We start from the raw sequence: 72089 nt of genomic DNA on the forward strand, positions 1-72089 counted from the left end.
TTGGTCAAAGCTGAAGTTGTTGACTTTTTCCCTCCCAAAGTGGAGAGAACCAACATCCGGAATCGCATCTTCTCTGGAGTTCTGGTCTTGGTGACAATCAAGAGTCAACCAACACCCTTCAAGTGGCTTGTTTAAGATAGAGGTGTGCACAGGGAAACACGCACGCATGTGCGTGCACACACACATGCATCCGAGACTTCTTTGTATGCTTCACGACCAACAAAAACCTTCATCCCCACCCCCTGAAACCCAAACCAAAGGCTGTGTTGGCACAAGATGTTTCGCCGGTTTAAGGGAAAAGGCGGTGAGCCCGTTTGGTGAATTTAGAACCCCGATTCTGCTTTTGGGCTTCCTTCTGCATCTCCCTCCCCCCTCTTTTTTTCAGAGGCTTAGGCTGGGGAGGATGCGAACCCACCAACCTCTTTCCAGTGACGAATTAGGAGACCCTGGAAAATACTCTCTAAATCATCAATCCGCAAAGCGTGTTGGGGGTGAATGCAGCTCAGGTGTTCCCAATGTGGCACAACCTTTCTGGCGTTTGGCTTGTCAAGGGAAGCAGCTCTTTCTTTTGGGTAAAGTCGTTCCTGGTTTGGGGGATTTGGGGTTTTTTGGAAGAAGGAACAGGAGACAAGGATTCAGCTGTTGCACAAGCCCACAGGCGCATGCTGCTCTCTGCATGGATTCCCCCGCCCATTTTAAATGAAGTGGCTGTCAAAAAGAGGGGAGCACAGCACACACCACATGGGCTTGTCCAAGAACCGAATCCTCGCTTCCTGTTCCTTCTTCTTCAGCTCTTGGACAAGCCCATGTGGTGTGCGCTGTGCTCCCTTCTTTTTGACAGTCGCCTCGTTTAAAATGGAGTGGGGATCCATGCAGGGGGAGTCCATGCAGATAGCGAGCCTTTTTCTTCTGCTGTTTGAAACGCCGCGCGGGCCGCACTGCCTTGTCTTTCACAGTCGCCCAATTGGGGTGGGTATCCATGGAGAGGAACGGAAAACATGGATTTCTACCCCCCCCAACTGGAAATGAAGTTGCTTTCAAAGAAAAGGCAGCACGCCCCACACGGCGTGTTCAAACAGGAGGAAGGCGCAGCACTGCTGCCCTTGCCCTTGGGGCTCTTCTTGTGGGACATGCTGGCTGGCACTGCTTCAGGGCGCCACGGCTGCTGGCTCCTCCGTGTGCAGCGTTGGTGGTGGCGCGTTACTGGGTGGCGGGCAGGGATGAGGAGGACGCAGCGCTGCTGCCCTTGTCCTTGTGTCTCTTCTTGCAGGACATGCTGGCTGGCACTGCTTTAGGGCACCCCAGCTGCCGGCTCCTCCACACGCAGCCCGGCTCCCAGCGCTGCCGGCATCCCATCCGATGCCTGTCCTCAGCAGCACGGTCCATTCCCCTAAGCAAAGGAGAGGCGGAGAGGCGGAGAGCTGGGCGTAGGAAGGAGGAAGCCCTAGTTCCATGACTTCTGCCCCTCGTGCTGGAGGGATTCCCAGAACCAGGTTGGCCAGGACCCCAAAGGGATCCGTGCAGGGCTCTGGCAGCTGCAAAGCAAAGTCCCTGACCCCAGCGGGGCACCACAGCTCCAGCAGTAGCAATGTGGCTTCTTGTAGCAGCATGCCACCCTGATCAACCTGCCTTATGGCACCCTCTGCAGCCTGCTCTGTGTGGAGGCGTTAGTGGCAGGCAGCCTTCGCTAGGGTTACCCCCTTCCTCTGCCCAGCTCTCTGCCTCCTCCTTTGTTTAGGCTCCCCACTGGGTTTGGGGGCTTCTGCCCTTTGTGCCATGCTTTGCAAGCATGGTGAAGCGGGGAGGGAGAGAGAGATTGAGCAGTGGGCGGGGGGGGGCGGGTGAGGGGGGCAGGCGGGAAACATTCCAGTACTGTCCCACTGGATGAACGGGTTCCAAAAGGTACGCTAAATTTCATGAATCAGTGCTGGCATATCAGTGCGAACCGGGAGAAACCCACCCCTGGATCGTTTGCAATATTTAGTGCATTGAAAGGGATACCCTTTTTTTCGAAGCTATTTGGGTGAAAAGTTGGAATGTAAAAGCTGATAAGTTAGTAAAACAATTCCATGATAAGTTTCCTGATAAGCCAAAGGGTCCTCCTGGGGGGGGGGGGGAGAGGTGGCTAGTTCTGCTTATGTTAACCCCTACATTATTCTCTTTTCAGGAAACACTTTTCTTCTGAGGAGAGGCTGCCTGTCAGACCTGCAGCCATATTCCTTTTGGATCTTTGGCCTTCCACACTTTCTATTATTCTACTATGCGTTTTCCATTGTGGGAAAATGGGAGGGGGATTGTATGGAGTTAGATGCTATGTAGCCCAAACAAAATTCCTTTCTAGAAAGCCAAGGTCATCCTTTTTCTCTGCACCTCTGCACCTGACCGGAAGTGGATGGGTGGAATTGCCAGCATGGCAGTGTAAGATTGGACTAGTGTAAGATGTGATGGGCTGATGGGTATGGGGCAAGTTTGTGGACTTTCAATTGGGTGGGGAAAACCAGGAAGCTTTCAGATTCAAGTTTTTCCAGATGTGCCAATATTGCCCTCTTAATAAATTGGAACTTTGAGCAACACTTTGCCTTGGACTCTGATTTAATTTTGGATGGTATTTGGAACCCTAACATTATTTTCATTTCATTAACCTTATATTTTAAATCATTTAGCTTTATTCTGGCCCTGCCCACGCATCTTAAGTAGCGTCCCTAATGTGCCTGCCACTCAAAGTCCAAATGCCTGCTCAGACACTCCCCTCTGTATCCCAAAAGATTGTACATTTGATTGTGCACAACGCCAAATCTGATCCTCATCAAAAAGCAGTTTGGTTAACATGAAATGGATTGGGAGTGGGGGGAGGTGGGAATGGGCTTTCCTCACTAACCCCATACACTGAAATAGCTTTTCTCACAGAAAACAGCCAATCAGATGGCTTTAGTTATAGCTTTAGCTAGTTATTCACCTGGAAAGGGTGGGTTCCTGCTAGTTCTAACCTCTTCTATAGAAGAGGTTCCACAAATCTACAGTGTTGTTTAGAACCTCCGCCCATCCACACATCATCAAGATGAAGAGCGAGAGGAGGAATTCTGGGAGTTGAAGTCTGCAAGTCTTAAAGCTGTCAAGTTTGAACACTCCTGGGGGTTTTTTCTAAAGGGTTAGGGGTGCAAGGGTCTTGTAACTTGACATCTTTAAGACTTGCGTGCTTCAAATGCCAGAGTTTCTGAGCCAACATTTTGGTTGCTAAACAAGAGCGTTGTTAAGTGAGTTCCACCACATTTTATAAGTTGGCCACGCCCACCCAGTCACATGACTGCCAAGCCACTCCCATTTGGTCACATGGCTGGCAAGCCACTCCCACAAAGCAGGCCACATCTACAGAAGAGGTTCTAAAAAATTTGAAACCCACCACTGACCTGGAAGCTGTGCATTTATGGGGTTTCACTTGAATAACAGTCCAGAAGTAATTGAAAGCACATTAGGATATATTTCTGAAATGGTGGACATAGTAAACCACTTAATCTCCCTTTATTGGCTGTTAGATTAGGTTCCCAAATCATTCATTTAGAGAGGCTGCTGTGGAAGACTGGATGTGTTTTCCCCAGTAAGGGGGGGGGGGTCTTAGCTGCACTGTGACTGGGTTAACAACCCACACGATGTGGAAAGGCCCAATGAATTTGGGGCCAAGTTTCTTACACGGCAAAGGCATATATATGTATGTGAGATATATATTATATTAAGCTTTATATTGGTGACTGGATTTAAAGTTTATACTTTCCTATTTTCTGGAATGATTTGTTGGAGCTTCTAGGTTGATCAAATGGCCTTTGTATTGATGAGGCTGTCCCAAGAGAAATGATAGAGGGTCAATTCAGAGAGCCAATGGAATGGCGATTCAGAAAAAAGCCTATGAAAATGAGATTAGTGCCAAGGGAATTTCTACATTGTCTCAAAGAGTAATGACTGAAGAGCAAGTCTATCGAGATCCTTTTGAATGTTGCCCTGTTTCCCTGTAGGTGAGTTATTCCCCAAAACTGTTTAATTTGCACATTTTATGGGCATCTTTCTTTTCTCAGCAATTTCTGAAGATTTGAAAAGTATTGAGCTCAGACAAAATCAGAAGTTTCCACTGCACAGCCCTATCCATGTGGACGTAGATCCACTGAGAACCATGGAGAACAACCAAGCTATTCATCCAACTTTGAATCCACTTGGTGGTGGGGGGGGGCATCCATCCTGTTCTGTTCTAGTTTATCAAAAAGGGGGTATGGTCTACCTTTTCAAATGCTTTACTGAAATCTAAGTACACTACAACCATAGCATTCCCTTGGCCCATTAATTTAGTTATAAAAAAAAAAGCAATAATATTTCTTGTTTTCTGACACAAATTATTTTCAACAAATCCATGCTGCTTTCTGGTAATCACTGTGTTTAATTAGAAGTACTTGCTAACCTAAACCTTGATTGTCATTTCTAGGCTTTTCCTGGGTATTGATGTTAATTGGTTTGTAGTTTCCTGGATCTACTTTTTTTCCCTTTTTAGAATGTGGAAACAATGCTGGATTCCCCCAGTCTTGTGGAACTTTCCTGTGCTTCAGGATTTCTGAGAGATTTTAGTCAGTGGCTCTGGGATGACATCCATCAGCTCCTTTAACACCCTGGGATGTAATCTATCTGCTCTGAGGACTGGAATTCAGAGCAACTGGGTGTTCTCTCACCAATTATTTGCCTATTTTGCTGCGTATTTCTGTTTTCCTGCGATTTCTGAGAAGTGAGACTACTTTTTTCTTTTGTGAAAGGACAGTTGCAAGATAGGCAGTTCAACATTCTCCCTGTTAGAATGGGTAAATGGAAAAAGCAGACTCGGGCTTGCAGTAACAACAGCTCTTTATTAATTGTACTATGTACAATCTAGCAAAGACTCTGTCTGGCAGCAGCCCTTTTATAGGGAGCTGTCAGATGTCTTAATCAATCACCTTTGAGTATTTTCCCGCCGGATCAGAGGACCTTGGTGGAAACTACCATGCTGTCTGTCAGTATGTAACTCCAAATTGCATTGCATCACAATGGTCTGGGCCTCTGGTGTGGCGCCACCTACAGGCAATTGCTGGTATGCCTGCGCCATTTCTAATTTAGCAAATACTTTTTCCGGGCCATGGGAATGACGTAAATGCTGGACAATGGGGACTGGATAAGTGCTTTGTTGTAGGGCTTCATTGATGGTGCACTTGTAGTCTGCGCAGATGGGACAGACCCATCAAACTTGACCAGGGTCACTATAGGGATCTCCCAGTATGTGGGATCAACTGGCTCCAGAATCCATTGGCCAATTAGCTTGTCCAATTCAAGGTCAATTTTTGGGTGTAGGGAGAAAGGGACCGAAAGGGAGGGGGTTTAATCTAATGGGGCAATATTGAGGTCCAAATTGAAGGTGATTGGGATCCCCACATACTTGCCTAGACCGGTGCTGAAGACGTCCTTAAACTCCCTCAGCTGTCCTTCGGTACTGTCATCACGAATCGTGTTGATGCCGGTTACCCCCAAGCCCAGGGATTCGAACCAGTCTAAGCCCAGGAGATTCTGCAAGGCTCTGCCAACCACTGTTACGGGAAGCTAGCCATCAGAATCTTTAAATTGCACCCGGAAGGTGCCCTGTCCCAAAATGAGGATTTGGTTCCCCTGGTAGTTGCTGAGGCCCAGGTTTGGAACTCTCAGCTTGTGCTTCCTGGTGCTAGGAATGGCCTTTTTAAGAGTGGCCCAGGATATGATGGTCAGTGATGAGCCAGTATCAATCTCCATGCTGCATGGAGATCCTTCAAAGAGGATGGAGATCTGCAGCTTTTTGTTCCGCAGGGGTGCTTGCTTGCCCGATGGTTGTCTGGAACATGTTGTTGGCATCTGTTTTCTTCACTCTCTGCCACTAATCCAGCAGAAACTCTGTCTGGCAGCAGCCCTTTTTTAGGGAGCTGTCAGATGTCTTAACCAATCACCTTTGAGTATTTTCCCGCCGGATCAGAGGACCTTGGTGGAAACTACCATACTGTCTGTCAGTATGTAACACTCCCTGCTGTCTGTCACCATCTTGCCATCTTCTCCAGCCAGAAAGCAAGCATTTTGTTGACTTTCCTTTTCTGAAAGCATGGCAGGAATAGCCAAAACTCCAAAAGATAGACTCAAGATCCAGATGGATCTCAATAGCCTTGAACACTGGGCCCTATCTAACAAAATGAAACTCATTGTAGAGAAAAGCAAGGTTTTACACTTACACAAGAAAGCCAAATGCATAAGTATAGAATAGGTGGTACCTGGCCAAATGGTAGTAGCTGCAAGAGGGATCGTAGAGTCCAAATGGACAGTCACTTAAATGTCAGCCAGCAGTGTGCTGCAGCTGCCAAAAAACCCTATGTAATCCTGGGCTGGTCGTTTGTGCATGCACGCTGGGGTTGTGCACATAGCATTACAGGTGTGGCATGCCCGTCCACGACCCCCCCTGCGCTCCCCCCGCTTTTGGCACGCAAGGCAAAAAGGGTTCGCCATCACTGATATAGAGGCTCAGCAGGGAAAGCATAATTTGGAAGGGGCAAGAGCGCCACATGCTGGCCTTTAAGAAGTAACACTAGAGAAGAAGAATGTAGAAGAATCCCACAGAAAAGGTCTGCAAGAAGTAAGCATTGATATATAAAAGTTAGAACTACTAATAACAACATAGAGAGGTAATTGTAATAGCAATAGTAATAATATATGGAGATAATTTTCATTACCAGAATAATAGCATAGAAGCAATAGAACGAGAAAAAGTATATAGCCGTGATGACGAACCTATGGCACATGTGCACAGGTGGCACACAGAGCCATTTGTCAGGGCACGTGAGGCATTGCCCTGTCAGCTGGCCAGCCGCATACAGCACAGAAACCGCTTTGGTCGCATTGACCGATGATCTCTGGAGGGCCAGAGATGGAGGCTATGCGTCCATCCTGGTTCTCCTTGACCTCTCAGCGGCTTTCGATACCATCGACCATGGTATCCTTCTGCGACGACTGCGGGAGGTGGGAGTGGGAGGCACTGTTCTGCGGTGGTTCTCCTCCTACCTCTCGGACAGGTCGCAGTCGGTGTTAGTCGGGGGGCAGAGATCGTCCCTGAGGCCCCTAACATGTGGGGTACCCCAGGGTTCGGTCTTATCCCCCCTACTATTTAACATATACATGAAACCGCTGGGCGAGATCATTCGGAGGCACGGGATAAAATACCATCAATATGCGGACGATACGCAATTGTATCTGTCCGCCCCGTGCCAACTCAATGAAGCGGTGGACGTGATGAACCAGGGTCTGGAGGCCGTTAAGGACTGGATGAGTGCTAACAAACTGGTGCTCAACCCGGATAAAACCGAGTGGCTGTTGTGTTTCCCCCCCAATAATTTGGCTAATACACCAACGCTTAGGCTGGGGGGTCAAATTTTATACCCCTCAGATAGGGTCCGCAACTTAGGAGTCCTCCTGGATCCACAGCTGACTTTTGACCACCAGCTGTCAGCTGTGACCAGGGGGGCATTTGCCCAGGTTCGCCTGGTCCGCCAGTTGCGGCCCTACCTAGACCGGGGGGCCCTCACAACAGTCACTCGAGCCCTTGTGATCTCCAGACTGGAATACTGCAATGGGCTCTACATGGGGCTGCCCCTGAAGTGCATCCGGCGACTACAGCTAGTCCAAAATGCAGCCGCGCGAGTGATAGTGGGCGCACCTCGGTTCGCCCACGTTACACCTGTCCTCCGCGAGCTGCACTGGCTGCCTGTTGGTCTCCGGGTGCGCTTCAGGATACTAATGACCACCTTCAAAGCACTCCATGGTAGTGGATCTGGGTACTTGAGAGACCGCCTTCTGCCGATTACCTCCCTAAACCGACCAATTAGATCGCACAGACTAGGCCTCCTCCGAATTCCATCAGCTGGTCAATGCCGACTGGCGACCACACGGAGGAGAGCCTTCTCTGTTGCTGCCCCGACCCTATGGAACGAGCTCCCCATGGAGATCCGCACCCTCACCACGATCCAGACCTTCCGCGCAGCCCTCAAGATCTGGCTCTCCCAGCAGGCCTGGGAATAGGTTTCCAATCACCCGCCCGAGTGTTTGATTGCTGAATGAAAGTTGTGTTTTATCATTTTTCTTTTGTTCACTAATTGTTTGTTTTGACCTTGCACTTCCCCTCCCCTGTGGTTGTAAGCCGCCCTGAGTCCCCTCAGGGAAAAGGGCGGCATATAAATCCCAATAAACCTCAAACCTCAAACCGCATGCACTGGCCAGCTGACTTTGGCCTTCTTTTGAGGCCATTTTTCACTCTTCAGAGGCTTCCTTGCAAACCGGCAAGTTTGGGAACGTATTTCTGGTTTGCTCGTGGGGCTGGTTTTAGCCCTCCGGAGCCTTCAGGGGCCTTCAGGAGGCTTCCCTGAAGGCTCCAGAGGATGGAAAACAGCCCTACAGACAAACCAGAAGTGACCTCCAGTTTGTTCGTAGGGGTTTTTTTTGTCCTCTGGAGGCTTCCCTGAAGAAAAAAAACGGCCCTATGAGCAAACCAACTTCCAGTTTGTTTTTTGGCCTCATGAGTCTTAAGGGATGTTCCTGAAGCCTCCGGAGGGCCTCCAGGGGAGAGGGGGAGACTGTTTTCGCCCTCCCCAGGCTCCTAGAAAGGGCAAAAAAAGCATGCCAAAAGCGGGGGGATGGGCGCATATGCGCACTGGGTTCACGTGCATAGCATTATGAGTGTGGCACACCCACACATGACCCCCCTGTGCTCCCCCCCACCTTTGGCACGTGATCCAAACAGGGTTAGCCATCACTGCCCTAGTGTATGTTCTTGAAAACAAAGATTGGTTGCAAAAATATTATGATAAAAAAACCAAATTCAGATACTGGAAAAGCCATATATTATACCATATATAATAAATAATTAAATATTTTTTGTCATTGTTGCCAAGAAAGTTAGAGTGTCCTTTCCCTCCATTTTTCTTTCTTTCCAACTATCCACATCCTCCTTTGCTTCTTTAGATGCCTGGTAAACCTGGGACAGAGTTCCTCAACCTTTTTGGCTTTGTGGACCAGCCAGGGATGGGGGGGAGAAGGGATGTGCGTGTGCTCACCCACCATTTTGGTGGCCCAGTTACGAATACCTAAAAGCCCATTAATGGGCAGTGGGCCAGAGGTTGGGGACTCCTGCCCTAGGAGATAGGAGCCGCCCTGTTTAGGATAACCCGCTCCCTCCTGAAAGGGGGGGAAGCGGGGGATGCCTTACAGGGATGGGCTGAGGAGTTTGCTCAGTTTCTGTCGGACAAAATCGCTCAGATTCGGACAGACCTTGACTCCACTTGGACAGAACCAGTGGAGATGCCGGGGGAGGGTCTTGCTCAGATTTCCTGGAATGAGTTCCAGCTCGTCACCCCTGATGAAGTGGGCAAGGCCATGGGAGCGATGAGTGTCTTTACCTGTTTACTGGATCCGTGTCCCTCCTGGCTGGTTTCGACCAGCAGGGAGGTAATGCGAGGCTGGCTTCAGAGAATTACCAACTCTTCGTTGCGGGAGGGTTCTTTTCCACAACCTCTGAAGGAGGCGTTCTCTGGATCCAGCTATTCTTAAAAACTATCGTCCAGTCTCCAACCTCCCTTTTTTAGGGAAGGTTGTTGAGAAGGTAGTGGCCCTCCAACTCCGACGGACTTTGGATGAAGCAGATTATCTAGACCCTTTTCAGTCTGGTTTCAGGCCTGATTACAGCACCGAAACCGCTTTGGTCGCACTGACCAATGATCCCTGGCGGGCCAGGGATAGAGGACACTCCTCTATCCTAGTGCTCCTTGACCTCTCAGCAGCCTTCGATACCATCGACCATGGTATCCTTCTGCGACGGCTGGAAGAGGTGGGAGTGGGAGGCACCGTTTTACGGTGGTTCTCCTCCTACCTCTCCGACAGGTCGCAGTCGGTGTTGGTTGGAGGGCAGAGATCGACTCCTAGGCCCCTTAACTATGGGGTGCTGCAGGGGTCGGTCCTGTCCCCCCTCCTATTTAATATCTACATGAAGCCACTGGGTGAGATCATTCACCGGCACGGGTTTAAATACCACCAATATACGGACGATACACAGTTGTATTTGTCCGCCCCGTGCCAACTCAGCGTAGCGGTAGAAGTGATGTGCCAGTGCCTGGAAGCTGTTAGGGTGTGGATGGGAGTGAACAAGCTTGCACTCAATCCTGACAAGACCGAGTGGCTGTGGATGTTGCCTCCTAAGGACAGCCCAGCTAGTCCGTCCCTAAGCCTGGGAGGAGAAAAGTTGCTCCCCTCAGAGAGGGTCCGCAACTTGGGGGTCCTCCTGGACCCACAGCTGACGTTGGAACATCATCTGTCGGCTGTGACCAGGGAGGGCCTTTGCCCAGGTTCTCCTGGTGCACCAGCTCCTATTTGGACCGGGAGGCACTGCAAACAGTCACTCACGCACTCGTCACCTCAAGACTGGATTACTGTAATGCGCTCTACATGGGGCTGCCCCTGAAAAGTGTTCGGAGACTACAATTAGTCCAGAATGCAGCCGCGCGAGTGATACTGGGTGTACTTAGGTACACCCACATTACACCTATCCTCCGCGAGCTGCACTGGCTTCCTATTGGTCTCCGAGCACGATTCAAGGTGCTGGTTATTACCTTTAAAGCCCTACATGGCCTAGAACCCAGATATCTTCGAGATGGGCCTTCTCCAGGTGCCATCAGCTGGACAATGCCGGCTGGCGATGCCTCGGAGTAGGGCCTTCTCTGTTGCCACTCCTGCCCTATGGAAAGAGATACCCCCAGAGATCCGGACCCTACCCACTCTCATGGCCTTCTGAAAAGCTATTAAAACCTGGCTATTCCGGCAGGCCTGGGGCTGTTGACCTCTGGTTTGAGGTCCAGCCCCGCTTAGATTGGGTGCATGTTGTGTCTTTTTAAATTTGGTGTGTTTTTACCTGTTTTTAATTTTTCTTAATGTCTGTTTCTGTAAGCCGCCCGTAGTCCTCCAGGATTGGGCGGCCTATAAATTAAATAAACAGTTAAACAGTTAAACAGATCAGGTTCTTATCTCTGTTAAGGGGAATAGTAGCCACAAGTGTCTCTTTCTTGTTTACCTCTCTAACTGTCTAGATAAATTTTCAATAAGAATTTATAATTATAATATAAATATAATATATTTATATTTATATTTGAATAAGAGCCGAGGTGGCGCAGTGGTTAAATGCAGCACTGCAGGCTACTTCAGCTGACTGCAGTTCTGCAGTTCGGCTGTTCAAATCTCACCGGCTTAGGGTTGACTCAGCCTTCCATCCTTCCGAGGTGGGTAAAATGAAAACCCGGATTGTTGTTGGGGGCAATATGCTGACTCTGTAAACCGCTTAGAGAGGGCTGAAAGCCCTATGAAGCGGTATATAAGTCTAACTGCTATTGCTATTGCTATTATTATGTGTAGAGGTCTCCATTTTCTCCTCTAAAACTGCATCTGTGGGTGTGTGCTTCTGATTTGGAGATTTAAAAAGTAGGCTCAAACAATTCTTGTATTACATCCTACAACACTAGGTTTATTTACTTTTGTTTGCTGAACTCTTCACTTTCAGAGATGAACTTGAATAGGTGATGCCCGGTTGAAACAAGAAGCCAAACGGTCATATAGTCGAAGATGCATTTTCAGAACTCAGTCTTACTTCTTGAGTCCTTAAAGAAAGAAATAATATCAGAAATAAAAATCCAGTCATTGTCAAACACTGTATGACTTTTTAGTACGGCTATGGAACTTCGCCTAGGAAAATGGGCTACAGTAGCAATAAAGTGTGGCAAGTGGAATTGAAATGCTGTCGCCAAATCCCCAAATAGGAAACCTACAAATACCCGGGCAATTTACAATTGGATAACATCAGGCATGGGCAAGTTAAAATTGTGATTAGTAAATAATATATCCAAAGAGTGGGGAAGTGCTAAAAATAATTCAAAGCTATCCATACCTGGACCATACCTGTGATACAATACCTTACTGAAATTATTTGCTGGACTGAAATGGACATTTTGACCAAAAAAAAAAACTTTTGGCTACTACATCCTCTTGCATTACATCGTCACAGTGATAACTGTGACCCATTGGGTCGTCTTTCCAGAAATATTTCCTTACCTAAGCACAGAACAGAATGACCGCAGGTGGATTGCTATTAACGGCTATGGTTTTAAAATAATGAGAAATGAAGCATTGCCATATTTCTGTATATACATTATGGCAAATTGACATTGTTCATTGAATGTCTTGGTCCATCAACAAATGTTGAAGAGAGAATGAGGCACCTTCTAATTTTTCTAAGATCCTCCTCATTCAAGGCTTCAGTCAAGCTTTTGTATGTTATTGAACTCAAAGTAGCTTGATTCATTTGGATCTAACTTAGCCTGTTGCCTTTGGTCTTAGATGTCTATCAACCATGTATTTTTGGAATAAACACACTCCTCTCATAGTGGATTATTTGATACACATAGCAATACATTGCCATTAGCTTCTTGTTTATTATTAGGAGCTAATGATGCCAGCCTTAATCTTCAAAAGGAAAGAAGATACTGAAAGTTATCTTAGGAGTGATGGGACTCTGGAATGATTTGCAAACCAATCCCTTATTCTTTCAACATAATGTGATGTGATGTTGTTGGTTCATTTTTGGTGTTGTTTGGTATAATGATGGCAACTCATTTGGCAATTTGTTGAATAAATCTTTCATGTTCAAATACTGCTCTCTGGTTAGGATCAATGTGAATGGAAGCTTTAGGCATGTCTCAAATCTGTTCTTTTGAAAGTTGAAGGGAAATAATAGAGTAGAATAGGAATAGAATAGCTGGAAGGGACCTTGAAGGTCTTCTAGTCCAACCCACTGCTCAGGCAGGAAACCCTATACCATTTCAGACAAATGGTACAGGTTTCATTGTCATTGTAGTTTCTCCAATAATTCAACTATTTCATATCGAATTTCATCATTGTAATGATTTACAATTTCCATCATTTATATTGTAAAGTATACCCATTGTCAGTTCTACACTACCTTGAGGATCCATGAAGTAGATTGGAATAAATTTGGCTTTCTGGTTGGGAATTTGACACTAAATGTAATGTAAGGATGAATTTCCCCTTGAAAAATCACAGAAGGATTTCATCCGTTTCTTGTTGGAAGGAATAACAGAATAACAGAGTTGGAAGGGACCTTGGAGGTCTTCTAGTGTCCAATTCCCTGTTCAAGCAGGAAACCCTGCAGTCCAATCTCTTTTTACAAATCTCCAGCAATGGAGCCCCCACAATTTCTGGAATAAAATGTTCACTGTTAATTGTTCTCACTGTCAGGAAATTTCTCCTTAGTTCTAGGTTGCTTGTCTCTTTGATTAGTTTCCACCCGTTGCTTCTTGCCTTGCCTTCTGGTGCTTTGGAAAATAGGTTGACCCCCTCTTCTTTGTGGCAGCACCTCAAATATTGGAATACTGCTATCCTGTCGCCCTGCTCCTTTTCATGAGATCATCTTTGTTGTGCTTCTCTTCACTCTTTCCAGAGTCCCAATACCATTTTTATATTGTGGTGATCAAAACTGGATGCAGTTTTGCACAAAGTGCACTTTATAATGCTGTAGTAAACTTACTAAATCATTATAAAGTGGTACTAATACTTCACATGACCTTGGATCTATTGCTGTGTTAATGCAGGCTAGGGTTGTATTGGTTTTTTTTTTTATGATGCACACATTGCTGGCTCACATTTAAGTGATTGTTCATTGGAACTCCAAGATTCCTCTCACGGTTACTGGTACTGAGCCAGGTTCCACCTATTTTATACCTATACATTTGTTCTTTCTTGTCTAAATGCAAAACTATATTTTTTCTCACCATTGAATTTCATTTTTGTTAGATAGGACCCAGTGTTCAAGTCTGTCGAGATTCTTCTGGATCTTGAGCCTATCTTCTGGGGTGTTGGCTGTTTATGCCAGCTTGGTGTCATCTGCAAATTTGATGAGTTCCCCTTCTGTTCTCTCATCTAAATTGTTTGTGAACATATTGAAGAGTTGTGACAGAACCTTGGGGTACCTCACTGCTTACTTTCCTCCGTATAGATGTAATTCTATGAAGGACTACATGTTGAATGTGATTTGTCATCCAGCTACAAATCCATCTGGGGGTGATGCTGTCTATCCCACATTTTTCTAACTTACTATTTTGTCAGATACCAAAATCCAAGTATACTATTTCCACAGCATTTTGCTGGTCTACCAGTTAAATTCTTTTTCAAAAAATGAAATGAGATTTGTTTGGCATGATCTATTTTTAACAAATCCATCTTGGCTTCTGGTTATAACTTTGCTTGCTTTGCTTAACATGTTTGCAGATCTGTTGCTTAATTTTCCAGGATCTTTCCAGGTATTGATGTCAGGCTGAGTTTGCTAGATCTAGTTCTTCCTTTTTTTGAAGACAAGAACCACATCAGCTCTTTTCCAGTCTTCTGGTTGGTGTTCCAGGATATTTGAAAGATATGATTCAATGTTTCCAAGATCACAGCTGCCAATGTCTTCAGAAGTCTGGGATATAATCCATCTAGTCCTGGCGATTTGAACATCTAGAATGGGATAGGTGTTCTCTTACCATTTTCTTGCCTATTTAAATTTATTCCTAGTCTGTCTTTTTCTGGTAGGTTGGGCTATTTTTCTTTTTGTGTGAAAAATGAATTAAGCAGCTCAGCTTCCTCCCTGCTCCCCATCACTTCCTTACCATCTTCTCCCATTAATGAAAATATTATTTCCTTGACTTTTTTCTTGTTTTTTACATGTTGAAAGAAACTTTTAACTGTTATTTTGACATTTGTTCACTCTGAGCCTTAGTGTTCCTGACTTAGTCTTTGCAGATTTAGGCTATAAGCCTTAGTTATGTGTCTCTCTTTCCATTTTTAATGTTTATCCTTTATCTTTCAGTTTATCAAGTTCTTGGTGCAACCATGCTGATTTCTTTTTGAATTTCTTTTTCTTTTGCTGTGTTGGGCTTTTAGAATCAAAATTTTCGCAAATGGAGTTGGTGGAGCTGCAGCTGGTGCAGCCAGAGCATGTTTGCGGTAGCATCCTGGTTTTATTTTATTTTATCAATTTTTAGTACTCCCATTGGATCCTTTTTTATTTAACATTTTTTGGCGGAGAAAACAGACCATAACACAGATAAAAGTCTTTGTTGCTTCCAGGGATTAAAAAGGAACGGGAAAAATAAAGAAACGCCATGGCACCAGCCCGTGATCTCTCCCTCCAGTGAAAACAGCAAAACAACCAAGAATTGAGGAGCACTTTGTTGGCAAGAGTTTTGTAAGTAAAACTAACCACTCCTCCATTTCCAACAATTTTGAGAGATTAGAACGGGACCTGCAAAGAGATTTGGCAAAACAGCAGCTACTAGCAGCTTTCCCGATCTGGTGGGGCAAAACAAACTGAAAGCCAGCTGTTCTCACAAACAACTAGTCCAATTTCTGTACGGAGTTTGAGTTAAAGGTTAAAAAGGTAAAGAACAACAAGATAATTCAGAGTACAGAAAGTTTACCTTGGGAAAATTCAACAGAGTTTATGGCAAAGCAATGCCTTCTCACAGCAGAAACGGTGGTTTCAATATTTGAACAATTAATTGCCATCCAACATGATTTAGAGACATTGAAAAAAAATATAGCTGTTTTTCTTCAAGCACAATATCGGGCCCAGGCACCCCCACTAAAGTTCTTACAGCAGACTTGGTTAACTCCCATACGCAGGATAAGGAAGAGGAAAAAGAGCAAAGAGCCAGTTAAAGAATCGGATAAAAAGTGGCAGTCCACTCAGAAAAACAGTCCCTCCCCAGACAAGGCAATGAGCGGGAGATGTATTAATAGAGAAGTCTCACTGGAAGTCAGGAAAGCACCCCCTCCCCACCCCGCAATTACAACAATCACATCGCTCACTACAAGCACAACGGATTGCTCTTAGAATCCATGTGAATGGACTTAATTACAGATGTTGGAATACCCAAAGTGCAATACTAAATTCCCTAAAGCAGGTTCTTCACTGCCACAGGGGGCAGATTGATCTCCGTGCTGCGGAGTAGCCAAATGAGGCCCCAAATTGGAAGTGGATTCTCCTGGCTTTCAAACAGCCCACCATACCACAGATGTTATTTAAGATGAAGGCACATTTAGCCTCCTTTCAAATCTTTCCCATCAGTCTTCTGTGAGGAAAGAGTTACACCGTTAATTGTTAACATGTGAGCTCCTAAGGTGGCTGCCACTTCCTCATTTTCAACCTTGGGAAAGGGAAAGAAAGAAAGTGGGAGTCAGAAAGAAAGAAAGTGGGAGTCACTTGTCTGGTGATGAGATACTTAACAGCACAGCAACTGGCCTCATTAATGCTTTTGGCACTCTCCCAAGGAAAGAACAAGACAACATATTATTCAAGTTAGAAAATTTTAAAAAATCCTTATTGGTCACAATTGACGCAGCAGAGCCGCTTATAGATCTGGTCTCCCCAAAAATTGACCCTCTCACATTTCACCCAGTGGACAAGAGATTGCATGAACATGAGATCATGGAAAATAGAAGCCAAGATCCAAAGGGGCCATTAGAGGTCCCAGGAGATGCTATCATCCTTATGTGAATATCCCATGACACCTTCAGCACCAAACCAAGAAACTGATGCATGCACGCATCTTCCACTTGCATCGGAATGGCAAGCTCTGTTAGCTGGTGCTAAAACCTCTTACTCTGAACAGGTTCCTCAGGAATCTACACAGGACTTAGATGGTAACCCCTCTACTTTTAGAGAAGGCCAATTCTGTGTATGTGACACCTCAATCCATGGCAACAACCCAACAACTTCCCTTTAAATCAAGTTTCCCGATGAGCTGCAAAAGATGACCCACTTTCCCTTATAACCTATAATATAGCGGTCTGGTCTGTTCCATCAAAAGACCAACTCTTTTTTGACTATATATCACAATTTGACATCCTCTTCTTACAGGAAACCTGGGCCTTCACAGAGATTCAGTTAGATGCTGTTGTGGCCCAGCAGGAGCCGTTGGAGCTGCCACCAGACTCCGACAATGAGGGGCCCTATGAGTCAGCTCTGGAGGATGTGCATTTTGAAAAATGGATCAATATTCAGAGGAAGAAAATCTAATAATCCAAAACATCCTGGCTGGACTTCAAAATAATGCAGAAGGACTTAAGAGATTTGACAAGAAATGGGACAGTTTATGGGGTGCTACAGTTAAAGAGGAGAGGGTTGGAGCCCCAGAGATCAAAGAAGAGAATGGAAACATAGAAAATAAAGATAAGATGTCAGATGAATCCATCAGTGGACCAAATACGAGCGAAAGTGAAAAGAAGGGAAGCTGGAAAAGTGTTTTTGACAACTTGGAGCCTTTCTTTCAACTTCAAGATGCAGGAGAGAAAAAAAGAGTGAAAAAGATGGAATTAAGAAGACAAATATATCCAGAAACAAGTTTGATAACCAAAGCTAAGCCTACGTTAATAACAATTAAAGAGCAATGAAACTACATGAGAGATCCTTTAAGCTACAGAGTGCGGAGAGAAATGTTAAACTCTGAAAAGATTCTAATAAGAGAAATGACACAACTGCTGGCGAGAGAGAAAGGATTATTTTGCTATTGGAAAGACACTGGCTGATAATGCCAATTGATGATAAAAATTAGCTAATTTTTGATGGTTAATAAGTAGGGATTTTAGTATTTTGTAGACTCAAAACAATTGGCAAAGGGTGGTGCTGATGGGCCTGGAGAAGAAAAGAAGCAACATAACGCTTAAGTTCCAAGATTCCTGGAAGTGGAATGATTACCCCTAAACTAATATACCGTCCTCAATTCCACACAGTTTCACTTTTATCTCTCTGTTGTTTCCCTTTCCACCTTCCATGAGTTAGTTAGCACTAATGTGAAACTTGCAACTATCCTGACCATCTTACCAGGAGGAAAGCATACAAAACCAGAATGAACAACTGCATAAAAATGTGCACCACCCCCTGCCACCAGAAAGCTTTTTCCTTTTGTTCCCCCCTGATATCCAGTATCTTCCTTCTACGCTATTAATCTAAAAGTAGAGGCACTTGTGGTCTTACTTTTAAGAACAACAAAGCCTTCAGGGAGGCCACCTCGGAGTCCCAGACCAAGGCTGTTCAGATCAGATTGCTTCCGCGTTTGGATCCACTCTTGTATAAGTGGGATATTCTGTTTGTCCTGCAGGTTGTTTAGATTTCTGCCCAGCAGGCCTTTCACATTTTCAGGGGTTAATTCCTACAGAATAAATAGAACAAAACTAGTTAGAAGCAACTGTCGCTTTACTGCAGGGAAGGAGTGAAGTTGTCCTTGATTAAAGTCACTGCAAGTGAGCAGAAACACTTCTACTTTTCTTACAGTTGAAGTCATTGCATTTCACCCCACAATGATTGTAACCCTGAGATGCCCAAATCTCCCCAGCCTGCTGAGGGAGAGGAACCAACCAGCAAAGACATCCATGCCACTTTCTCGTGTCATCATTTGGCTGCACCCATCTTCTCCCACCCATACCGTCAGCTTAGAAAAGGAAAAGCAACTATGTGTGTGGAGTGAGCAGGTGAAGATGAGCTGAGATAAGAGAGAGACCAGTGGTGGAATTCAATTTTTTTTACTACCTGTTCTGTGGGTGTGGCTTGGTGGGCATGGCTTGGTTGTCATGTGAGTGGGTAGGCGTGACTTGGTTGTCATGTGACTGGGTGGTCATGGGTGGGTGGTCATGTGATTGGGTGGGCGTGGACAACTCAATGTCACTCATGTCGAGAGACGCTTTGCCTAGCCTGACCTCATGACCTTGGGGATGCTGCAATGGTTGTAAGTGTGAAAAACAGTCAAAAGTCGCTTTTTTCAGTGTCATTGTAACTTTGAATGGTCACTAAGTGAACTGTTATAAGTCAAGAATTATCTATACAAAAATACAAAAAACTTCTTTGCTTGCAAAAAAGCTGCCCTAAATACAGATCATTAGGTTAGAAATACCTGCAAGCTGGAGTTACAAATCAGGCAGGGTGCCAGAGTACCTTGAGGAATTAAAATACAATGATAACTATCAACATTAAAATGCAATGATAACTATCAACAGCCAACTCTTGCTCATAAAGTGAAACCCTTTAGCAAAGTGGTCATTTAAGCTCTCCAGAAAAAGCACATCCAGGAGAAGTAATCCTTAGATCCAGCTGCACCTCTTAAAGATACCAGCTGGTCTCACTCACCTCATAAGATATCCTAAGGCAGTGTTTCTCAACCTTGGTGACTTTAGGTCCTGTGGACTTCAACTCCCAGAATGGCTGGGGGATTCTGGAAGTTGAAGTCCACAGGACTTAAAGTCACCAAGGTTGAGAAACACTGTCCTAAGGAAATCATCCAGATTTAAGGAAAGATCACATGCCCCACAGAAGGCAGTAAAAAAATCAGTGCCAACACCAGAATGTTTCTTTCCTGCCTTCTTTACAGGATTAACCTTGTAAAGTGGAAAAAAACAAAAGGAGTTTTCTTCTAACAACCGATTCTCCAAACTGCTTAGAAAATTAATTACCAGTTCTAGTGAATAGGCTAGAACTGGTTGAATCCCACCTCTGGGTGTGACCAACTTGATGTCACTCGTGTCAAGGGGTGCCTTGCCTGGCCTCTCCTCGCCTCAAAGGCCTCAAGGAGATACAATTTCCCTATTTATGTATTACTACTGAACATCCAAAATACAGGTGAAACTCGAAAAATCAGAATATCATGCAAAAATTCATTAATTTCAGTAATGAAACTTAAAAGGTGAAACTAATATATGAGATAGACTCATTACATGCAAAGCAAGATAGTTCAAGCCGTGATTTGTCATAATTGTGATTATTATGGCTTACAGCTCATGAAAACTCCAAATCCACAATCTCAGAAAATTAGAATATTACATGCAATCAATAAAATAAGGATTGTTCAAAGAACAATATCGGACCTCTGAAAAGTATAAGCATGCATATCTACTCAGTACTTGGTTTGGGCCCCTTTTGCAGCAATTACTGCCTCAATGCGTCGTGGCATGGAAGCTATCAGCCTGTGGCACTGCTGAGGTGTTATGAAAGAGCAGGATGCTTCAATAGCGGCCTCAGCTCTTCTGCATTGTTCGGTCTCATGTCTCTCATCTTTCTCTTGGCAGTGCCCCATAGATTCTCTATGAGGTTCAGGTCAGGCAAGTTTGCTGGCCAATCAAGCACAGTAATCCCACAGTCATTGAACCAGGTTTTGGTGCTTTTGGCAGTGTGGGCAGGTGCCAAGTCCTGCTGGAAAATGAAGTCAGCATCCCCATAAAACTCATCTGTGGAAGGAAGCATGAAGTGGTCCAAAATCTCCTGGTAGACGGCTGCATTGACCCTGGACTTAATGAAGTACAGTGGACCAACACCAGCAGATGACATGGCTCCCCAAATCAACACAGACTGGAAACTTCACACTGGACTTCAAGCATCTTGCAGTGAGTGCCTCTCCATTCTTCCTCCATACTCTGGGTCCTTGGTTTCCAAATGAGACGCAAAAGTTGCTCTCATCAGAAAAGAGGACTTTGGACCACTGAGCAACAGACCAGGTCTGTTTTTCTTTAGCCCAGGTAAGACGCTTCTGACGTTTGTTGTTCAGGAGTGGCTTGACAAGAGGAATACGACATTTGAAGCCCATGTCCAGGATCCATCTGTGTGTGGTAGCTCTTGATGCACTGATTCCAGCCTCAGTCCACTCCTTGTGAAAGTCCCAACACTTTTGAATGGCCTTTTCCTGACAATCCTCTCCAGGCTGCGGTCATCCCTGCTGCTTGTTCACCTTTTTCTTCCACACTTTTCCCTTCCATATAACTTTCTATTAATGTGCTTTGATACAGCACTTTGGGAACATCCAACTTATTTTGCAATTACCTTTTGAGGCTTTCCCTCCTTATGGAGGGTGTCAATGATGGTTTTCTGCACAACTGTTAGGTGAGCAGTCTTTCCCATGATTGTGATCCCTACTGAAGCAGACTGAGAGATCATTTAAAGCCTCAGGAACCCTTTGCAGGTGTTATGGCTTAATTAGCTGATTAGAGTGGGACACTTTGAGCCTAGAATATTGCACCTTTTCACAATATTCTAATTTTCTGAGAGGGTGGATTGGGGTTTTTCATGAGCTGTAAGCCATAATCATTATGACAAATCACAGCTTGAAATATCTTGCTTTGCATGTAATGAGTCTATCTCACATATTAGTTTCACCTTTTAAATTGCATTACTGAAATAAATGAACTTTTGCACGATATTCTAATTTTTCAAGTTTCACCTGTACTCTATTTAATCCTATATGCCATAAGGGACGTAGTGTCTCAGACGCTGAGCTTGTCAATCAGAAAGGTCGGCAGTTCGGTGGTTTGAATCCCTAGTGTCGCATAACGGAGTGAGCTCCCGTTACTTGTTGGCTTTTGCAGCAATTCGAAAGCACATAAAAATGTAAGTAGAAAAATAGGGACTACTTTTGGTTCCTGACTCTAGGGGGTGGTGCTCATCTCCCTTTCAGAGCTGAAGAACCAGCGCTGTCCGAAGATGTCTCTGTGGTCATGTGGCCGGCATGATTAAATGCCGAAGGTGGACAGAACACTGTTCCCTTCCCACCAAAGGTGGTCCCTATTTTTCTACTTGCATTTTTATGTGCTTTCAAACTGCTAGGTTGGCAGAAGCTGGGACAAGTAACGGAACATCCACACTGAAGCAGCTCATAATTCAAATAAATGCAAAATCCTTTAGAAGGGAGTATGAACTGTATTATGAACTTTAACAGCTGTTTGGCAGTTGTAAAGACTGAGCTCCCAAGATTTCTGGAGATGGCTGCGCCCACGTGGAAGGGCTTGGAGGCTGCAATTAGCCCTGCCCAGCCTTTTCTTGGGGACCTGTGTCTTACAATAAAGCATTATGTAAAGTTTTCATCTGTTTGATTCTGTGTGTAATCACAGGATACACATGTAGGGAATGCTAAAATTCAAAAATAAAATAAATAATGACCGGAAGCTGGGGATTAAAACTGCAACTGCATGTGGGCAGGAGGGTGGGGGAGGGCTAATGTATTCTTAATAGGGCCTCAGATTAGTTGAAACCCCTGAGTACCTATCCAATGGGACCAAAGGCGAGGGAAAGGGGCGTCGTGTTAGGGAACCCCTTACTTTTGAATTCAGGAGTGTGTTTTTGGGCTAGAACTTACAGTTGAAGTCTTGCTCAAGCTCACCGCACTTTGCAAACTGCCTTTTTTGTTTCCTTTTATTTTTGTTAATAAAATTCTTTTCTTACCAATCCAAGTTTTTGTAAGGATTTATTTCCAACACACATGCCATCAGTCTCACACTTCTCTGGGTTTTATGGGCATACTGTCCTTGAAGTGAGATTTTGGAAGCATTTCTGCTCAGAGAATAATTTATATTATTACTGTAGTTTTGTGGTTCGCCAAAAGTGTCCTTTCTTAACAGAGCCAGATGAAATATCTTCCTGCTCTGCTTGAGCAAGTTGATTGATTAGAATAGAGATAAATATCTTAGAATATAGAGCAATGTAGATTCTAGTGTGAACATGGTTAGAATAGAAGCATCCTATGGTTGAATTTGTGGCATGCTGACAATAATTTGCCATAACTGATTCTTACAATTAGTATGTGATATGTGCAACTAAGGATGATAGTCTATTCCAGTGATGGCGAACCTATGGCACACGAACCACAGGTGGCACACAGAGCCATTTCTGAGGGCACGCGAGGTGTTGCTCTGTCTGCTCTGGTGCACATGCGTATGCTGGCCAGCTGATTTCAGCCTTGATTTTCAGCTGTTTTTCGCCCTCGAGAGGGCAAAAAACAGTCCAGCGTGCAAACCAGAAGTCTGAATTGTTTCCGGCCTCTGGAGGGCCTCTGGGAGTGTGGGAGGCTGTTTTCACCCTCCCCAAGCTCCTAGAAAGCCTCTAAAGCCTGGGGAGGGCAAAAAATGGGTCCACCGTGCCGTCCCGTGCCAAAAGCGGGGGGAGGAGGGGTCATGCACGCATGCACACGGGGGGGGGGTCACTCGCACATGCGGGTAGGGGTTGTGCACATTGCTGGGGGAGGGCGCATAGAATTATGGGTGTGGGCACGCACACGCAGGCCCCCCCGCACTCCCCCCGCTTTTGGCGCACAATGGCAAAAAGGTTAGCCATCACTGGTCTATTCTATACACTTCACCTTGCTAAAAATGCTAAAAATGCTACAGGTAGCTCTTGACTTACAACAGTTCATTTAGTGACCATTCAAAGTTACAACAGAACTGAAAAAATGACTTATGACCATTTTTCACACTTATGACCATTACAGCATTCCCATGGTCACATGATCAAAATTCAAATGTTTGTCAACTGATTTATATTTATGAGAGTTGCAATGTCCCAGGATCGTGTGATCAGCTTTGCAACCTGACAAGCCAAATCAATGGGGAAGCCTTAATCACTCACGCCCTCGTCACCTCAAGACTAGACTACTGTAATGCGCTCTACATGGGGCTGCCCCTGAAAAGCGTTCGGAGACTACAATTAGTCCAGAATGCAGCAGCGCGAGCGATATTGGGTATACCAAGATACACCCACATTACACCTATCCTCCGCGAGCTGCACTGGCTTCCTATTGTTCTCCGATCGCAATTCAAGGTGCTGGTCATTACCTTTAAAGTCCTACATGGCTTAGGACCAGGATACCTGCGAGACCGCCTACTGCCGCATACCTCCCAACGGCCGGTGAGATCGGACAGGGTGGGCCTCCTTCAGGTGCCGTCAGCCAGGCAGTGTCAGCTGGCGGCTCCCCGGAGGAGGGCCTTCTCTGTGGCCGCTCCGACCCTATGGAATGAACTACCCCTGGAGATCCGGACCTTACCCACTCTCATGGCCTTCTGAAAAGCTGTTAAAACCTGGCTATTCCGGCAGGCCTGGGGCTGTTGACCTCATTACTGAGGTCCAGCCCCGATCAGATTGGGTGCATGGTGATGTTTTATATTGTTTTTCTTTTATTTTTTCACTAATTACTTTCTTTTGTTTTGTAAGCCACCCGGAGTCCTCCGGGATTGGGCGGCCTATAAATCCATTAAGTAATAATAATAAAATAATAATAATAATAATAATAATAATAATAATAATAATAATAATAATATCACTAATTTAACAAACTGCAGTGTTTCACTTAACTATGGCAAGAAATGTAGTAAGATGGAACAAAACTCACTTAACAAATGTCTCACTTAATAACAGAAATTTTGGGCTCAAATTGTGGTCATAAGTGGACTACCAACATTGATTAGAATGTTGACTTGGCTGATTAGAGCTTGGAAGGTGATTTTTTGAAACACTAAAAATTTTAAAATCTTAAATATTTTAAAATTCAAAATATCCAACATGGAAGCTTTGAAATCTGAACAAAACTTCAAAACCTGAGAAATGTGGTATTGACTTGTTCCCCCCATCCAAATTGTTTGTCTTCAGGATTCTTGGAGAAGCTCCTATAATTACCCTGCCAGAATGGCTGGGGAAAACTGACTTCAGCCACCTTTTACTTTAAACTCCACTCACCATTAGAGAGCTGCTTTTCAGGCCCAAAAAAGTTTGAATATCCATGTTGACATCGTTTTTGCTAAGTGCCCTGAGATCTTCACCTGGAGCACCTCCTGCAAGCAAGGAGAAGAATTTAGCTGATAATCTTTACTGGTCCTCTCAAATGAAAGAGCAACGGGATTTTTTTTCTTGAAATAGTTTCAACACGTTTTATTAATAGCTGCACATTTTCTAAATTGTTTCAAACCAATATACACAGTGAGCTTTCAGGTTTCAGAGCTGTATCTTGGGGCTAGTTGCAGGGTACTTCAATTTACATTTTATGACTAACTTTACTTAAAGGAGTGTTTCATATGACATAAGTCACGGAAACGCTCCTTTAAGTAGTGTTGGTCATAAAATGTAAATTTCCAATCCATGTGAAATGATGGTGGTGGGAATAGAGAGACAACAGCCCTTAAATCTACCCATCAAAAATAGATTTTGCAATAGTTCAATCTTTGCCACCTTAACAGAAGTTTTGCCAGGAAAAAGATGAAAGAAATGATGGGACAAGAGGAAACATAACATTAAATATAACAATATAGTTTTAAAATGGAGTAGAAATTCATCTGTTTACATTGTCTATGCAAATTAGACTTACAATACTTGTATCTTTTCCAAACAAATAAACAAACTCAATTAACCTATGGCAACACAATTCATGTTCCCATTCCAAATTTAGCCTTGTATTTGCCTGCATCAGAGTACCTCAGGATACTGAAGAAAAGTCTATATCTAAACTCATAAAATTAACATATAATCATGTATTGCATTTGAGGAAATTATTTCTATTCAAAATGTATACATTAGGCAGAAAAAGTCCATGCTTCAGTTCATATATTGTATTAAGAGGAATATACAATGTATAGTAGATAGAAACACTGAATTGATACTACATACTCCATATAGGCATTGAAATGGACAGATTTATTGGACTTATAAAATTGTATTTGAGGCAAAATAGTTCCGCTTATTGTCATGTCAAAAGTACTTTCTGATTCGCAAATGTACACTTCATTTGTGCAAACAGATTTGTCAGAGTTGCCATCTTAGGCTTGAGCTTTGCATTTGCAAGTTGTCTGTCTACCATGAACTGTGGAGAGAGGAGTGGGATGAGGAGGGGGGAAATCTACCAGCTTATCGTATCTTCCAGAGACAGAAGGTCAGAGCTTGGGAAAGGAATGCAATGGCTTACCAGCCACCCATTGAAGAGACTGTTCCCAAAACAATTTATTCAAATGTAATTGGACAATAGGGAATCTTGAGAGGAGAGGAACCAGATGGGAAAAGTTAATCCGAAATTTTGGCATGCGAGCTTCAGTTCTGGCTTTGCTACATTGTAATCCACCTGACTTTTAGTAAAAGTATACCTTTCACTACAAATGGAATTGAGGGTCTTTCTTAGCTAAGGGACCAAGTTGGAGCAGGTTTAATATTAAGCCAGAACTGCAATAACAATCTACCTGGAAGAGTTATCTATCATGGGGATTGGGCAACCATTCATTTTTCTGATGGTGAGCAAAAGAAAAACTGGGAAGAAGCTATGTTCATAACTGGAGGGGGTGGGAAAGCACGGAAACCCTGGAGAACTGGCATGGCCAATTTGGCATTGGTGCCCAGGTGGATGTGTTTGAATGGAGACTGATGGCCCATCCCAACTTCCCTAGAGGTTGTGAGAGCAAATAGCTTCCAAATGCTCTTCAAGGGTAGGCTCATGTAGAGTACCATAGTTCAACCATGAGATGACCACGGACTGAATGACTGAGTGCAATGAATCCTGATCCAGGAAAGGCTGCACAACATGAAGTTGTGCAAAAGCTCTCCTAGCCATGGCTGCCACTTGCTCCCTGAGCAGGAGTTACAAGTCCAGGAGAACTCCCAAGTTGTGAACTGGATCTTTCTGGAGCCATACCAGCCCATTTCAGAGTCAAAGATGACAAAATCCCAGATGCTGGAGCCCTGTCCACCCAAAGCCATTCAGTCTAATCAGAGTTCAGTCAAAACCTGTGGTCCCCCATCCAGGCCCCCACAGCCTCCAGGCTCAGTGGGAGGGCAACCACAGCATCCCCTGGGTCACCAAGAGCAGAAATATAGAGTTGGGTGTCATCAGCAAACTGCAAATAGCTCAACCCATGGCGTCGGATGATCTTGCCCAGCAGTTTCATATAGATGTTGAAAAGAAGTAAAGGATTAAGCCCAGTGGCAACCACAAAATAACAACTGAGGGCTACACCTCTCCTGTCAATGCTAGCCATTGAGAAGGAGAAAGGAGCTGAATCAATGCAGAACTGTGCTGCTCAGCCCCCACAGCCAACCCAAAAGAATATCATGGTTGATGGTATTGAAAGCCGCTGAGAAGTCAAGGAGAGCGAGGATGGTTGCCTTACCCCCATGCCGCTCTCACCAGACATCAATCAGAATAGAACTGGAATGGACCTTGGAGGTCTTCTAGTCCAGTGGTCACCAACTGGTGCACAGAGCAATCTTTGCAGTTCTCTTGAGGAGCCCAGCCGAAGTTTCCCATGCTCCTCGTGCTTCAGTGTTTTGACTCCAAGGGAAAGGATGGGGTCCTTCAGGCAGTTAGCTTGACCGCCTGTTAGCGGAGAGAAGTGCCTGGGGTCAACCCTAGCTCTGCTGTTCATTGCAGCTAGAAATATCAAATATGGCTGGGAATGAACATTTCTCTTGTAGCCATCCCGGACACTAGATCGGCCCCCTACAAACTCTCGTCTCTTGAGGAGCGCTCACTGAAGCGGTGTGGGAAACTTCAGCCGGGCTACTCAAGGGACGAGAGTTTGCAGGGGGATGATCTAGCATCCGCAATGGACATCAAAGCTAGGGTTCACTCCGGCTGCTTCTCTCTGCTGTAGTGCTTCCTGGATGTGGTTTACCGCCCCGAGTCCCAAGCAGTAGGAATATGGGACCGACTTTCCCACCAATGTCAGCAAGCCACAATCAGTCTGCCCCTCTTCGTTTTCCTTCACTCAGGTTGACCAAGCTTCTTGAGAGAAGGAAAACAAAAGAAGTTTCCAGGCTGTGTGCCTTGACCAGGTGCTTTCTCTGAGGCCTCCCACCCAGAGGCCTTGCAGAAGCAGACAGGTAGGCCCAAAATGCGGCTGAGCCTCCCTGCTCCAGTTGGCTGTGGGATTTAAAATTATGAATGTGGTGGTCCCTGAGGTCCAAAAGGTTGGAGAACCCTATGCTAGTCAAACACCCTGCTCAAGCAGGAGACTAGACCATTTCAGACACGTGACTGTGTCGTCTCTTCTTAAAAACTTCCAGTGATGAAGTTCCCATAACTTCTGAAGCAAAGCTGTTCCACATTAATTGCCCTCACTATTACGAAGTTTTTCCTTAGTTTCCATCCATTGTTTCTTGTCCTGCCATCTGGTGCTTTGAAAAATAAGTTGACTCCTTCCTCTTTGTGGGAACCTCTCAAATACTGGAATACTGCTAACCTCCCTAGTCCTTCTTTTAACCAAACCCAAATCCTGCAACCGTTCTTCATATGTTTTTGTCTCCAGGCCCTCTATCATCTTAATTCCTCTTCTTTGTACTTTTTCCAAAGACTCAACATCTTTTTTGTAATGTGTAATCCAAAACTGGATGCAGTATTCCAGGTGTGGCCTTACTAAGGCTTTATAAATTGGTGGTTTTGATTCTATGCCTCTATTATTCAAGCAAGGATTAGCTTTTTTGCCTGCTGCCACACACTGTTGCTCATATTTAACTGATCATCCACTAGGACTTCCTTAAAAACATCTGGAAATGTCCCCTCCAGTGACATATTAATCAGTGCCTGGACCCAACCGCTAGCCACCATCCAGGAGGGACAAGGAAATAACTGACAGGCGGTGGTGCAGTCCACTTCACAAGGCCAACAGGACCAAACTGTTTCTAGAGAAGTGGGCAAAAACCCTCCCTGAGCATCTCACATAGACCATCTCCATGCATGGGATCCAACTAAGAATGGATCCAAGTGACTTTGTCCATCAGGTGCTAAACAAACTCCTTTGCCCAGCCCTGCAGAAGATCGTCTGACATCCCCCCCCCCGACATACGTTCCCTCCCCCCATTTGTCCTCTGTTTTCCATCCATCTTTTTATGGTTCTTCTGTTGGTGCTCTGTTGGCACTCTCTTCATTTCTTCCTTTTTATGTTGTAAACCACCTAGAATAGCCACACAGCAAGATAGGTAGCAAATAAATTTAACAAATAAATAAAAATTTAACAAAGAAATAACATATTTTCTGGAGTGTAAGACACACTGGAGTATAAGACTATGAGGTTTTGAAGAGGCAAATTAAAAAAGGGTTTTTTTTGCACTCTGCAAACCTCCCCAAAACGGCCCATTTTTTGTGAAAATGGGCCCGTTTCCCCCACCCCAAAGATATGAATAGCCTTTAGGGGGCTTGCAGAGTGTTCCTGGAGGGGTGCCCCCCCAAAAAACGAGCAAAAAATGGCCCAATTTCCATGAAAACGGGCCCATTTTTTGGAAAAAAAAATGGCATGCATAGCCTTTAGGAGGCTTATAGGGGGTGGTGGTGGGGGGAAATTGAGCCAAAAGTGGCTCGTTTTCCACTCATTTCTGCCTTCCCCAGTTCCCAGGAGCTCTCTGAAAGCCTCCTACAGGTTCTGCATCAGTGGTGGGTTTCAAAATTTTTTAGAACCTCTTCTGTAGATGTGGCCTGTTTTGTGGGAGTGGCTTGCTGGTCATGTGACTGGGTGAGAGTGGCTTGCCGGTCACGATACCGAGTGGGCATGGCCAACTTGGAAAATGTGGTGAAACTCACTTAACAATGTTCTTGCTTAGCAACCAAATTTTTGGGCTCAATTGTGGTCATAAGTTCTCTTCCTTTTTCCTTCTTTCTCTTTCTTTTCTTTCTCTCTCTTTCTCTTTCTCTTTCTCTTTTTGTCTCTCTCTTTTTTCTATCACTCTCCCTCCATTCCTTCCTTCCTTTCTTGTGTGTATCTCTCCCACTTTCTTTCACCCTTCCCCCCCTCCTTCCTTCTTTCTTACTTCTCTCTCTCCAACTTTCTTTCTTTCTCTTTCTCATTCTTTCTCTCTCTCTCTCTCACACACGCACACCATTTCCATCATGTCTGCCACTGAAACAGAAGGAAGGACTCCTGCCTTGGGAAGGGGTTGGACTAGATTACCTCCATGTTCCCTTATATGCTCCTAGGTCTACTCTACACATATATGTTCTGCTCTGTGCCAGTTGAAACTGTTTTGCATTTGGGTGTGAGGGGATGTTCTTTTCCAATTTTTATTTTTTTTAATAATTTAATTACTTAAAACACACGCTAAAATATTTCAATAGCAAATGTAAGAACACGTCAACCATACAGTAAACAAAGAACTAAAAATTGAAATATGAATTTGCAGAGCAATTTCTCTGTTAGCAGTATTCCAGTATTTGAGAGGTTGCCACAAAGAGGAAGGAGTCAACTTATTTTTCAAAGCACCAGATAACAGGACAAGAAACAATGGATGGAAATTAAGGAAAAACTTCCTAATAGTGAGATGCCTGCAGTCTCCTTCATTTACATATGTTCAGGCAATGGGGAGGGCAGGGGGGGGGCTTTCCCACACGCCTTCAGAGAAAGAAAGAAGGTGTGCGAGAAATTTTGCCCCCCCACTACCTGAACGTGTAAATGAAAGAGGCTGCAGAATCCTTTGCCTTCAGCTATGATATCTCTTTTCGTTCTCTGCTGCCCGAACGAGTGAATGAGGAAAACGGAGGACGAAAGGAGATATTATAACAGAGGGCAAAAGAGTCTGCAGCCTCCTTCATTCACACGTTTGGGCAGGGAGGGTGGGATTTTTCTCACACCTTCTTTCTTTCTCCAAAGACATGCGAGAAAGCCCCATCCCCTCATTGCCCGAACATGTGAAAGAAGGAAGCTGAAGGCTTATTTGCTTCAGCTACGCTATCTCCTTTCATTCTCTGCCTGCCTCATTCACTCATTCGGGCAGCAGAGAACGAAAGCAGATATCAGAGGCGGAGCGATTGGTGAGCCAGTCAATCAGTGAGTGGTGACTGGGGGCAAGCTTGGTGCGGACGGGCGGGGGAGCGAGCGAGCAAGTGCCGATGGAATGGGTGGGACAAGCGAGCGAGTGCCGAGCAGCGACCAGATGGGCGGGGGGAGTGAGCGAGGGGGGAGGGGGGAGGGAGTGTTCCGGTACTGTCCCACTAGTTGAAGGCGTTCTAAAACGTATGCTGAATTTCACCAAACCCTTCTGGCGAACCGGTGCGAAGAGGGAGCAACCCACCCCTGCTCTTCATGGTCATTTTGTGAGGGGGCGAGGCATAAAATGCTGTATTCAGTGTTTAAGAGGCACCCAGATTTTCAGCTTCTTTTTTGAGGGAAAAAGGTGCATCTTATACTCTGAAAAATATGATAATATTTCAATTAGATGTAATTCATATAGCATGCACAACTCTGAGCCTGTTGCTATGTTCAAGGAGCATGCAATACCCAAATAAAAAACCAAGTCATGACTTAATCTAATTACTCAGTTCATCCAATTTATAAGGACAGAAAACGTTGTGACCACAAATTACTTGGCACAGTTTTAGCCTAGCCTACTCTATTGTATGAGTCATATTGAACTAAACATGGCCTTACTGGAAAGATCCATCCATCCATCCATCCATCCATCCATCCATCCATCCATCCATCCATCCATTCAAATGTTTTTGTACACACTCCCTCCCCAATCTAGGGACTATATTGTTTGTATAGATGCAGTTTAAAGGCAATTCAAGTCTTGATTTCAAATTGTTATTCAACAAGCTCTAAACCTCAACTAGTGTTTCCTCTATCAATATTTCTGCTTACCCAGAAATGGCTTGATCCGGTTATAATATTCACTGTATTCATAGTGACGATCTGAAAAAGCCCGCTTGGCTTTTGGATAGAGATGATCCTTGATGGCTGAGGAGCAATTGGATGGGTCAAGAAGAGTGGCCATCCTGCCAAGAAAAGGCAAGGTAAGAAAAAGGAAGGGATCTTGCCTCAATTTCACTTCTCCACAAGATTTTAAAAAATAGTGCTTTTAGTAACACCTAAGCTGCTGACCGGAAGAACTAGCTGAAAGGAGCAACATCAGATATTCAGCTTATTTTTGATTTTCTTTGGGATGGGCTCTTCTTCATCCATATACCTGTGGCCACATCAATAAGATATAGCAATAACACGTGTATGTATGTATGTATGTATGTGTGTGTGTGTGTGTGTATGTATGTATGTATATATATATATATATATATATATATATATATATATATATATATATATATATATATATATATATATATATATATATATATATATATTAGATTTTTACAACCCCTGGTAAGCCCCAATTATGGGAGGAAGCTAACTGCTTCCATCATCTGTCATTCGGCTCGTCACAAGAGTCCATCACGACAGAAACCCAATATTTTTACTGTTGCCTTTGTTATATTTGTGTTTGTTTGTTTGTTTTTATTTATTTATATATATATATATATATATATATATATATATATATATATATATATATATATATATATATATATATATATATATATATATATATATATATATATAATCTCCACAGTGCTTTACAGCCAACTGGGTGACATTGGACTAGTCACTTTCTCTCAAGACACCTCACCTCACCCCTTCCAACCCACCTAATAAAGGTATGATACAAAGAAATAGATATATAAATAGATGTTGAAAGAATTCACTCACTTAATCATCCTTTCAGTTATCATGCTGAGCTGGCCCTCATTCAGGAGACAGACGTATGGCCCAAGCACATCCAGAAAATCACTATCAGTTTGTGCTCCTGATTCAGTGTAACGCTGAATAACTGCAATTCTCTAAAACAAATAATTCCAGAGTTGGAAGCAAGCCACCTACAATCTTATGTTGCTTTAGTTTTCCCAAGTTAAATGTATTCCAAATGTACTAAAACAGCCACTTCTAGAATTTGGGGATACACCAGAATGCTGGAAATTACAGTCCCAACAGACCTGAAAAGTGGCAAGTTGGCCTCATACATCTGGATGGATTGCTCTTTTCAACTGCACAAGTAGGTTGAAATAGCAAGAGTGTGTGTGTGTGTCTGTGTGTGTGTGTGTGTGTGTATGTGTGCATGTACGTGTGTGTGTGTGCTTGCTGAGTTTTGGGTATTATAATCATATAGCAATCACAAAGATCAGTCCAATATCCTCCATGATGAACCTTGTGATTCTTTCTAACCTACACTTCTATGAATTGCAATGCCTGGAATCCTTTGCCTCTGAAACTCAGCACAATAAAAGAAGGACAGTCCATTGCCTAGAAAATTCTAGGACACTTAAAGTAAAATAACAAGAATATAGCACACTCCGGGGTGGGCTCTGGCAGCCGCTACTGCCAGTTCGCTCGTGTGCACTTGCGCAATGTAATAAAAAACAAGCAAGTGAACCATCTCAGGAGCACGGCAGGCCTGGGTCGCTGCCAATTCCAGCCACCCAGGCCACCAAACCACTACTGGTTCAGCTGAACCGGTCCGAACCGGTAGGAACCCAGCACTGGCACACTCACAATGTATGTAAACAAGGAGAGAAAAATGGCCAGGAACTTATAATCTGTTTCTCTTTAAAGAAAATGACGGTTGTTTATAAGCACTAGGTTTAGAAGTAAAGAAGAAAAAGACCCAGATATACTGGGTGCGTGATAATGTTTATATTAAAAGTCCCATATTATCTTCATAATTACCAGCTTATCACTGGACACAGAATTCAATAAAGCACGAACTGTGATTGTTGAATTGATAGTCCATTCCTTGATGTTCTTTTCATCTATTAGGTTTTCAATGAGTCCAAGGTTACTGATTACAGCAGGAGGATATCCTTTAGGAAATATCTGCAAGGAACAAATAATTATGTAATAATTGGTATCACCTCTTTGATGCACACATTTATCCAGGAGCTGATTCTGGTGTGGCCTCATGAAGAAATTTCTGCAGAAGGATTTCTAGTAGTCTTCAGGATATTTATGGGATGGGCATAAAATTTGGTAACTGCTTAGTGGAAGCCCTGGTCCTTTTAGAATGTGTTGTGACATATATAAAAAGGTTGGGATTTCAATCACATTTGTGATTGCTATCGACATTTTTCTGACCCGCTAAGCACCATAGGTCTTCTGGCAATCATCAGGGGTTGCAGGAATGAGAGGCAGAGCTGGCTCTGAGAGAGAGAGTGTTGGTTGGTCTTACCTGAACTGCATGTCTCGAAGGTGGTGTGGGAGTAGTCACTAATGGGTATTAACACAGCCCTTTTGCCCTGGAGACTGAGGTAAATCTTTTTTAATGAGAATTTTGAAAAACAAACTTTTACAAATATTTACTTCCCTCCCCCCCACCCTCCCCCCCACCCCCCAACCCCCCCCCCCCGATTTTCCTTCTTTTAAATGTTGTCATCTTATCGGACCTTTTCTTTAAACTACTCCCCATATATGGCAGGTCCAACTCTACTTCTTTTAGGAAAACCTTGGAGATCTGGCTTCATGAGGGACCAATTGGACCCTTCTGGTTGTATGAGTCACCATTTTACATTTATATTTTGTATTTATATATGGATTTTTTAACTTATATATTTTTTTCTTTGAGTCACATTGTTTAAGTTTTTAAATCTTAACAATAAATAGATGAAGAATAAATAGTTAACTGTACTATTGTTTTTAAAAAAATGACATGTTTATTACCTCATCCAGTTTTTCCTTGACTGCTTGCAGTTGCTCATCTGTGAAAGCGTTTTCTGAAAACACACTAAGATTGTACACTAGGATTTCCTTAGTCAAGCACAATTTCAAATCCATAGGAGAATAAGATACAAGTTCATCAATCTCCTCGTTTAGTATCTCCTCCGAGATGACTTTATCCTTTGGGCACTCTGCTAAGAGAAAACTCACGAGTTAACCACGGTTACAGAATGTTTAGGTCTCTCCAGATTGTGTGACTAGAAGTAGGAAAACCTGCATGTTTTTCTAAACATCTTGGCAAATGTTTCTATTTATCATTTATATTTATTAAAAAAGAATCAGTAGAAAAGAAAACCCAAATTAGAAATCTTCCCAAAAATGGAGTTGTAAAGGAAGAATGCTAATAGGATGAACTGAGAAGTCCATTTTAGAAGTTTAGAAGTTTAATAGCATTTATATGCCGCCCGATCCCGTAGGATTCCATTCATTTTGAATCTGGAGTGAGGTATGCTGAAAAAAACTGGAAGCCTTATTTAATTTTGAAAGTTACCCCACACACCATTTCTCTCACCCAACATATTGCAATATGCTGTTCTGGAGTTCAGATGGAGGAGTGTGTACAGTCTGTCCATGAAACCATAATCTAGTTTTTAAGGCATCAGGCTAGAAAGCCAGGGATTGTGAGTTCAAGTCTTGCCTCAGCATGAAAAAAAAAACAGTTGGGTTATTTTGGGTCAGTCCCTCTCCCTCACCCAACCCACCTCACAGACTTGTGGGGAAAATAGGAGGAGGAAGCTGTGCTGGATATGTTTACCATCCTGAGTTATTTGTAAAAATAATAACGGCGGGATACAATTTAAAAACTTCCTTTTTACAACCCTGCAATCCTTAATTCAGGGTAGAGTCTGGGTGACTGGATGGAGCTGAGCATTTACAGGCAGGATACAAACAAATAAATATTTTTTTTTCTTTTAACACCTACAATTCCTTCTATCGGGATGGAGTCGCGGCAACTGAATGTTTACTGGTTGGATGCCCTTCCTGATGCCTATGCGGAGTTTGCAGCAGATTTCTCTTTGTGCCCAGAGAGAGAAATATCTGTCACTACCTAGGATCGAACTTACAGCCTACTAATTGCAAGGTGAGAGCTCCATCTGTAGGCCACCATACTATTCAAAACAAACAAACAAATAAATCAAAAAGAATTCCTCACACTATGAAAATGAGTGCATTTCAGGGGGATTCACAGGAAAGTTAAAAATGTCAGGACCACATGACTGAAGCCCCACCCTTCACAGGAAAAGAGTGTGGCTTCAAGCACACAGCCACGGCTGCCGTCTTGTTTTTTCATCTCATCTGCCCCTCCCAGATGCCTTCTACCTTCTGCCCACAATCTGCTGTTGCTGTATGAGAACCAGTTCTGGCACCCTATTAGGAAGCAACTCCACGTTTTACATACCAGTCTCTCGCTTTGTCCTGGAGGATTTAAGGCTTTCCCTAATACGTCCCACCTGATTTTTTGACAGATCAGAATGGAGATTTTGTAACCAAGGCATTAAAACATTCTGCAGAAAGAAAGAAGAACACCAGATGATGGAAAGTGCATGGTTTGAGAAATCCCATACTAATTTTGATAAACAGAGACAGGATTTTGCTCCCATTGTCAAGTGCGCCTTGGGTGACATTTGGAATTGAATTCCTGGAATAAAGGAAGCGGTGCATTTTCCATCAGCCAAGGTACCTGCATTTCAACAACTGGTATTTCTATGTCCTAAAATAGAGAATTAGCTGCATCAAAATCCAAGTTGTTCACAATTTATGGATCTGAAAATTTTGCTTCACTTAATATAGGATTACAATTGGATACAGAACAATATGATTCCTTTTTTTTTCTTTAGCCCATGATCTACAGATTTCTAGCTTAACTTTAGAACTTAACTGGATGGAATGTTTTGACAGTTTATCATTAATATGAAGATTATTTTTACTTTGTTTTTTTCTGTTAAAGGCAGCCAGGAGAAATTACAGGTTGACAAAAAAACTACAGGAGACTTGACATCTTACAGCAATTACTGATGAACATTTGGAGAAATCTTTTTTCAGAACTGGAATGGATCTTGGAGATCATCTAGTCCAACTCTAAACTTAAGCAGAAATGGGTCCTATGCCATTTCAGACAAATGAGAGAGAGTTCTTTGTGCAACCATGTGGGTTTCTTCTTGGATTTCTTACTTTTCTTTTTCAGTGGTATTGTGCTGGACTGAGCTTTTATAATCATAATTTTCAGAGTTTTCCAAGCCTCTTGAGTTGTTTTTCCCTTTAGGATTTTCACTCATGGAATCCTTCCCAAGCTATCTCTAAGTTTCTCAAAATCTGATCTTTTAAAGGGTAAGACGCTAGTTTGATTATGGTTTGTTGCTTGTGTCTGCAGTATATTGAATTCAAATGTGACATGGTCATTCTCCCCCAAAGTTCCTGCAACTTCAATCCCCTCTATCATTTCTTTTCTGTTAGTAAGTCTTAGGCCCAATATAGCTGTCCTACTTCAGTCCTCTTCCTTTTGAATAACAAAATTGTCAGTTAGATTGGTCAGGAACTTGTTTGGTCCCCTATGTTGCAGAGTTTAAATTTTTAATTAAAATTTAAATTAATTAAAATAATTTTAATTCTAATTTTAATACCATTAATTCTGAGATTGCTAGTTTACCAGTTTCTAGCCTGTGACAAAAGACTGCCTTGAAGTTGACATTCACAGATTTCTATTGAAAATGGTGCAATTGGAAATGATTCAGATTCAAAAGATGAGCAGCTTTGTAGCTCAGTCATGGATATCTGAAACATATTGATTCTACCTCCAAGCTCATTTGGGTTTTTTGACTTCCTTTCTCCTGGTGGAAAAGCAATCTTTTTTCTGTTTGGTTTTTTTCTAATGTACCTTAGGGATACTTTGCAGAATACTGGGATCCAGGTTTGGAATCAGTTGACTCAGTTGATCCAAAACAGAAGGTGTCCATGTAGAAGGGGGCCTAGGAGAAAAATGATGTCAACAAGCCACTTCTGACTGTAACAGCAAGTTCATTCGGTAGTATTCCTCAAGCATATCTAACAAGATTATGAAATGCACCCAGATTGGGCTTGCCAAGGATATTGAATCATATTCTGACTAAGCAGGCTGAATTTGTGCAATACCAAAACAAAAGCCAGTTTGGTGTATAACAGTAGTGACGTATCAAGCTAGAAACTGGAGTGTGGGAGTTCTAGTACTGCCTTGAGCCCAAAGTCAGCTGGGTGACTTTGGACCAGTCACTTTCTCTCAGTCTTAGGTAGGAGGCAATCAAACATAGAATACTCACTGCTGAACTGCATCCTGTTAGACAGGACCCAATGCTAAAGTCTGTCAAAATCCTTCTGAATCTTGAGCCTATCTTTCAAAAATGTTAGCAATTTCTCCCAGCTTCATGTCATTTGCAAATTTGATGAATCCCTTTCTATCTCCTCATCTAGATAATTTTTAGATGTTGAAGATTACTGGGCCCAAGAGAGAACCATGCTTTCCTCCATGTAGATGTGGCTAGGGAATGGAGTTGATCAGCCAATTATGAATCCATCCAGTGATACTATACTCTATCCCATAGTTTTCTTTCTTAGCTAGAAGTTGTCAGGCCTGCAGCAATCTTTTCTTTTGGATCTGAGGCCTGCCATACTTTCTATTATTCTACTAGGCATTTTCTATTGTGGGAAAATGGGAGGGGGGATTATATGGAGTTAGATGATATGTAGCCATAACAAAATTCTTTCTAGAAAGCCAAGGTCATCCTTTGTCTCTGCACCTCTGCACCTGACTGGAACTGGATGTGTGGAAGCTGCCACCATGTGATGGACTTGTGGGTGTGGGGGCAAGATCTTAAACTTTCAACTGGGTGGGGAAAACTGGGAATCTTTCAGATTTGGATTTTCCCAGATGTACCGACATGGCTCTCTTAATAAATTGTAACTCTGGGGACAGGCTTCCGGGGAGGGACTTGCCGTCGTCGGCAGCTTAACGGAGCTGCCCCCAGATTCCTGGTTCGTTATCTATTTAATATCTACTAGATATCTCTTTTTTCAGGCAAGAAAAAAGCAGAGAGCGATTCAGTCGGTAAGAGTCTTCTTTGAAGTTCGCAGTTTTTTTGGGGGGGGCTGCGAACGGAGGGGGAGAGCCAGCCAAGGCTGAGTCATTTACTCCGGCCAGGAAATCTCAGCTGTTTTTTTTACAGCACAAGGCAAGAACCCCCCCCCCCCCTTGGACAATTTTTGTAACTATGTTATTGAAATTAATACAGGCAGAGACCGAACTTGAGAACTTTTTTTTTCCCTACCAAAAATCCCAGTTTCAATGTGATAAAAAAATCCCTTTGTGTAATTGGTTCTAAGATGGCGATCTTGTAGCTTTCGCATTTGTATATTTTTAGCTTCCTGGCACAGCCGACAGAGAGAAAGATCAAAGGTATTGCCTGATAGCATTCTCCGACTAATTAACACTGTTTCCTTGAAGATCTACCAAGAATTTCTTTTTCTTTCTTTTATCAACTCTTAAAAGCTGTTAAGCCTCCTTGTCAATATAGAGATATTTTAAACACAGATGAATAAGAACTGTTACACTACAATGCTAATTTTTTGAGACATGCTTTGTTACAACGCTCTTTTTTGAAATCTTTTGAAAAACCTCTATGAATAAATAAAGGGGGGACTCAACACTTTCTTCTCTCGCAAGTTACATAACGGGCCAGCAGAGTTCGAGTAATTCTTGACTAATTGTTTGAAATAATGGCACCAAAATCAAAGTCGGGGAGACGTCCTTTTAGCAATACACCTCATGCATTTGGCATGAAGTCGCAGCCTTTACCTTCTACGCCCCCTACTGGAGATTTGCTAACGAAAGAATTTCTTTTTGAGACACTTAGAGAATTCAGAGAGGAGATAAAGCAACTTATTACAGACTTTTGTGACAAGTTTGACACTAAGATTGCTAATACAAAGGAAGACATGATAGGACTTGTAACTGTATTGACAGAGTATGTTGCTGGAATGGAAGATAAGCTAGAGCTTCTGGAGGAAGCCAATACCAACTTGACATCCAAAATTGAAGTGATGCAACAAAAAGTTGAAAAAGCTGGAATGGAAGATAAGCTAGAGCTTCTGGAGGAAGCCAATACCAACTTGACATCCAAAATCGAAGTGATGCAACAAAAAGTTGAAAAAGCTGGAATGGAAGATAAGTTAGAGCTTCTGGAGGAAGCCAATACCAACTTGACATCCAAAATCGAAGTGATGCAACAAAAAGTTGAAAAAGCTGGAATGGAAGATAAGCTAGAGCTTCTGGAGGAAGCCAATACCAACTTGACATCCAAAATTGAAGTGATGCAACAAAAGATTGAAAATACAGAAAAACAAATCGTTATGATAAATTATAAAAAGATGGAGCTTGCATTAAGAATCAGGGGACTGCGTGAAAGGGAACAGGAGAACCTGAAACAGATTTTCTCAGAGGCCTTCAGTCGTCTGGTGGGAAGACCGGGAATCAACTTTGATTGGCAGATTGAAAAAATTTACCGCCATAATTCTTGGATGGCAAAACAGAGACAGCTCCCTCGAGATGTAATCATATATTTTGCTACAAGAGAGTCTAGAAATAGGATACTACAAAAGTCTTATAATACCAAGCTACAAATTGGCGGACAGGATTTGATTGTCTTCAAAGAAATACCACCCCAAATGTTAAGAGCCAGGAGAGATTACGCCTTTCTAGTGGAAGAACTCAGAAACCGTCAGATACAGTATAGATGGGATGTGCCATTTGGTATTATAATTACACTTGGTGAGCAAAAATATCGTCTCAACTCTGTATGGGAAGCCCGAGATTTCTATCATAAGACCCTGAAGATGGGACATTCTGAATCATCTGGATCCGGAGAAAGACAACGAGAAGGACAAGATAAACAACAAATTATACAACCACAAGATAGAAAGCATCATCTTTCCTTCCCGGTAGGGCAAGGGATCAGAGAACAAGGACCTAGCGGTACGACTACCAGACGAATGGGGAAATAAGGCAGACTGCAACAACTTTAATAGTTATTGGCCATTGATTACATGGTCAATACTTTGTGACTTCTGTCATGCAAAAGAAAAATGACATAGTTGTACACTGAAGAAAAGATATTGACTTGATGGATAATTATGAACTTTTATATAAATTACTGATGATTTATTTTCTGGGGCGAAGAGGATGGAGATTGTGGTGGGGGTTCTTTTGGATCATAGCCCAGTTTGGATGGAATTGGGAAGGGTAGTGTAGGTAAGAAGATCTTGGAGGTCGAATGGAAGCTATTATGATATGAAAAGTATATTAATGATTGTAAAAATTGCTATCTGAATATCATGTTCAGAATATGAATAAGGGCATATTTAGGGAATTTCTAGGAGACCCAAGAAAAACATATATGAGAGGAGTATTAATGAATATAAAAATATATATGTATATATATATGTACGTATATATATATATATATATATATATATATATATATATATATATATATATATATATATATACATACATACATACATATATATGTGTGTGAAGGTGTGTGTGTGTATATATATATATATATAGGGATACAAATAAAGGCAAAAAAAAAGAGTTGGAAGAGGAAATCAAAAGAAAAATTCGAAATGTATCTAAATTTTGTTATAGAGGAAGGAGGCACAAAGGGAACAAAATTAATGGGTTTGGAAATAGACAGAACAAAGCAAACTGTTTAAATTTGTGTAATGGTGAGAAGCTGAGTTTAATGTATACGAACAATGTAAACTGCTCATTATGGGACTAAGAAACTCCAGATAGTTTATGTTTAACATTAGTAATAACTTAAACTGTTTAAAATTTGGGTAACAGTAAGAAGCTGAGCTCAATGTTGAGATATTTTAGACTGTGATTGTTAAAATGCTATACCGTGTACGGGCTCTGGGAAGTCAGGGGGAGGGAAGGGAGGGGGGGTTTTGGGGGGAGGGGGGGAGGGGGGAAATACAATATGTGTTAAATTTTAAAGTACATGATTCCACTTGTATACTGTGGCTTTTTAATGTTAGTGTTAAAACAGAACAAACCGAATATATTGGAAGGCAATAGAAGTATACCGAAGGGAGGAGCTGAGTGAAAGAAGAAGGAGGGTAGAGAGGGTGAGAGAGAGGAGGAGGAGAAGGAAGGGAGGGACCATGGTATCCGTCTGCGACAACTGCGGGAGGTGGGGGTGGGAGGCACTGTTTTGCAGTGGTTCTCCTCTTACCTCTCGGACAGGTCGCAGTCGGTGTTAGTTGGAGGGCAGAGATTGACCCCTAGGCCCCTAACATATGGGGTGCCGCAGGGTTCGGTCTTATCCCCCCTACTATTTAACATCTACATGAAACCGCTGGGCTAGATCATTCGGCGGCACGGGATAAGATACTATCAATATGCGGACGATACCCAGTTGTATCTGTCCGCCCCGTGCCAACTCAATGAAGCGGTGGACGTGATGAACCGGGGCCTTGAAGCTGTTAGGGACTGGATGAGGGCTAACAAGCTTGTGCTCAACCCGGATAAGACCGAGTGGCTGTTGTGTTTCCCTCCCACTAATTTGGCAAGTGTTCCATCTCTCAGGCTGGGGGGGGTCAAACATTACACCCCTCAGACAGGGTTCGCAACTTGGGAGTCCTCCTGGACCCACAGCTGACCTTTGACCACCATTTGTCAGCTGTGACCAGGGGGGCATTTGCCCAGGTTCGCCTGGTGCACCAGTTGCGACCCTACCTGAACCGGGAGGCCCTCACAACAGTCACTCGTGCCCTTGTGACCTCTAGGCTGGAATACTGCAACATGCTCTACATGGGGCTGCCCTTGAAGAGCATCCGGCGACTTCAGCTAGTCCAGAATGCGGCCGCGCGAGCGATTGCGGGTGCACCTCGGTTCACCCACATAACACCTATCCTCCACGAGCTGCGCTGGCTACCTGTCGATCTCCGGGTGCGCTTCAAGGTGCTACTTGCCACCCATAAAGCCCTTCATGGTAGTGGATCTGGATACTTGAGAGACCGCCTCCTGCCAATTACCTCCTCGCGACCAATTAGATCATATAGATTAGGCCTCCTCCGGATTCCATCTGCCAGTCAGTGTCGACTGGCAACCACACGGAGGAGAGCCTTCTCGGTAGTAGCTCCGACCCTTTGGAACGATCTCCCCATGGAGATTCGTACCCTCACCACCCTCCAGACCTTCCGCGCAGCCCTTAAAATCTGGCTATCCCGTCAGGCCTGGGGCTAAAGATTGTAATCCATCCCCACCCGAATGGTATGAATGTTGTGTTCTTTTTAATTATGTATTGTGCTTATGTGTCATTGTTTGTATCCCCTTTCCCTACGAGTTGTAAGCCGCCCTGAGTCCCCCCCAGGGAAAAGGGCGGCCTATAAATAAACTTTTCCAATTCCAATTCCAATTCCAATGGATTAAGAGAGGGAGTGATAGGGTTAGGGTTAGATAGAGGGGGAGGGGAAGTAGGTGTAGAGGGGTATGTGAGAAGGAAGAATGAAAGTTGGAGGGGGTTGAAAGAGGGTGTATGGTGGGTCAAGGAGGTATATTGGGTTTGTATTGTAGAGGGCACTTTCTATATAAGTGAGGGCTGTGTTTATTATTCAATGTTATATGCCCCGGTTATGCACAGTAAACATGTGATTGTATAGAATGGAATGGAAATAAAATTTTAAAAAAATAAAAATAAATTGTAACTCTGGGCAATACATTGCCTTGGACTCTGATTTAATTTTGGATGCTATTTGGAAAGCTGACATTAACCTGAATCTAGCACAAGTATTAAAATACTTCATCAGCTACCTTGAATTTTGGGGCACTGTCTGGGGTCCTGAGCCCCAGCACCAACCCGAAACTGGGTGGTGTAAAGACTCAGGGAAGATGGAGGAAGAGAAGAAGCCCACAAAGCCCATGGAGGGAGCAGTAGATGACATAACTCTGAAAGATGAAGCTGTGGGATTCACTTCCCCTAAGGAGTTGCTGTTGGAGGTAGTCAACCCAACCAGCAGCAAAGCATTTGGGGGGATCTGACCCCTAACTAGCCATTGGTGTTTGGGTTGTAGCCAATGAGTCAAGCCCTAATGGGGTGGGCTTTCTTCCCAGACCATGGATGGGTGCAGTACCAGTAGACGCCAGCCTCCCTTCAGCAGATGGCACCGATGCAAACGTTTGGGGTATTTCAACCCCATGTAGTGATGCCTCAAGCGGTTCCGGTCCAACCGCAACCACAGGGGCAGTCCCAAGCCGCAATGCCCCAGCAGATTCCTACCCGACAGCAGCTGCCAGGACTAGTGCTGCAAGGGGGGGAGGAACCTCAAGTGCCCACACAAATCCAGGCGCCAGCCCCACCGGCTCCCGTGTCTCCCTAATTTTGGGTGACATTTGATGGGACCCCTGGAAAGTTAGCCTACTTTCTAAATTGAGTCTGAGCACACATTGATCAATTGATCAATTTGGAGATCAATACCCTTCCAACCAAGAGCTGGTTTAGGCCATAACAGAGGGGATCAACGAGGGGGAGGCTTCCGAATGGGTAGCAGAGCTGCATGATGAGGCAGCTCCTGAATTAGAAGACACTGACGGATTTATTCAACTGATGCAGATCCGATTCAATAATGTGACCCAACATGTGGAAGCAGAAGAGCAAATTCAAGGGTTGTGGCAGACTGTCTGTCCCATGAAGGAATTAGTTTGGGAGTTTAGAAGAGCAGCTGGAAAGCTATGGGGCTGTCCAGAACCATTCCTTGTGCACATGCTCAAAGATGCCCTAGATCCTGAATTGAGAAAGCATGCAGCATTACAGTGCCGGAGTATACCCAGAATTGGTACACTATCACAGTTATTCTGGACCACGAACTTCACCCCCATCGAAAGCTTATGGTTGAAAAGCCTACCTGAAGACCTCTGGGCCACCAAACCCAAACAAAGCAAACAATACCCCCAAAATCGGCAGGAGCAATAAAGTGCTATTGGTGGGGTGAACATTGGCACAGAGCATCAGAATGCTTGGCCCTGCCCCACTGCCACAGCAGTGAACCCAAGCAGTGGAAACCTGCCAATGGAACAAAGAGGGCCCCACAAAAACCACCCAAAAAGAGTTGCCTTGGCCACCAAATGGAAGGAACCTCTCCACAGCTTGAGAAGACGGAGACACTGCCAGATGGTGAAACTCTCCAGGCTCATAGGAGGAAAACAACTGCGAAGATGACCCGATGGTAAGTGCAGCCATCCGCCCCTTTGCCATCAAAGCTAAACTTAGAGTGCCCAAGACGGGGGTAGAAGGGGAATTTGTTGATATGGGCTGCACTCAGTGCCTAATTAGCATGTCCATTGTAGAACAGCTGGGCATACGCACAAGACCCTTAGCCCATCAATTTTGAGCAAGTTGATTTGATGTTAATCAGAGGAACCCCGGCCAAGGTAATCATTGAGTTCGTGATGTTGCAGATAGAGCGCCACCATGAACTCCTCAGATTCATCATAGTGCCAAAAATGAATGAATCGATCATTTTGGGGCTTGCATGGCTGGACAAATGGGCACCCACCATAAAGTGCCTACCGAAAGTTAACCATAGGCATCGGCCCGCTATCCCCAGTGAGGCCAGATAGCCACCCAGTGACCATCGGGTCCCCCAAGGCAGACAGTCTAGAGCCTGCCATCCTGGCAGCAGAAGCTAAACCACCAGGCATCCAGCAAATCCCAAAAGAATACCAGGACTTGGAAGGGTTTTTTAGTGAGGAAGACTGCAACTATACCTCATTGACCTACCGATTGTGTTGTAGAGTTAGTGCCAGAGGCAAACCTACCAAAGCCTAAGATGTTTTCCATGACCCCTAAAGAAATGGCAGAATTAAGGAAATACATCAATGCCAATTTGGAGTGGGGCTTTAGCCAATCAGCCAAGTCTAAAGTAGCTGCCCCATTCTCTTTAAAGAGAAGAAAGATGCAGGTGTGTGTGTGTGATTGTGCATTGACTTCCGGGGGATTAACACCGTTTGCGTAGAAAACACATACCCCCTACCCCTCATGAAGGGCATGTTGAATCACCTAGCCAAAGGCAAGGTGTTCACCAACCTGGAATTGAGAGAGGCGTATTACCACATACAAATCCGGGAGGAGGATGAATGGAAGACGGCATTCATCTGTCTCCTTGGTAGTTTCCAGTTCAAAGTCATGCCGTTTGGCTTACAAGGGGCTCTTGCAGTCTTCATGCAATTCATCAATGAGGTGCTGCATGAGTACCTTTAGAAGGGGGTGCTCATATACCTTGATGATATTCTCATCTTTATGGAGGCCTTAGAATAACATGTAAAGTTGGTGCAGTAAGTCCTAGAAAAACTTCTCGCCTACCTCTATCCGGAACTATCAAAGTGTGAATTCCACAAAACCTCTTTGGATTACCTCGGGTATCGTATTTCCAGTGAGGGGATAGAGATGAACCCAGGGAAAGTGAAAGCTGTGCTAGACAGCTAGCCCCCCCCCCCCCCCCGTAAACAGCTACAAAGTTTTCTGGGTTTTGCTAACATCTATTGGCAATTCATCTTGGCTTTTGCAGAAGTCACTCTGCCCTGACTGAACTGTTAAAAACAGGCCCATCACTGACAAAGCTGAAGCCAAATCAGCCTATTGAGTTGACAATGGACTGTCTAAAAGCATTTGAGAAATTAAAACAGCTCTTTGCCCAAGAGCCCATTCTGCCACACCCCGACCCAGAACAGCAATTCATAATCCAGGAAGATGCCAGAGACAAAGAGGGTGAACTCTTGCCATGCGCTTATGTCTCCAAAAAACTCACCGCCCCTGAAAGGAGGTGGACCATTTGGGAGAAAGAAGCCTATGCGGTCCATTGGGCACTACTGATCTGGAGACATTTACTAGAGGGGGTGAGGAAGTGCCATTTGAGGTCTGGACTCATCATAAAAATCTTGAAGCCTTAAAAAGCCCCAGGAAGCTGTCTCCAAAGCAAGTCAACTGGGTACAATACTTCAAGAGATTTAAGTTCGAACTGAAGCACATCCCTGCTGGGAAGAACTTGCTGGTGGATGCCTTATCTAGGAAACTGCAATATGACAGTTAGAGGGAGGAGGTAATTCACGCCATAATTTATCCCAAACAAACGGCAGCTCAAGTCACCACCCAAGGCCAGACCAGGAGACCATCTACTCCCAGCCAGGACAAGCTGACTGCTGCAATGAAATTGGTGTGGCCAAATGACCTCTGGTTCAATGACAAGAAAAGCATCCTGACAATGAGAGATGGCTTAGCCTGGAAAGGATCCAATGTACATTCCCGCAAGCCTGAGGCTGGAAGTACTATAGCAAAGCCACGACACAAAACTAGGTGGTCACTTTGGATTCCTAAAAATGCTCCACCTTGCTAGACATCAATTTTGGTGGCCTAGGATGAAAACAGAAATGGAAGACTATGTGAAAATCTGTTCCATATGTGCAACAATGAAACCTGGCAAGCCCCCTGGATTATTGCAATAGGTGACCAGCCCCAGCCAACCATGGGAAGAGATCACAATGAATTTCACTGTAGAGCTCTCAGACAGCAGCGGGAATAAAGTAATTTGGACAGTCGTTGACTTATTTTCCAAGCAAGCTCATTTCATCACTTGCTCAGGATCACCGTCTGCTAAGAAGTTAGCGAAGCTGTTTGTCAAACACATTTACTGCCTACACGGTGTATCCAGGAGAAATATCTCTGACCCTGGAGTTCAATTCACCAACAAGTTCTGGAGGGAGTTCCTGAGGTCCATTGGGTTCACGCAAGGACTTAGCTTGATCTTTCATTCAAATGGAGCAGCGGAACTCATGAACACAATGGTCGAACAATACATCTGTTGTTATGTAGATTACCAACAAGGCAACCTGCTACTATTCGCCAAAGTAACGTATAACAATGCTGTCCATAGCAGCACTGAATTAACTCCTTTTCAAGTTACCAGCAGCATGGAATTTGTTCCCATGCCTGAACTGCTCAGAGAGGCCCCTTCCTCCTCCATGTCTCTGACTGAATGGATGGACACTCTAAAAAAGGGGTGGAAGAATACAAAAAGGGCTCTGGCAGAAGTGGTAGAAGAATACAAGAAACAAGCTGACAAGCACCGGTCGCTCCAACCCCCCTTCCGTGTGGGGGATAAAGTTTTATTGTCTACCAAATATATGTGGTTAAGAATGCCTAGCAAGAAGTTAGGGCCAAAACTTTTAGGTTCCTTCCCAATAGTAAAAATAATTAATCCAGTTACAGTTCAACTCAGTCTGCCTAGAATTCTAGGGAAAATCCATCCAGTCTTTCATTGTGGCATGCTGAAACCTGTGATTGGGTTTAATGTAAGACTGCAGACCCAACCACCCACTCCTCCATACAAGGAGAAACTCACTACAAAGTGGGGAAAAAAATTAGACTCTAGATTGTATAGAGGTTGTTTGCAATATTTAGTGCAATTGGAAGGGGTACCCTTTGTCTGAAGCTACATGGGTGAAAAGTTGGAATGTAAAAGCTGACAAGTTAGTAAAACAATTCCATGATAAATTCCCCGATAAGCCAAAGAGTCCCCCAAGGGGGAGGGGGATGTGGTTAGTTATGCTACATTACTCTTTTTACAGGACACACTTTTCTTCTGAGGGGAGGCCACCTGTCAGCCCTGCAGCCATCTTTTGTTTTGGATCTGAGGCCTGCCACACTTTCTATTATTTTACTATGCATTTTCTATTGTGGGAAAATGGAAGGGGGGATTATACGGAGTTAGATGATATGTAGCCATAATAAAATTCTTTTTAGAAAGCCAAGATCATTGTTTGTCTCTGTATCTCTGCACTTAACTGGAACTGGATGTGTGGAAGCTGCCAGCATGGCAGCGGAAGATTGGACCATGTGATGGACTTGTGGGTGTGAGGGCAAGATCTTGAACTTTCAACTGGGTGGGGAAAACCAGGAAGCTTCCAGATTCGGGCATTCCCAGATGTGCCAACATGGCTCTCTTAATAAATTGGAACTTTGAGCAATACATTGCCTTGGACTCTGACTTAACTTTGGATGCTATTTGGAACTCTGACAGAAGTAAGTTGTAGTCTACTTTGTCAAATGCCAAGTATCTATATCATTTTCCTGGTTTACTAATTTAGTCACTTTATCAAAGAAGTATAAAACGGTTGCTTGGCATAATACATTTTAACAAGCATGCTTGTTCCTAATAATCACCTTGTTCATTTCTAGATGCTGTCAAATCCTCTGCTTAATTACCTTTTTCACAATGTTGAGTTGATGTCAGTCTGATTGGCCTATAATTTCCTGGATCCATTTTTCCCTTTTTGAAGATTTGTACCACATCAACTCTTTTCCAGTCCTCTGGTAGTTCCCCTGTGCTACAAGTAGAGCTCTGAGTTTACACTCAGTGACTCCAAGATTACATCTGTCGGCTCCTTCAGAGCCCTGGGATGCAAACCATCTGGTCCAGGTGACTTGCACTCATCCGTGGTGGATAGGTATTCTCTTACCATAGCCTTGCCTATTTTGACTTGTGTACCTGTTCTGTCTCCCATGGTGCTGCTTTTGATAGGTTGGGCTATTTCTTCCTTTTGCATAAGAACAGATGCAAAGAATAAATTAAGCAGTTCTGCTTTCTCCCTGTGCATCTTCTTGCATGCTTCCATTACTGAACCTATTGCTTCCTTGACTTTCTTCTTGTTCCTTACATAGTGAAAGAAAAATTTGGGGGAGTTATTTTTGGCATTACTGGTAGTTGCCAGTCTTAGCTCATTTGGGGCCTTGGCTTTTGTGACTCTCTCCTTGCAGATTCTAAAGATTGCAATGGCAAACTGCTTCTGAACAAATTAATGTAGAAAATGTAGGGACTTGTCGAGGAAATTTCCAAGACTCAGACATGATTGAAGGGAAGTTTAAAAGAATTTCTAAACAAGTTAGCATTAATAACGTATATTTTATTATATTAGATTTATTAGATTTATATTTAATCTTTCTTCTTTGAGTTCAAGATGCTTTACATAATGATCCCCTTTATTTTATGCAAGATGCATAAAAATAAACCATAAGGTTTTTATCTCACCTAGTCAAGGGTGACTGGCATTTTCAGGAGAGTTTCTATTTATAGAATTTCTATTATAGGAGTTTAAAAATACTAAGCAGGCTGGCATACATTCCTATGGGATGATAAAACTAAAACGCAGAACTACTTTCAAAGTCATTTAATCAGAAGAGCGTCATTGCAAAAATGGCTCAAAATAAAAAAATTTACTATGTGGAAATCCCAAATTGGCTATCATCAACAGAAAGGACGACTCACCCAAATTTTACAGATTGGAACAAAATCCTAAAATACAGAGACTTAATTGATAGACAGGGAAATTTAAAAACAATTGAAGAATTGGCAGATCAGAACATGAAAGTTGACTGGCTAACTTACCTCCAAATCAAAACTAAATACAATAAAGATACTAAATTATATGGCATTAAAACAGAACCACACGAATTGGATAAAATTATTCAAAGCTCAGATAGAAAGATGATAAGGAGAATATATAAATTCCTCCTGGAATATAAAATGGAAGAGGATATTGTGAAAGAACAAATGATAAAATGGGCACAGAACTTTGGCTATAATATTGAATTAGACAAATGGGAAAAATTTTGAGGAATACATTTAAAAACGACACTATCAGTTGCATACAAGGAAAACCAGTACAAAATGTTTTACAGATGGCACCTGGCACCAACAAGGTTAGCTAAAATCTTAACAAATACCTCCCCAAAATGTTAGAAATGTGAATCAATACACGGAACATATTACCATTTCTGGTGGATCTGTGAGGAGGCTAAAGTTTTTGGGAAAATGATCAAAAATTGGCTGGAGGCAATAAGAGGGGTTAAAATAGAATGGAAACCTGAAGTTTTTTTATTAGGAATAATGTCTGCAAAATACAAAAAAGAAATCCAGTTTTTAATACTATATATAATTACGGCGGCAAGGATTGCCTTTGCCCAGAAATGGAAAAACAAATTAATTCCAAGCGAAGATGAAATAATAAGAAAAGTTATGGACTGTGCTGAAATGGACAAACTAACTAAAGAAATCCAGGGAAAAGAAGAATCAGAATTCTACCAGATATGGGATAAATGGTATAGGTGGATGGAAGAAAGAACAAAAATCAATGAAGGAATATAATAAAACTCAAAAAATAATAGTTATGAGTAAAATAAGAGGGTTATGAATGGTGAAATCCAAATGAAATACAATAGAAGGGGAAATAATATAAGGTGAGCGGTATCGATTGATAATTGCTATTATAAAGAACAGGAAGTTCCTGTTCGTATTGTATTGTATAAATGTGGTGTACGTCTAAATTTTGTGTGTGTGTATTTTACATATTTGTTAATAAAAATCTTTAAAAAAAATACTAAGTACTAAGATATTGTAGAAGAATAGTTGTACATGATATTTATGCAGGATGATTTGATACTAAATGAAACATTTACTATCTTTCATTTACTACAATATGCTTCACCGTTTACATTTGAAAATCTCCAGTTTCCATCATTCTATGGCAGCCAAACTTAGCTGAGATTTTTTAAAAGATGCCTCTGTTAGGCCTGGGTGTCCTTGAATAGAAAGCCACCATGAAACCTAAGGGCTTTTAGTCAACTGAAAGTTGAAAAAAATGTTGCCTAGTAGGACAATGCAAAATAGCAACAAAGCAAAAAGAATGTGTTCACCCAGCCACCTGATCATCTTTTAAAAAAAAACAAATACTAAATACTAAAACTTCAAGATTCATCATTTTGTGTAGAGCAGGTGTTCTATTTAGAGTTCAAGGACAACTTCTGGCATTTCCAGGCAGTGCCAAACAAAGACTTGGGCAAAACACTTAAACATTATCCAAGCACTACTGTGTGTAAGTGTGGTCTTAAAACAGTTTAGGGCCAGGCCTCTTAGTCAAAGAGACAAAAGCCAAGAAGTGAGTAAGAACACCAAAGAAGGAAGGAAAGAACCTACTGGAGGTTCTGGTTTGCAAATATATAGCTTTTGTAACTTTGGACCACATTGACAAGGCAACTGTGTAATTTACATTCACATACACACATGAAAAGGAGGCTTAATTCCAAGGCCAGCCAAAATAGGTAAGAAATAATCTCTTTTCAGAAAACTGCCCCAAATTAAAAACTGGTCCTACCCAAATGAAGTATTTCCATTGCTGAACATTTGTTGAATTGCTTTAATTTGATCTGGAGTCAGGTGCTGGCACTGACTTAATTGTTTTAGAAATTTTTCACCAGTTGCTGCAATGGAATCTCCAGACATCTCACAGACCAAATGGTTTGAAATTCTGGCCTCTTCTTTGCTGATCACCAGGCCAGAGGTATTCTAAAAATTTTTTTTTATCAAAAATTAAGCAGAAAATAAAACATGGACAATAATTAAATAAAACAATTTCAATTTAATTATTTAATTCAGTTAATTCAATTTCCTATAAGAATAAAGTATTAATTTGAGATGGTGAAAAACAAATTAATTTAATACTAATAGATCTGAGCAACTGTTTGAAGTAAGACCAAGTTTTACAGTAATCATAAACACACAACTGTTTAAAAATATTCTTCCACTTTCTGTCTCATCAATTAAATTGTTTGCTTGAAGTAGGACTCTGGCTGATCCTTTGCAAATGACTGAGACATATCTGAGCCCTGTTATCTGTAAGGAGTTTGAGCCAGTTGATCCTGAGGACATCAACAGAATCTTTGTGACTGTTAGCTCAGCCACCTATGTTATGGACCTGGTCCAGAATACAGCAGGGTATTCATAGATTTGCCCATGTTATATCTCTATTGTGTGAGCTGCACTGTCTCCTAGTTTCCTTCTGGGTTCAAATCAAGGCACTGATTAACACCTTTACAGTCCTGAATGGCAGAGGTCATGGTTATTTGTGGGACTAAGATTATCCACTTGTTTACTAGATCAGAAAGGGTAGGCGCATTCCAGATCCCTTCCCTGAAATCCTGCCAATTAGTGGAACCTTGGAAGTGTGCTTTTTCTGTGGCTGCCCCTACCTTTTGCAATACCCTCTGCCCAGCAATTGGGCAGGTCTCCACTCCCTACCCTTTCAGGAGACCATCAAGACCTGTCCCAAAGGTGCTTTATCAAAAGGCAACTGGACTTTCTCGTTTTTTTCCTTGAAAATGTTTTGCTTCTCATCCAAGAGGTTTCTTCTGAAGAAGCTTCTTAGATGTGAGGTGAAACATTTGCAAGGAAAAAACCAGAAAGTCCAGTTGCCTTTTGGTAAAGCACCTTTGGGACAACCATGACCTGGATGATTGGGAATTTCCATAGACATCAAGATCTGCTTTGGGGTGGGGTGGGATGGGAAAAAATGGAATGAAGATAATGGAGCTTCCTATGAGGCATCCTAAGAGAATGATTAAGGGTAATTTTTCTCTGATTCTTTCTCTCTATAGTCACTGGTTTTATTGTTGTTCTGAGCTGCTCAGAGCTGTTTAAGATGGGTGGCCATATACATAATTTAAATATATAAATAAATACAATCAAATACCTCTCATTGTTTGGTTCTCTGACTCCAAAGATCAAGAGTCTAGATCCTAAACGGGTTGCAGAAGAATATAGATGTCTGTAGGCAATATAAGTACCATACAGAAATGCAATACTTACCAGGAATTTCAGTGCACCATTGGGAGTGAGCATCATTGCACAACCTAAAATATAAGACATGGGTTTCGTCTTAAAGACATTTTATTGAAAAATTATAGTGATTGCCTTTCTCAAGCCAATTGTAGAATATTGTTTGCTATATCATTTTTTTAAAGAATAATAAACAAAACCTCTTGCTTAAATATTTACTTCTTGTGTTTTCTGATAACATTGTGTTCAGTGGTTTACTTGGAACACACAAATCATGAATAAAAACTTCCTTTCCTCTAAAGTAGGTTTCCCAAATAGCAAGGATGATCTCCTTCGGAGAGCTGCAGACAAAACCTGGAAAGGTGTGAAGAATCTTTTTAGCTCTACAGCTCTAAATCCACTTTCCCTAAAAGTTCCATTGCATTTTCATTGTTCATTTGTGTTCATTTTGTGTTTTTAGGCGAGGTAAGGGAGGTATGATGGCAAAAAGGATTAGAAAGCCCTGTTCTAAATTCTAAAATGCATAATTAACATTAGCATGCACATATCTCAGAGGAGAAGCTGCTACATCAGAAAATAGAATCTGGATTAGAATTTCACATGGAAGCATTTAATGTCAATTTTATAGCAGTCATGCATAATTATACTCACCAGTCATAAAAAGGCAGCAAAGCATCCTGGGTGATTCTGGCATTATTCCAAATAGATACTTCTTCGTAGGTAAATATATACGTTCACTCCAGAAAAGCAAACAAAGAAATAAATTTATCATCAGTAATAATTATCTTTTAGTTTCCCTGCTTGGTTTAAATATGGCAAGATGCCACTGATGCTCTTTGGATCATTAAACTGCACCTTAGATAAGGGTCAATAAAATTAACGATGGGCTCGACTTAGTAAGTTTATGACTACATAGGGATTATACACTGATCCCTCTTTTGACCTCACCCCAGATTCTGTCATGCCTTGTCCTATAGTCAATGAACTTTATGTCGTCTATATAGACCTGTGTGTTTTGACAATGTATACGTATTTGGATGATGCCTGTAAGGAAAATTTAACAAATTAACTATCAGTCTGTCCCTGAAGATAGGAGAAGGTCTAAATGACTCATTAGGAAAATATTTTTCTTGGCTTGTTCTTAAAACTCTTATTCAGATGAATGTTTGTATATGCTTCTATGTTTTGTCCCAATTTATCTTTCCATCTATAGGCTGAAAAATTAAAAATATTTATTTTGCAGATAAAAAATTTTAAAGGTCAAAATGTACAGGTGGACAAATAATCTCAAATGTCAGCGCTTTGGTGCAAATTTTTGGACTCAAGTAAAGCTGGAAAAAAAAACACTGGGAACTGATAGCAACCCCTGTCCTCTGGAATTAGATTCCACCCAAGATCTGGATGGCATCCAACTGCCTGGTATTTTGAAGGGACTTGAAGACCTGGCTCTTTGTGGGGGCCCTTGGATTGAGTAGGTTTTTTCTTTTTTCATTTCTATCCAGTTCTTGTCACCTTTGCCATTTTTGATTTGTTATCTACATTTGTTGCATTTACTTTATTGTTGAGCCATCCAGAGTTGTTAGGAGCCAAGCAGCATACAAATTTAATAAATGTATATTTCATTTAATTACATCTGTTTTACGTTACACTTCTTTTCTACAAATCCATAGCTGTAACTAGTATTTCTGCTGAAGACCTGATATTCAGGACAAATTTTGAGACATCAAATCACATTCAAACAATTATCTATTCAAATTTTAGCATCTTTGTCTCTGGGCCAGAATATCTCACTCATATCTCCAGTGTCAAATGGAGGAAATGTTACACATATATCCTGAAGGACCCTGTATTTATGTGCAACACTAGCATTTACCACAACCTGACTACATAAATTCTTGGAATTAAAAGCATGCTGAAGCAAGTTGGTACATTGCTCTTGATATGAATTTCTTGTTGCATCCTCCCAGATTTTGGAAAACTTTTCTAGCAAGAAGCTACCAATTTTTCAAAACTTCATTTGTTGGCTGAAAGAAAAATCAATCTGCCCATAATCTAGAGAACCTTTGTTTGATTTACTTCTAGCACCTTGAATAATTCGAGGAACGCAGCCCAACCCAGCTGCTTAAGAGGAATGGAACTTTGCTACTTTGCAATTGACTTTGCCAACAAACCTGCATGTACTGTACTTCCTTGAAATGATGTGGGAAAGATTAAATTATAATTCACTCTATTAAAAGTTCTTCAATCCAAATGGAATTGAACATTTTATGCATTAATTCAAATCCAGACAATTTGTTTTTTCTGTTCTCCTTTTAGGAGTTCTTCTGAAAACGTCAAATGAATATGTACTCATTATTTCATAAATAAACAACAGGAAATTAGTTAGAACTGTCCTGCAACTAGTAAATTGACCAAAAATAAAATTACAGATAACCACAACTTGCAAAGCCGTAGTAGTTTTAGAAATTGTATGTGTCTTATGCTTCTCTTAAAGAAATCATGATTCTATATGCAAATCCATCCAAATTATAATTAATATTAGGAGTGCCTGTTTGTTATTTAAACCCTCTAATTCCCAGATTAAAATAAAAGAGAAGAGCTCTCAATAAACTGAAATTGAACTGACAACTGAGGCTTACTTAGTCCCAAACAATGAAGCGAAAAGTTCTCTTAAGCAGAAGGCACCCATTCCATTCCCAGAACACAGTGAAAAAAAAGCAAAAAAACAAATCTTTCAAACACAGGACATACCTCTGCTGCCTCTTCACAGGTTTGGTTGACAGAAATAAAATATGGGTATTCTGCTTTGCACAAATGCAATCAGAATGTGATCTCTGCCTCTAATTTCACTTGAAAAAGCAGCCACGCCCAATGCTTATGAAATGTGAAACAATTTGACAATTGGATGGGATGTTTTAAGCCTGTGTCCTGAGTCACCCTGTACCCAGGAAACCAAGGGAAAGGCAGAGGAGAGAACAATTGGCAAAGGCCAGGCTGTTCCTGTAGCAAAGTATCTCTAGCTATTGTGGTTTGCAAGCTACTATGAGTTATTTAACAAACGATGATAAAAGCAAAGCTTGGCTTAGCACACTATACCAACTCAGCCATAATAAACTTTCTTTAAGAAGTCCTGGGGATGTAGTTCAATTTCTCCCAGATGCTTTTTCAGAATAAGGTGATTGTGCCGTGAAGAATACAAGCCACCATGTTCTAAGAAGAGATTTGGGGAGTGCCATTTGCCTTTACTGATAGATTTTGAGTTACTGGTTATCTGTTATCCCAATAAAGGGATTGTTATTAGCAATACTGTCTCGCCTCAGTCCTTGCTCACCGAGTTACCCTCCAGAACAGTTGACACATTCATAATTCTTAAAGCATTATTTATTAATATATATATTAAATAACCACAGATTAAATGATATAGGATGACATAGAATATATATGAAAAGGCTTTCCTTGAAGTCCTAGTATGATAGAAGTAGGACCTTGTGTTATTGTGAAAAAGATAACATAGATCAAAAGCATTAGTGGATTTTATGTGGATCGGGATTATCTCCTTAAAAATTCAAATTGTAAGATATCTGCTATAGAAAAATGTTAGGTGGTCTGAGGGAAAATTAGATACAATGAAAATTATACCTTTGGAAGCACACCACAGTCACAAAAAGTGGGTAGGGCTCTGATTGAAGAGCCCCATCCCTCATCTTACCTTTTTGACTCCACTTCTGCCCCTGTGTGGAATGCAGAAATTTTGATCTTCAGAACATTCCAAAACTTGTTCATTCTATGAAAACAAGGTAGGCCTCTAAGGTATTGTTCTGAGCTGACATTGATAAAATTGAATCACCCATCCCTGCTTTTTAAATTATGGCATTAATCCTCTATGGTACATGCTGGCATATGTCACACTGTTTATGACACAAGTGTTTCTAGCACTTCGAATGACTCAGCAATGGCTCATAAATCACTTTCAATGTATTCTTAACAAGTACTTTCTCCAGACTTGAGCAATATATGTAAAAACTTCCCATGCCTGCACTGGCAATTTCTTTTCTGCCATGTCCCCGTGGTGTTGTCTTCAACTCAACCCTAAACCCATAGCTATGGTCAGATAGTCATGCTTAGCTCTCCAAAATGAGAGCCATTTTCCCCGACAGCCAACAGTGGCCTTCAAGTCTGATGCTGTGTGAACAAGTGACCATATGGAAGTGGGATGAGCCTGGCACCTCTTGCTCACTCTGGACTTTCTCCTCAGGTCCTTGGGAACTCCCATTCCAGGGACACTGGCTTTGGGAAACTAGAAAGCTGGCAGTGTCAGCTGCGACTTCATTTAGTAATCAGGAAAGAAGCCACTCAACTCCATTTGTTTGAAATCAAGTGTACTTTTACTAATTATAAATGAACAGTAACAAAGCTAAGGTGAATCTGGTTAATTAGGCGCGAAAGCGAATAATATCATGTATAATTCAATCCCCTCCCCTTGGCACCCCAGTCCATAGTCCAATTATAATGCACCCAACTGTCAGGTGGGAGATAACTTCAAAAGTCATCACCAGGATGGAATGCTGGACAGTTAACCTTGGCGGGAAACTCCCTTCCTCCACATGCGCAGTAAGATGGTCAGGTCGGCATCTAGAATCTTCCTCCAGCACATCATGATTCCCCTCCCAAATACCATGCCCCCTCCTCCCCATTTCAATGGCAGCCGAAGCAGCAGCAAAGCAGAGGCTGACAGGCAGTTTCCAACTGAACTTTCCTGTTCTAGCCATCACCCCCCCAAATCCATGGATGCAGCTATTTAGGCTACTTAGGCAATGTGGATCCGCTGTCTAGAATTGTTTGATAATGAGATGGGCAGCATATAATTTAATCAACAAACAAGCCAATAAAACTTTAATGAGCCGATGGTGGGTAAACTAAGCTCTATCCTATTCCTGCAGATCAACATACTGTTTTGCTATCAAAACAATGGGTTGGGTTTGGGCAAATGGCAAAGCCTATAGGACTATCAACCTCATCTGCCCATCACAGGAGTGATGGTTTGCTAGCTGGTAGTGAAGACCACCAAGCCAGAAAGTTTACCTAGGGGTTTGGCTCGGCATTACCCTGCATACCCAAAATCAGAACATCTGGTATCAAGTCGGAACTGATGATTTTGGAGGAATCAGCTGTGGGGAGAACAAATTTTAGTTAATTTTAGTTAAAGCAATTCTCCTTTATTTTTTTTATTTTTTATTGTTCTAATTAAACAAAAACACACAAAAAAAGAATAATCTTTCGTTACATCTTGTAGAAAGTGTATCGATTGGTTACAAATACATTCCGTGCAGTTCTTCCACAATCCTTACATATACTTCATTCAAATCGAATTGTACATTTTAAGTCAAAAAAGAAAAATTATGTATTTTACTATCCCTGTACCACAATTCTCGTTTAATTACCATTGTTTAAACATGTTTTTATCTAGAATCATTTGTATTTAAAGACACAATCACCTACTGGCATTCATTTGCAATTTCAATAAACCTCCAGTAACATTACATCTTTATGACATATTCTAAAACAAATTCAGTTAAGTAAAATATCTAAGCATCCCCCCCCCCCATAACACACCTGTATGTATCATTAAACATTATTCATTAACATTTCTTTGTTATTATTGTAGTTGACTAAAAATTATTTACTGTTTATCTCACCTCTACTCTCCACAGGCCCATACAAGATTATACCTTTATAACCCTCTTTAAACAATGATTTATTAATAAGATTTACAAGTCTTTTCCCTCAATCCCAAATTAGTTAATTATGTGTTAACAAAATAAACATTAAACATCTAAAACAATCTAAGGGATGTTAACATTTCTACTTAATAATCACCAAAAGTATACATTAGCATTTTCTTATTTAAATCACATCTCCTCTCTTCTAACTCAAATTATTTATATCTTCATAACAAGATCTAAACAGAAATTTGTAAGATTTGTACAATTTTTCGCCGGATCCCAAATTACAATTTATGGCCCGGTTATTTATCCTAATTAAGGTTATCATTTTACTATTGGTATCATAGTAAATTATATATTAATGAATAAACATTCAATGATAATCTAGTACAGTCTATAAGGTACTAACATCTCTACTTATTTTTTTAAAAAGATTTTTTATTAACAAACATGTAAAATATACACACACACAAATTAGACGTACATCACATTTATACAATAGAGTACGAACAGGAACTTCCTGGTTTTTATAATAGCAATCATCAATCAATACCGCTCACCTTATATTATTTCCCCTTCTATTGTATTTCATTTGGATTTCACCATTCTTAACCCTCTTATTTTACTCATAACTGTTATTTTTGAGTTTTGTATATTCTTTCATTGATTTTTGTTTCATTCCTCCATCCACCTATACCATTTATCCCATATCTGGTAGAATTCTGATTCTTCCTTTCCCTGGATTTCTTTAGTTAGTCTATCCATTTCGGCACAGTCCATAATCTTTCTTATTATTTCATCTTCATTTGGGATTAATTTGTTTTTCCATTTCTGGGCAAAGGCAATCCTTGCCGCTGTAATTATATGTAATATTAAATATTGGATTTCTTTTTTGTATTTTATCGACATAATTCCTAATAAAAAAACTTCAGGTTTCCATTCTATTTTAACCCCTCTTATTGCCTCCAGCCAATTTTTGATCCTTTTCCAAAAAAATTTTGCCTTCTCACAGGTCCACCATAAAAGGTAATATGTTTCGTGTATTGATTCACATTTCAAGCATTTTGGGGAGGTATTTGTTGAAATTTTAGCTAATCTTGGTGCCAGGTGCCATCTGTAAAACATTTTGTACTGGTTTTCCTTGTATGCAACTGATAGTGTCATTTTTAAATTTATTCCCCAAAATCTTTCCCATTTGTCTAATTCAATATTATAGCCAAAGTTCTGTGCCCATTTTATCATTTGTTCTTTCACAATTTCCTCTTCCATTTTATACTTCAGAAGGAATTTATATATTCTCCCTATCATCTTTCTATCTGGGCTTTGAATAATTTTATCCAATTCGTGTGGTTCTGTTTCAATGCCATATAATTTAGTATCTTTATTGTATTTAGTTTTGATTTGGAGGTAAGTTAGCCAGTCAACTTTCATGTTCTGATCTGCCAATTCTTCAATTGTTTTTAAATTTCCCTGTCTATCAATTAAGTCTCTGTATTTTAGGATTTTGTTCCAATCTGTAAAATTTGGGTGAGTCGTCTTTTCTATTGATGATAGCCAATTTGGGATTTTCACATAGTGAATTTTTTTGATTTTGAGCCATTTTTGCAATAGCTCTCCTGATTAAATGATTTTGAAAGTATTTCTGCGTTTTAGTTTTATTATCCCATAGGAATGTTTGCCAGACTGCCTGCATGTCGTGGCCTTCTAAGGTCAAAATTCTTTTATTCTTTAGCTCTATCCAGTCCTTCACCAATGTTATTGTTATTGCTGATGCATATAAATCCCAATTTGGTAATGCTAAGCCTTCCCTCTCCTTGGTGTCTTGCATTGACTTTAGTTTAATCCTCGGTTTTCGTCCCTGCCAAATGAACCTAGCGGTTATTTTATTTAATTCGTGAAAGAATTTTTTACCTGGATTAATAGGTGCGGCTTGCAACAGGAATAGGATTCTTGGTAAAATGTTCATTTTAATTGTTGCTATAAGTCCCATGAGTGAATATTTTTCCAGTTATTAACCAGTGTCTTTCCAAGGTTTAAGGCTTCTCTCCGCACTTTGTATCTTATCATGTAGTTTCGTTGCCCTTGAGTTGTTGTTAATGTGAGCTTAACTTTGGTTGTCAAGTTTATTTCTGGATAGATTTGCCTTATTAATTCCATCTTTTTCGCTCTTTCTTTTTCTCCTGCATCTTGGAGTTTGGGATGAAGCACCAAATTATCAAAGTCACTTTTGAAGCTTCCCTTCTTTCCGCCTTCACTCACATTTACTCCATTAATAAGTTCATCTAACGTCTTATCTTTATTTTCTGTATTTTCATTCGCTTCTTCAATTTCTGGGGCTCCAACCCCATCATCTTTTTCTGTGATACCCCACAGCCTGTCCATTTTCTTAACAAATCTCTCAAGTCCTTCTAAGATGTTTTGAAGTCCAGCCAAAATGTTTTGGATTATCAAATTTTCTTCGTCTGAATGTTGATCCATTTTTTAGAGTAAAAAGAAATATAAAAAAAAGAAAAAGAGGAATTTGGTAATTTCTGCCACTCTAGCCTGTCAAAATTTTTTGAAGAATATATCTATTTTTATTTTAAATTTTAGGCACAAGTTCTTTTGTGGTTTTCAAAATAGAAGGGTTCTATTTTTTTCTTTCCCTTTCCAACTCTTGCCAAAATATTTTCCACAAGTACCAGCAGTACACTGTTTGTGACCTTGAGTCTTTATCAGATTTTAAAAACAAGTTCCAAACCCTTCTGTTGCAAAGTCAATGTAGTCAAGTAGGAATGAACAAAGGATACATTGTTACAACAAAAGGAAACTTCAGACTTAGGCTTCCAAGTGGCAGATTCAACTATTTTAAAACTTTTTCCTTAAGTATCTTTAATATAATATTATAACAAATAGAAGAAGTTTGTTAAAATAAAAAAAGTTTAAGTTTAAGCCAAAAAAAATTAAAGTAATAAAAAGAAATAGAGGAAAAAAGATCAGTCCATTCAGCTCAAGCGGAGAAACAGGAAACGTTGCAATCACTTCAATCCACAAAACATCATTACAAGCAAGAGCAAAAAACTTTTTATTTTGCATAATATTTTTATTTCCGTTTCATTCTATACAATCACATGTTTACTGTGCATAACCGGGGCATATAACATTGAGTAATAAACACAACCCTCACTTATATAGAAAATGCCCCCTACAATACAAACCGAATATACCACCTTGACCCACCATACACCCTCTTTCAACCCCCTCCAACTTTCATTCTTCCTTCTCACATACCCCTCTACACCTACTTCCCCTCCCCCTCTATCTAACCCTAACCCTATCACTCCCTCTCTTAATCCATTCCCTCCCTTCCTTCTCCTCCTCCTCTCTCTCACTCTCTCCACCCTCCTTCTTCTTTCACTCAGCTCCTCCCTTCGGTATACTTCTATTACCTTCCAATATATTCGGTTTGTTCTGTTTTAACACTAACATTAAAAAGCCACAGTATACAAGTGCGATCATGTACCTTAAAGTTTAACACATATTATGTTTCCCCCCTCCCCCCCTCCCCCTAGATCCCCACCTCCCTTCCCTCCCCCCGACTTCCCAGTTATACATGGTATAACTTTTTGACAATCACAGTCTAAAATATCTCTACATTGATCTCAGCTTCTTACTGTTACCCAAATTTTAAACAGTTTAAGTTCTTACTGATGCTAAGCATAAGCTATCTGGAGTTTCTTAATCCCATGTTTACTTTGTATATATTCAATCCATTTTTTCCAGTCTCGTTTATATCTCTCGTTTGAATGTTCTTTGAGATATGCTGAAATTTTTGCCATTTCGGCTAAGTTTATAACTTTCAAAGTCCATTCTTGAATTGTAGGCAAGTCTTTCTTCTTCCAATATTGCGCCACCAAGAGTCTTGCTGCCGTTATTAAGTACAGAACCAAATTAATCTCTGCTGCCGTAAAGTCAATACATATACCTAGTAAAAACAGCTGGGGGGTGAATTTTATCCTTCTTTTGAAGATATTTTGCAGAATCCACCATATTTTTATCCAAAATGCCTTAACATTATGACATGTCCACCATATATGAAAACATGTAGCATCAAGAGAACCACATCTCCAACATTTAGGCTGAACATTCGGATACATAGAAGCAAGCTTTTTGGGATCTAAGTGCCATCTATAAAACATCTTATAAAAATTTTCTCTCAGATTTTGTGCTTGTGTAAATTTCACATTTCTTACCCAAATTCTTTCCCATGTGTCCAGCATTATTGGTTCCTCAATATTCTGAGCCCATTTTATCATACAATCCTTAATCAGTTCCGTTTCAGAATCCATCTGTATTAATACATTGTATATCCTCTTTATATGCATTGAGCTTTGATCTCTTATTTGTTTAAACAAATTATCCTCAACTTTTACAAAGCCAATTTTTTGATCTTTTTTCCACCTGGCCTGTAGTTGACCATACTGAAACCACGTTTGAACTACCTTCTCTTCTTTAAGTACCTCTAAAGATTTTAATTGCAACACCCCTCTTTCTAAAATAAGAAGTTGTCTATAGGTGGTTCTATCGTGTTTTTGTTCTGTATTCATATTTTCAATTGCATGCCTAGGAATTGCCCACATGGGCAATTTATCATTTAGTTTGTGTTGGTATTTTTTCCAGACCCGCAATAAAGCATTTCTTAAAATATGATTTTTAAAATTCTTATCCAGTTTTTTGTTAAATAACAAGTAAGCATGCCAACCATATACCAAGTCGTGTCCCTCGATATTCAATATTCTATCATTGGTTAAATGAGTCCAATCACTAATTGCAGATAATGCCACTGCATCATAGTATAATTTTAAATTAGGTAATTTCAATCCTCCTCTTTCACGTGTATCTTGCATTATTTTCATCTTTACCCTCGGCTTCTTTTCTGCCCACACAAATTTGTTGATACCCTTCTGCCATTCTAAAAGATTCACATCTCTTTTAAGTATTGGTAACATTTGAAAAAGAAATAAAAATTTTGGTAAAATGTTCATTTTCACTGCCGCTATCCTACCCAGCAAAGACAAATGCAGTTTCTCCCACCTTTTCAACTCCAACTGTATACTATGCCAAAGTGGTTCATAATTATGCTTATATAATTTCCCATTTGAGGTTAAAATATTAACTCCAAGATATTTAACTTTTTTAACTACCTCACATCTTAACATCGCTCCCAGTTCTTCCTTCTGCTTGATATTCATATTTATAGCTAATATTTTGGTTTTTCCTAAATTTATTTTAAATCCCGAGACCTGACCATATTGATTGATTATATTCATTAAGACCCTACTGGATTCCTGTGGTTGTTCCAATATTATAACCAGGTCATCCGCAAATGCGCGGACTCTGTATTCTTGCTGTCTAATCTTAATCCCTTTTAGACCACTCAAGCCCTGTATCTTATTCAACAATACTTCCAAGGTTATAATAAACAATAATGGGGACAGAGGGCAGCCCTGTCTTGTACCTTTTTAAATTTGAAAGGAGTCTGTTAGACTTCCATTGACTATGATCTGGGCTGTTTGCTGCTGATATATTGCACCAATTGACCGTAAAAAGCCATCTCCTATCTGCATTTTTTGCAATATCTTCAGCAGGAATTGCCAATTAACTCGATCAAAGGCTTTCTCAGCATCCAAAAATATAAATGCGGCCGGGATTTGATTGTTCTTCCCCAGGTATTCTAAAGCGTTAATAATTAATCTAACATTGCTCTTCATCTGTCTGCCCTGTATAAAACCAGTTTGATCGCTATGTATCAATTGTTGAATAACCACCATTAGCCTATTTGCTAATATTTTAGTGAAAATTTTATAATCTACATTGAGTAGTGAAATGGGTCTATAATTTTTGGGCTGAGTAAGATCTTGATCTTCTTTGGGTATCAACGATATGAACGCTGTCTTCCATGAAGGGGGCACTTTCCCTCCCGATTGAATTTTATTGAATAATTCTCTGAGAGGTTCTACCATTTCTAACTGTAGGTTTTTATAGTAAACAGCTGTTAAACCATCTGTACCTGGTGCTTTCCCTAACTTTCATTGTTTAATTGCCTGCAGGATTTCCCAGAGGTTATTGGTTGATTCAGCTTGTGACTATGTTCTTCTCTAACTAGGGGGATTTTCTCTTTATCTAAGTATTTATCTATGTCTACGTCCCTAATTTTATCCCCTTTGTACAACTCTGTAAAAAATTCTCAAAATGCCTTTTGGATCTCTTCCTGTTGAAAAACTTCCTTCCCTCTATAACACAATTTGGATACATTTCGAGCTTTCCTTTTTTTCCTAATCTGATAAGCCAACCACCTACCGGGTTTATTTGCGTTGCAAAAAGTATTATGTTTGGCATATAATAAACTGGTGGCTACCTGGTCAGAGATCAGCATATCAAACTGGGATTTTAATATAGAAATTGCTTCCTTAATCTTTATATCATTTGGATTCAATGTTAATTCCAACTCTTTCCCTTTAATTTCCTCTTCCAATTCTTTTCGTTTTTGCCCTTGTTTGTGTCTATGTATTTTGTTTATGTTCATTAGTACTCCTCTCATATACGCTTTGCTTGCATCCCATACATATTCCATAGATGTACCCTTATTCATATTAAGAACAAAATATTCAGATAACAATTTTTTACAATCCTTAATATACTTTTCATATCTAAATAAATTTTCATTCAACCTCCAAGACCTTCTTGCCTGGACTACCCTTCCCAATTCCATCCAAACTGGATTATGATCCGAAAGAACTCTCGCCATAATCTTTGTCTTCTTCACCCTAGAAAGTAAATCATTAGTAATTAGTATAAAATCAATCCTTGAAAGAGATTGATGTCTATCAGAAAAGAAGGTAAAGTCATATTCTTCTGCATGCCTTTCACGCCAAACATCTCGCAATTCGAAGTCGTCCATCATGTCAAAAAAGGATTTGGGTAACTTAGCTCGAAGTTTGGTGTTCGGGCGAGATGTCTTCTTATCTCTTTTGGTATCAATCACGCCATTCCAGTCACCCAATAGTATACAAGACTTGAAGTCCCACTGTACTAATTTAGCATGGAGATTTCTATAAAATCCATCTTGTTGTTGATAAGGAGCATAAATTCCCAAAAGTAATGTCTTTTTCCCTTCTAAGATTAAATCTAATGCAATATATCTTCCAAAGGGATCTGCTTCAATTAGCTCGGCTTTAATGTCTTTTCTTAAGTATACTACTATGCCATTTTTCTTTTCCGTGGCTGAGGTCGCAAAATGTTGACCAAGTTTGGGGTTAAACAAAAAATTTTGATCAGTTGATTTGATATGAGTTTCTTGCAAACAAATTATATCATTCTTAAACTGTTTGAGATAATGAAATATTTTCTTTCTTTTCTGTGGAGAGTTCAGTCCATTAACATTCCATGTCAAAATCTTAGTTGTCATTTTTGGTTGCCTGAAGCTTTTTTAGAGCCTCCCGCAAGGCCTGTCTCGCCTTTGGTCTGGCTCCTCCCACAGCTTCTGAGCTTGTTGCTGTAGCTCCTTGCTCAATGGCCAACGATTGTTGAGGTTGTTGCATTGTAGCTTGTTTATCCGTTTGTCTGGTGGTCATACGGTTAGGTCTTTTTTCCTTGACCCCTTGCCCTTCCGGGAGGGGGAGATGGTACATTTTATCTGATGGTTGTATGGTTTGCTGTTTATCTTGTTCGTCTCGTGGTTTTTCTCCATATCCAGAAGGATCAGGGTGTCCCATCTTCAGAATCTTATGATAGAATTCTCGAGCTTTCCATACAGAGCTGAGACGATATCTTTGCTTGTCCATTGTAACTATGATACCGAATGGGGCATCCCATCTATACTGTATCTGACGCTTTCTGAGCTCTTCCACCAGAAAAGCATAATCTCTTCTGGCTCTTAGCATTTGAGGTGGTATTTCTTTCAAAACAATCAGATCCTGTCCGCCAATTTGAAGCTTGGTATTATAGGACTCTTGTAATATCATATTTCTAGATTCTCTTGTAACAAAGTATATTACCACATCTTGGGGGAGTTGCCTTTGTTTTGCCACCCAAGAATTAACGCGAAAAATTTTGTCAATCTGCCAATCATAATTGGATCCCGGTCTTCCCACCAGGCAGTCAAAAGCCTCAGAAAACATTTGCTTTAAGTTCTCCTGTTTCTCTTCACGCAGCCCCCTGACTCTTAATGCAAGCTCCATCTGCTTATACTGTATCATAATAATTTGTTTTTCAGCATTTTCAATTTTTTGTTCCACCACTTCAGTTTTAGATGTTACGTTAGTCTTAGCTTCATTGAGAATCTCTAAGTTGTCTTCCATTCCAGAAATATATTCCGGCATTACATTTACAATTCCCATCATATCATCATTCATTTTGGTGACCTTAGTATCAAATTTATCATATAAGACTTCCATCTCATTCCTTATTTCATCTTTGAACTCTCTAAGCATTTCTAAATTCTGTTCTCTGGATTCTCTAAACATTTCTAAGTTCTGTTCTCTGGATTCTCTGAACATTTCCAAAAAAAATTCTTTCGTTAGTACATCTCCACTAGGGGGCATAGAGGGTGGGGGCTGCAACTTTGTGCCAGGTATGGGAGACGTGGATCTAGGAGGTAATTTCGCAGAGGTCGATTTTGATGCCATTATATCTTTGCTTTAAGTATTTATTCTAATTTTGCTAGTCCACTATGCCATTTGGAGAAGAAGGAGAAGTTCCTCCCTTTTTTTTTTTACAGAGAGTTTTACGGAGGATTTCAAAAGACTGGCATTAAACCAAAACAGTTCAACAAGACAAAAAAAAAAAAAACAAAACAAAAAAAAAACAAAGGGAAACCCCGTTTGGAATGTCTCTATATCAACAAAGAGTCTTTGAAAGCTTCAAGAGAGTGTTATTCCTTTGATTCTGTGCCAGGAAGTTGGAGATATATCATTATAACAAATGCGGAAGCTATAAAATCACCATTTTGAAAACAATTAAACAAAAGAGTTTTTTATAACATTGAAGCTGGTATTTTTGATAGAGAAAACAAAAAAAAAGTTCTCAGGTTTGGTCTCTGCTCGTGTTAATTTTCAATAGCCTAGTTTCAAAAGATTGTCCTGGGGGGGGGGGTTACTTGCCTTGTACTGTAAAAAACAGCTGAGAAGATCTGACCGGAGTTAAATGACTCAGCCTTGGCTGAACCTCCTCCTCCGTTCACAGCCAAAAAACAACAACTGCAAACTTCAAAGAAGATTCTTACCGACTGAATCGCTCTCTGCTTTTTTCTAGCCTGAAAAAAGAGATATCTATTAGGTATTAAATAGATAACAAACCAGAACTCTGGAGGCAGCTCAATTAAGCTGCCGGCGGCAGCAATCCCCTCCCCGGAAGTCCCCAGCAAAAAACTTTTTAAGACAGTCCCATAGGGATTAAATTCGCCACTTTGTTCTAATTTAGAGGACTAATTTAGCTTTAAAAAAGTTTCTTAGGGCAATCTTCTAAAAGTAAAAGAAAGAAGGAACCTCACCAGATAGAAACACTTTCACTTCTTCTTTCTTTCGGAGCTGTTTCCGACTATGTCGGTCTGGGGGGCTGCCTGTTTGTCGCCGGTTGGAAGCGCTTCCCTTGGGTCGATCAGGGACTTTGTGGTGTCCCTGCGACCAGCAAGGTCTTGTCTTCCCAGTCACCATCTCTTCGGGATGGTTTAGGTCCTGCTGGAAAGTGTCATCGGCGGACTCGGACTGTCGAGTCCGCACGATGTAATGTTGCGACGTTGGCTCCTCCTCTCCTCTCCTTTAGTTTTCTGTTGGCTGAAATGTGATGAGAGCTCTTTGCCTGAGCCATGGCAAAAGACCTCAGTCTGAATAAAAGACACAAGAAAAAAGAAAAGATACAAATTAGTACAATTGGTAGGGAACCAAGATGATTAGGAAACTGGAGACTAAAACATATGAAGAACAGTTACAGGAACTGGGCATGGCTAGTGTGTTGAAGAGAAGGATCAGGGGAGACATGATAGCAGTCTTCCACTATTTGAGGGGCTGCCACAGAGAAGAGGGGGTCAAGCTATTTTCCAAAGCACCTGAAGGCCACACAGGGAATAATGGATGGAAAATGATCAAGGAGAGATTCAATCTAGAAATAAGGAGAAATTTTCTGACAGTGAGAACAATCAATCAATGCAGTGGTGGGTTCTGGCATCCTCCACATGAACGTGCACAGTGCGCATGCACACGTGTGCAGAGCGCGAATGCGTTTTACAGTCCAGTGATGCCTCCGCAAGCCTCCGCAATGCTCCAACTGCTGGGCGGAGCATTATGCAGGCATTGTATGCACTGTGCGTATGCGTGGAAGTGCCAAAGAGTTTAAAGACAGGTAAGGAGTGCAGGCGGGTGGGTGGGCCCTCCGGAGCACCGTACTGGAACGGTACCCATTGCTCCGGGCAGGCACTGGTATGCCTGTACCGGGGCGTACCGCCTGCAACCCACCCCTGAACCAATGGTACAGCTTGCCTTCAGAAGTTGTGGGAGCTTCATCATTGGAGATTTTCAAGATGCAATTGGACTGCCATTTGTCAGAAATGGTGTAGGGTCTCCTGTTTGGGAAGTGGTTGGACTAGATGACCTACAAGGTTCCTTCCAACTCTGTTAAACTGTCTTCGCAGATTATATGTTAATTATATGTCCTTCTTTCCATTTTTTGTACTTGTTCTTTTTATCTTTCAATTTGTCAGAGAGATCTTTGGGCAGCCATGCTGGATTCTTCTTAAATTTCTTGTTTTGCTTTTTCAGTAGTATTGTGCTGAGATGGGCTTTTATGATCATATTTTTCAGTTTCCTAAACTTCTTGAGTTGTTTTCCCTTTCAGGATCTTTTCCAAGTTCTCTTTGAGTTTGTGAAATCATCTCTTTTAAAATCTAGGACTCTGGTATCTGTGTTCTATTGCTTGTGTTTGCAAAGAAAAGACGAAAAGACAGAGGAAGGAGGGAGGGAGCAATAATGGGTTCTTTTTAGTATGAATCCTTTCATCTGATAATAATAGATGTGCAGAAAATATTTTCTTATTTGCCAACTGATTTAATGTTCTTTAAAATATATACTGATTTTTCTGTAATCCAATCTAAATCTAATTCTAAAATATGCACTATTTTTTTCTTTCAAGTATGCACTGATCTTAAAATATGCACTCATTTAAATATAGAATATGCAATGGTTTTATTTAAATATACTGCACATATATTAGCATGAGATCACTTTTTTTACAAGTGCAGCAGCTACCTGTGTTTCACCATCAACATTCAGCAGCAAAATGGAAGCTTTTACAGCATTGACTTTTGACTTATTTTATTCAAATTAACGATGTCTTTTTTCTACCCATTCCCTGTCCTTCCTCTTTTCCGTTATGTTGTTTTTACAGGCAGGGGCTCTTAAGGACCTTATGAAGATTACTTGGCATCCATACTTTATCTATTAGCTAAATAAATAGATAAGGAAGCCTTTGGCAAATGGACCCCAATCCCATGTGCCAGCAGAGGAAGAAAGAAAAAAAGCGGAGCCCTGTGGCTTCCAGCCAGAGAGGCCAGCTCAACAGAAGCTATTCATTCACTGTTGCCCAAAGGTGTGGCTCTAAGCGATCTTCCATCCATCAGCGCTGCTCTGAGGAACATGATTGTTTCAAAGGCTTTGCTTTCTTCAATACTTCATCAAATAACACCCAAGGACACATTACAGCCTTATTACAACACAGAGGAACTGGCACAAACAGGCAGCTCAATAGATGTCATTCAGCTTTTTGGTTTCCTTTCTTCTCAATTCCTCTTGGTGGCCGCATTTTATTATTTCACTCCTTTAAATAAGGAAGACCCCAGATAAGCCTGATTTTAATACCATGGTAGATTTCCTCCCCAAAGGTGTGCTGCTAAAACAGCAGATGTAAAATTCTGTAGTATGAATTAATAATATGATTGCACTAAGCTACTGGTGGATTTATTGTACTGGTAGATTTAATGTATAATTTCACTGTAGTTATTATTTTTAATTTGATTTATACTTCATTATTCTGTGCTAAAAGCAACATTTATTGCATTCCCTCTGCAGCACTAATCTATTTCCTATATAAAAATGTTGCCTGTTTTTGTTTAAAACAAACTAGGACTTTCTGGAAGCCTAATATGTGCGTTGGTATTAAATTTGTGGTCACTTCCCATCATTGTACAAACTCACTTGATCAAAAATGGACTTCAAAAGTCTGGACAACCATAAGATGATAACAAAGAAAGATGAAGCTTTTAACTTGTTGCTTCCATCTAGAGATAGTTATTCTGAATTCTGCAGCCCAATCCCAGTAAAACCAGAAAACCAGGTATCATGCATTTAAATTCAGCTGTCCTACATACGAAGTCAGCAGTCTGGTTCTGTACACAATATAATCAAATGAATTTCAGACCTATCAGTTGCATTTGAACATCAGGTGGGATTTGGTTGGCTTTAACAGTCCTTCCCGGGTTTAGTGTATTAAGGCATTTGGTTAGTTTATTGCTTGATATATGTATTGTGCAATTCAGTGGGTTCTGTAAAGTCATTCTATTTTTGTAAGTGGTTTTCCTCTTGAACTGAAGATCTGTAAACCAATGATGATTACTTTTCTTTTTCCATACCACACATAACTACAAAGTTGTTGAACTGCACTTTGACCAGGTAAATAACTTAGTGGAAAAAACAAAAATAATCCAAGCTCTCTCTTTTCTTTATTGCAGCTGGATGACAAGAGTGGTTTATGATTTGTCACCAAAGAACCAGCAACATGGCTTTTTTAAAAAAACCCAGAGCTTACAGTGAAGCACACAGTGAAGCAAGGAACTCTTCTTGCTGAGTTAGAAATAAGAATAATTAGCTCCATGCAAAAAAAGGCCAGGACAAAATGGATTAGCAAGACAGGTTGCTTCAGATGTCCTCCCATTCCACTCCAATATTTCTTTAATGCATTAAAAGCAGTGTGGGCTTTAAATAATTTAACAACCAATTCGCTGCTGGGTAGGAGTGTCTGGGTGGTCATGTGACTGAGTGGGCATGGCCAACTTGATGTCACTCACCTCGAGGGGTGCTTAGCCTTGTCTGGCCATGGGGATGCTGCAACAGTCAGAAGTGTGAAAAACAGTCATAAGTCACTTTTTTCAGTGTCATTGTAACT

The 72089-nt window shown here is 41.4% G+C and overlaps 1 protein-coding gene across 1 annotated transcript; it reads right to left on the reverse strand.

The window, feature by feature from the left end:
- Positions 1-11581: 11581 nt before the first annotated feature.
- Positions 11582-55981, reverse strand: MSLN (mesothelin). Its single transcript, XM_032230907.1, has 13 exons — positions 55927-55981; positions 53827-53912; positions 53206-53249; positions 51716-51906; positions 37352-37442; positions 35876-35981; positions 34420-34607; positions 33433-33579; positions 32419-32549; positions 31519-31652; positions 24650-24744; positions 18143-18317; positions 11582-11711 (listed from the first exon to the last, which is right to left on the reverse strand). The coding sequence occupies exons 2-13, from the start codon at positions 53867-53869 to the stop codon at positions 11698-11700; spliced, it is 1359 nt and encodes a 452-aa protein (XP_032086798.1). The 5' UTR covers positions 53870-53912; positions 55927-55981; the 3' UTR covers positions 11582-11697.
- Positions 55982-72089: the final 16108 nt, after the last annotated feature.

The sequence above is a fragment of the Thamnophis elegans genome, chromosome 14, assembly GCF_009769535.1.
Source record: "Thamnophis elegans isolate rThaEle1 chromosome 14, rThaEle1.pri, whole genome shotgun sequence".
Classification (NCBI taxonomy): domain Eukaryota; kingdom Metazoa; phylum Chordata; class Lepidosauria; order Squamata; family Colubridae; genus Thamnophis; species Thamnophis elegans.

Bases quoted from the DNA above. Each gene is read 5' to 3' on its own strand.
- MSLN (XM_032230907.1), bottom strand. From the start codon at position 53,869: ATGCCAGAATCACCCAGGATGCTTTGCTGCCTTTTTATGACTG. The intron at 33,580-34,419 runs GTAATAAACATG...TGTTCCTTGCAG, and splicing joins TCAAGGAAAAACTGGATGAG to ATATTTCCTAAAGGATATCC. The intron at 31,653-32,418 runs GTGAGTGAATTC...TTTTCTTGGCAG, and splicing joins ATAACTGAAAGGATGATTAA to GATGGCCACTCTTCTTGACC.